At 42.9% G+C, this 61,986-nt stretch overlaps 1 long non-coding RNA gene across 1 annotated transcript; it reads right to left on the bottom strand.

Annotated features, from left to right (window-relative positions):
* Window positions 1–9,168: 9,168 nt before the first annotated feature.
* LOC120401542 lies at window positions 9,169–11,424 on the bottom strand. The gene is made up of 3 exons (XR_005596521.1): window positions 10,844–11,424; window positions 10,111–10,262; window positions 9,169–9,301 (listed from the first exon to the last, which is right to left on the bottom strand). It is a non-coding gene; the product is annotated as an uncharacterized LOC120401542 (long non-coding RNA).
* Between the last annotated feature and the right edge of the window lie 50,562 nt (window positions 11,425–61,986).

Raw genomic sequence — 61,986 nt, 5'->3', positions numbered from 1 at the left:
CCTCCCTGTGGGGTGCCCTCATGCCCTTTCACACCCTCCCCCCAGGGAAGAGCTGAAAAAGGAAACAAAGGAAATTAGCTGTGGCTACCAGCTAATCAAACAATATGCACACACCTCTTAGGACACCAAAAATCCAATCCTGTTCTTAAAAAAGGTAAATTTTATTAAAAACAAAAAGAAAGAAAATACATCTGGAACTTAGGCTTTTGCTAGATTTTAAAAGAGCAATTCCAAAACTCAAGAACTCAAAATAGCTTTCTTGGGGGTTCAGATTAAAGGTTACAAGCAAACAAAAGCATCTGGAGTTACCACAGAGGAGTCTGCAAGCCAATAAGAAATAAAAGAAATAACCCTAATCACATCTCATTAACATTCTGATCTACTTACACAATGGAGTTCAGATAAGCAGTTCAAGCCTGATCTGATAACTTATAATCATACCTGGCTTAGCTGCTTATAGCATGGCTGCCCTGAGCCTTCAGCCCAGAGAGAACAGATAGAGGGAAAGTTTCTTTCTCAATTTTAAAAAGTTTTACCTTCCCGTTGGCTCTTTTGGTCAAATGCCCACTTTTTTCTTTACCTGGAGGACTTTTTAACCCTTTGCAGGTAAAGCAAATACAGAACAGCTACCAGAAGGGAATTTACAGCTAACAGGCTGGTTGGGTGCTAACCTCTCCCCCACCCTTTTATTTATTACAAATGTGTTTTGCTATTATCATTTGGCCAAATCTAACTTGTTATGCTTTGACTTATAATCACTTACAATCTCTCATAGTTAATTTTGTTGTTATTGTTTATTCTACCTGATGCAGTATGTTTGGTTTGACGCATGTCAGAGACTTCAATTGGGATAACAAGCATGGTACATATGAATTTATATGTTAAATTGATGAACTCATATAAGCTTGCAGTGTCCAGCAGGCATAACTGGACACTGAAAGACAGAGGTTCCTAGAGGAGTGTCTGGGACCAGAGATATTGGCTAGTATCATTCGGCTGCACAATCCAAGGAACAGCTTACATGCCAGAGGCTATGTGTGAACAGCACAGGAGTAGGGGTTCTCACAGCAGAGCAGGGTCAGGCTGGCTCCCAGAGTCAAGGATTGGAGTCATCTAGCAGATCACCAGTCTGGATAATACCAGAGGGGAATATCACACCAAACAACCAAAAAACATAACCCCATGGAAGCAGGGAGCTGCATATGCATAGTAATAACATTTCATCATAAAAATATAATGGCTACAAGTAGGGCTGTCGATTAATCACAGTTCACTCACACGATTAATTAAAAAAATCAATCACGATTAATCACAGGTTTAATCAAGTTGTTAAATGATAGAATACCAATTGAAATGTATTAAGTATTTGTAATGTTTTTCTAAATTTTTAAAATACATTGATTTCAATTACAACAGAGAATACAAAGTTTACAGTATTCACTTTATATTACTTTTATTACAAATATTGGCACTGTAAAAATGATAAAAGAAATAGTATTTTTCAATTCACCTCAGAAAAGTACTGTAGACCAATCTCTATCATGAAAATGCAACTTACAAATGTAGTGAGGTTTTTTTGTTACATAACTGCACTCAAAAACAAAACAATGTAAAACTTTAGAGCCTATAAGTTCACTCTGTCCTACATCTTGTTTAGCCAAACACAAAGAGAAACAAGCTTGTTTATATTTATGTGAGATAATGCTGCCCACATTGTAATTACAATGCCACCTGAAAATGAGAACAGGAGTTTTCATGGCATTGTTGTAGCTGGCGTCTCAAGATATTTATGTGCCATGAGATTCATATACCACTTCATGCTTCGGCCATCCTTCCAGAGGACATGCTTCCATGCTTATGACACTCGTTTAAAAAAAAAATGTATTAATTAAATTTGTGACTGAACTCCTTGGGGGAGAATTATGTCTCCAGCTCTATTTTACTTGCATTCAGACATATATTTCATGTTGTAGCAGTCTCAGGTGATGACCCAGCACATGTTGTTCATTTTAAGAACACTTTCACTTCAAATTTGAAAAAATGCAAAGAAGATACCAATGTGAAATTTCGAAGGATAGCTACAGCACTTGACTCAACATTTAAGAATCTGAAGTTCCTACCAAAATCTGAGAGGGATGAGGTGTGGAACATGCTTTCAGAAGTCTTAAAAGAGCAACAATCCGATGCAAAAACTACAGAACTTGAACCACCAAAAAGAGAAAATCAACCTTCTGCTGGTGGCATCTGACTCAGATGATGAAAATGAACATGCTTTGAATCGTTATCGAGCAGAACCTGTCAACAGCATGGACACATGTCCTCTGGAACAAGAAGTAGGGCTGACTGGACTTGTAAGTGCTAAAGTTTTACATTATTTTATTTTTGAATGCAGGTTTTTTTTACGTTATTCTACATTTGTAAGTTCAACTTTCATGATAAAGAAATTTCACTACACTACTTGTATTAGATGAATTTAAAAATACTATTTCTTTTGTTTTCTACAGTGCAAATATTTGTAATAAAAATAAATATTAAATGAGCACTGTATACTTGGTATTCTGTGTTGCAATTGAAATCAATATATTTGAAAATGTAAAAAACATCTAAAACTATTTAAATAAATGGTATTCTATTATTGTTTAACAGCATTATTAATTGTGTGATTAATCACAATTAATTTTTTTAATCGCTTGACAGCCCTAATTTTTTTTTCAAACTTGGAAAATGGAAAATTGTTAAGGAAAGGAAATTTATTTCCTGGTTTCTTAGAAATAATTCAATTTATAAAGGCTTAAAAATGGAAATAAAGTATCTTGCAGTGTCTTGCTTTTATGAGAATGTTCAGAGCAGAAAATCACTGACATTTTCTGGTCTCGTATAACTAACTTAATTATAGGACTATATTGTATTTGTTATCTTTGACTCCCTTTTGTCATTTTTACAATTAACCTGATTAACCTCTAATTCAAGATTCATACTGTAACTTTTCTATTCCTTTCAGAAATGTTAGTGATATTTTTTTACCATCTGTATTGCAGAATTATATCAGTATCAGCAGATAAAGGACTCAGTCTTCCTCCTCCACTAAAATCAAAGGGCATTTACACATGTGAGTAATCCCACTGAAATCCAGGGGCCTATTTACATGAGTAAAGTTAATTGTGTAAGTGTTTGCAGGTCCTGGCCCCAGGAAAAATTGGTACCTACAAAGAATTAGATTAGTTGATATGAAGGTCTGCCAAGGGATATGCAGGGGATAACAGGGAATTTCAAGCAAGAACTTCAATGAAGCCACACTCATCAAGGCGGTTGATACACAAACTTTAAAAAGCTCCAAGATGCACACTGCTCCATAATGATGGAATAATGGGTGTGAATAACTTAAAATGAGAGTCTCAAATAATAAAAACTCGCATTATGTTAAGATATTGACAGGTGGTTCTTGTGCACTTACTGAGCCAAAAGACCTAAAGAAATGTGTGTTTATATAAATATTTCTTTAAATAAGTACATGGTAAAAAGTGCCTATCCATATGCTCTATTTTGTCTTGATGATACTTTAAAATGCAATGAATTATTATCCAGACATAGCTAAGATGCAGCAGTACAATTCGGTACAGTCTATTACTAGCAAACCAAAGAGCTCAATAGCTCCCTATACCCTTTCAACAATTCCCCACTCACAGAAAACTCCCCACTCCCACATTTTGCAGGATTGTGGAGAAAAACGAAGTTTGTGGTATGGCCAGAGCATTATCAGATTCAGTTATTTTGGACCACTGGGAGGGGGAGAAATTCTACCTGGCCCTCACAGAGAATGCTCTGTCAGAAGGCCCCCTTGGGAACTTCATCTTGAGCATTCTACTCATCTTACCTATGTCAGTGTGACATAGGGAAAAAGAAGATTTCTCATGTAGATAGACCTTTAGAGGTAAAAAAACAAAACAAAACAAAAAAAACCCCTCTAACTTCTATGTGTTAACCTCCAGGGGTTCTTTACCAGCTGCAGTATCTAGATGATTTCAAGTTGCAGCCCCCTGTAGAGTGTATTACAGTAGTCCCATCTTTAGATTGCAAAAATAATATTGGCATGTCCATGTGAACTAAGTGCCTAAGCAGGAGCATATATAAACCTTTGATAAATGTTAAGTATCAGAGAGGTAGCCGTGTTAGTCTGGTTCTGTAAAAGCAGCAAAGAATCCTGTGGCACCTTATAGACTAACAGACGTTTTGCAGCATGAGCTTTCGTGGGTGAATGCCCACTTCGTCGGATGCAATTTCCACTCTTGCATCCGATGAAGTGGGCATTCACCCACGAAAGCTCATGCTGCAAAACGTCTGTTAGTCTATAAGGTGCCACAGGATTCTTTGCTGCTTTTGATAAATGTTGTTTACAATAATGTTTACAAACATAAAAAATCAGTTTTATCTCCTTTGCATCCCATTTACATACATTACAATCAGGTATTTTCATTCACCATGGGATAGCACGTGAATGTTTCATTTACCTTTGCTTTCTAGTTTCTTTATGTTAAGAAGAAACAAATTAATAAAAAGCTTTCCTTTGGTTCTTGGACAAATTGGCTTCCCAAATACAAAAAAGCGTGGAGTTTTATTAAATACATTGATGTCCTGGCTCTGGAATATATTAGAGTTTTTAATTGTGTTTGAATAGATTTATTGGTGAAAAGTGGCTCCTCTGATATCACCATTCAAATAACTGCAGGAGACAAAATGAACCAAATGGATCTGTACGCAATGGACTAAAAATAGCTTATTTTTAACTGGACAAAGAAAAAGTTAAGGATCACCTCAAGCTATTATATATTTATCATGGTATAGTGTGATGGGGTTTATAAGCCTCACACTGGAATGGAAGGGGTTAAGGAGCAGATTTGGGCTGGAGTGGCCCCTCCACACCTCTAAATCATGCCAGGTTTGGAAGAGAAGATGGGAACCAGAAATTTCTGGGGATAATTGAATAAAGATTCAAAGCTTTCAGAAATATAGAAGCAAATTCAAAGAATGAATGGAATTTGAAGTAAAAGTAAACCTATACCTGGCCTTATTGTGAACAATGAAACTGAGGTCTACAGCTCAGGAAAGGCAGACATTGCAGCAAAAGAATTTCAAAAGTCATTAGTGATATGAATCAAAGCAATGAGTTTCATGAGGGAAAAAAAGAGGTTTATTGAGGAAAACAGTAAGCTGTTAAATGGTTTGAGGGAATATACTTATGATGTGTTAAACACAAAATTTGGTAAGCTGGAGATTATTGCAGACATTAGAAAAAGGAATAATGCAGCTCCAGTTAAAGATAATATAAGTAATTAAATGTTTCAACACTTGTCAGAAGGGAATCTAAAGATTCCATTACAATTATATTACATAATGATATGTGGGAAAAGTATTGTTGCCAGTAGAATGAGGAAAAAAAATGGTGATAGCAGTTAGGAAACCAGGCAAAGTTCATACGAGATCTGATTCATATAAACCTATCCCCCCATATGTGGGGGAAGTCATGGAAAAAAATTATAAATGTAAGACTAGTGGAATATTTGGAGAAAAATGATGATATAATTGTGACATTACCCAGGGTACAATCTGGGCAGATGGACAGTTGTGTTCTCAATTCTCCAACCTGGGTTACGTTTCACACTGCTTCACTGTGAGAGCAACGACTCCTGGTCTGCTCATACACAGCCTCCAGCATGTAAATCACTCCCAGTTATATTTTATGAGCATCATACAGGGCCGCTCAGAGGGGGGGGCAAGTGGGGCAATTTGCCTGAGGCCCTGAGCCCCGCAGGGGCCCCACAAGAGTTTTTCGGGGTCCTTCACTCAGTCCGGGGACCCCGGAAAACTCTTGCGGGGCCCGGGCCCCCAGAGCTTCTTCCACTCCGGGTCTTCGGCACCACCAAATTACCACCGAAGTGGGACGCACCGCCAAAGTGCCAGATCTTCAGCGGTAATTCGGTGGCGGGGGGCCCCCACCGTGGGACTTCAGGGCAGGTCCTGGAGCGGAAGGACCCTCTGCCACCGAATTACCGCCGAAGCAGGGACCCCCACCGCCGAAGACCCCAGGCCCCCTGAATCCTCTGGGCGGCCCTGGCGTCATAGCCAGCCACTCATGAATTACATTACAGGGTGATATCAGCAAACTCCCAGTCCCAGATTTTCCCCCAGAAATGTGTGTCTTATACTGCCCAGCACCCTCCTGGACAATGCAAGCTGATACAATGTTGCCACATACATTTTAACAGGACAAGAATGCTCAGCAGATTATGAGTTTTCCCATGATACCTCATAAGGCACACTATGTACAAAATTTACTATAGTCTTATAAAATGGGTGAACATAGGGTACAGACTGTCACAATAACTGAGGTACAGATTGGTTTCAGAAAAGGAAGATGAACAGTTGATCATATAATGAGACTAGAAATTGAGGTACAAAAAAGCATAAAGACTGAAAATTTTATAACTGTCTTCCTGGACATTGAAGAAACATATGACATGTGATGAAGGGAAGACCTCCTATATAAACCAGTCAGAATTGGAATAAAAGAATAATGTTTTGGTGGATAAGGGACTTTTTTAGTGTCAGAACTATACATGTCAAAGTGGGAACAGCTTTATCAAAAACGTACAAGCTTACAAATGGAACACCGCAAGGGAGTATTATCAGCCTTAGTTTGTTTTGCATTATGACAAATGACCTCCAAGAAACTGTGCAGATCGGAAAAGATATTTCCCTTTTCGCAGATGATTGTGCTATATGGATCAAGCATAGAAGTCTTTAAAGTAGTTGTGGAAAGGACAGAGAATTTGCAATTAGAGAAATGATTATGGATTTAAATTGTCTCTTGCAAAAACTAAGGGAATATTTTTAACCAGGTAGAAAATTAGTGAAGACTGGGACTTCTTTACGGTGATAAAATTCTGATAGTTCAAGAGTTTATGCTGGTATGAGTAGTGTTTGATAATACATTAATATGAAAAGGTCACATAGATAATATCATACAACATTGTAAAAGTAGAATCAACTGACTTAAAAGTATAGCTGGAAACAAATGAGGTGCAGATAAGAAGGCACTACTGGTGATGACATATAGATCATTGATACGATCAATTTTAGACAACTGACGCCATGCTTTTGGTTCAGACTCTAAATAAACAACAAAATATCCTTGGTTAAAAATGAATGAAGACACTGATGATGAGAACTTTGTTAGTACTGTGTCCAGTTTTGGGCCCCACACTACAAGAAGGATGTGGAAAAACTGGAAAGATTCCAGTAGAGGGCAACAAAAATGATTAGGAGGCTGGAGCATATGACTTATGAGGAGAGGCTGACAGAACTGGGATTGTTTAGTCTGCAGAAAAGAAGAATGAGGGAGGATTTGATAGCTGCTTTCAACTACCTGAAAGGGGGTTTCAAAGAGGATGGATCTAGACTGTTCTCAGTGGTACCAGATGACAGAACAAGGAGTAATGGTTTTAGGGAAAAACTTTTTTTCACTAGGAGGGTGGTGAAGCACTGGAATGGGTTACCTAGGGAGGTGGTGGAATCTCTTTCTTTAGAGGTTTTGAAGGTCAGGCTTGACAAAGCCCTGGCTGGGATGATTTAGTTGGGAATTGGTCCTACTTTGAGCAGAAGCCTAGCCCTCACTGGAGGGTGCAGATTCCCTGAGTTCAGAGTTGTGCTGCAGCCCAGTGAACTTTGAAGTGGACAGTGATATACCCAGGGACCCATATCCTGGAGGGAGTTACCTTCAGGTTTTTTCTTTTCCTTCTATTTGTTTAACCTCCTTTGCTGTCTGCAGACTGTTTTGTCATTTTACCACAGAACCCAAAAGGGAACAAAACAGCCAAGAGGCCTTGGCTGGAAGTGCTGGCCCACTAGAAGACACATCCCAGAGCCCCTCCTAGGGTGGGAGAAATTGGACTTACATGAGTGTGGTACTCGCATAGTTCCTAAAGGGGGTACGCTAACACAAACTGATTCATTTATCCACTCCTACTTGCATAAGTATCAATTTAAGACCTGTCATCTTCATTAGGCTCTAGAAAAATAATCTCTTCCCACTGTCAAGGAATAAGTAAAGCCACAGAACTGGAAAATAGATTACCAACTACTGGGTCATCATTACAATGAAATTGCTACCTGCTTACTCCAGTTGTAAAAGTATTTCTCAATACATTCCATTAAAAATTACTGCCAGTGTTTTCATTAAATTGGGTCCATTCTTTGCCAGTGGGAATGTTACAATTGTTCAGTATCACTTTTCACCACTGAAAGTGCTTCTTTTATCTTTATCTTTGATGACGAGAGGGTCTAGACTATATGTACCCATTCAGCATATTCATATGTATTTCTGATCTTCATTATGTGTATTATAAATTGCTCCAGGACCAGCTGATATCAATTGACACTCATTGCTTCTTGTATTTGCTTTTGGAATTCACTTGCTCTTTACTTGATGTTTTTAACTTGTGACCATATAAAATGTGTCTGGCCTGGCAACATTCCCATCACTTGTATTTCTTGTTTTATGGGTTTTCTGATTTTTTTTACTGTGCCTCATAGTAGTTTCAGCTCCTGCAACGTATATTCCTATTTAGTATATTTAATACAAATTCTTTTTTTAAAAAATCATTCAACACATTTCCCTTTCACAGCCCTCCATTTTAATTTGACACTTGCAAATGTTTTATTTCACCAAAATCTACAGTGAAATATGTATGCATTTCTGTAGGTATAAATGCATCTATACAATATCTCTAGAGCCTTCATAAAATCATAAATTGGAGATTGAAAATAACTTCTGGGAGAAGTAGCCTATCAGCTGCTAATACAGGATTGTTTCATACACTACATTTCACAAGCTCATTATCCAGTCTAATTTTAAATGTTCCAGATGATGGAGCTTTCACTACTTCCTTTGAAGAATTGGACTATTTCAGTTTAACAGATCTCACTGTCAGGAAATTCAGTCCAATTTTCCCTTTCTCAACTTCATCCTATTACTCTTAGTCACAACCCATTGTATCATCATTTCACAGTGATCATTGTCACTAAGGGGAGAAGCAGTGACCTCAGGAAAGCAGGTGCTGGGATACCAGACCATCCTGCTGGCCATGATTTTAAAATCCAAGATTGGAATTTCTGCAGTAGGGTGAGTTACAGCTCCTTTCTTCACTCAGTGATGCGACACTCATGACATGGCCATTGTTAGCTTCCAGCCGGCAAGGCAGACTGTGAGATATCATTCATTCTGGTTGTCATTGTTAAATAGCAGCTGGAGGAAAATAATGTGGCATAACTTTCTTCATACTGAATGATCAGTTCTTAAATTAAAGATAAACTGTTGATATTATTTGATCAATAATGCTACATTTCCTCACTGGGTGACCCATGTGGGCCACTTTCCCTCACATTCACAATCCATAACATCCTTGTGGCAACCACAGCAATTGTTTACATTAAAAAGCAGTGTAAGGAAAGTATTTATTTAATGTATTTGTAACTGTATTTAATGTAGTATAGCGGCTGAAAATAAGAAGAGACAGAGCAGTGTGACCAGCCAGCCCCCTCCCAGACTATCACTATGTGCTCTGTTGTTCACTGTCACTCCCACAGGCACTGAGTTTCTGATTTCCTCGAGGGTGCTCGACCCTTGTTCTGCCCCAGGCCCCGCCCCACTGCACCCCTTCCCCAAAGCTCCACTCCTTATCCCACCTCTCCCTGCTCCAACTCCTCTCCGCCACTTCCCATTGCATTGCACCCACTCCACTGAGCACACCCCACACTCACTCCACCTCTGCCCACACTCCTCCCCCTCAGTGCCTCCTGCCTAGCTGATCAGTGGTGGGCTGGAGGCACTTGGGGGGGGGTGGGAGGAGCTGATTGGTAGGGGCTGCTGGTGGGTGCTGAACACCAATTGTTTTTTTTTTATTGTGAGTGCTCCAGCACCCATGGAGTTGGCACCTATGGAAGAGAAACTAGAGAATTTGGATAAGCAACTTCTTTAGTATTTGTATAAATCTAAAGTTATAAAATATAAATCTGTAAATAAAATGTTTTGACCAGGAAAACTTGACAAGTTACCTGTTATGCAAAAAAGAGTTAAATTTTCATAAAGAGATTTAATGGATTTGGTATAGAATTGGGTGGTGATCCACACTGGAATTTGGAAACCTCAGGTTTTCATTTTGCACTATTTCCATGGCCTTGACTCCAGGACTCCACTGATGTTTTTCCTATAAAGTAAGAGAAATGCTCTATGTCGTCATGGCTATTTATATTTATTCATTCTTCATTTTCTGAAAGAAAGAAATCTGAAGGAAGAATCATGCAGAGGGAAAATATATATTTTGGCCCAATTTTCAGGAGTGTTGAGCACCTGAAAATCCATTGAAGTCATGGAGACTGTAGGTCCTGAGTACCTATGGAAACCATAACAATAAATTACTTTACATAGGTGAGGGAATTGAACCTTTTAGGGATCTTTTTGTGCCCTCACCACAAACTATATATGCGCAAAGGTTGAAATCCTGGCCCTAATTAAATCAATGGGAGCTTTCCAATTGACTTCAGTGGAACAAGGATTTCACCCCAAATAGTAAAGAACTAAAATCACTTTGAGTAGTGTATTACATAACCTCTCATGGGGTTCATCTGGTTCTATGAGGATTGGCCCAGTGTAAGAGTGATGTTCCAGTTGCAAAGAGTTCAAATATACGCTCTTATGCCATTCCCAGAAGCAAGAAAAATAGGGCATGTCCATAGGAAGGGGACATATCCATGATGCCCCTATACCTGTGACGGTGTTGGGACTCACCACCGCAGCGTCTCCCACTGGCACGTTTGGGAATTAGCTCTGTCCTCTGTGGGGCACCCTCTGCCGGTGGTGTCCCATCCGTCGTCTGCTCCCCTGTTGGTTATGGACCCATGTTGCTCCCCGCTCAGCGTCATCCTCTTCAGGACACTGCCCTCCGGCAGTGTCCACTGCTCTGGTCTCACCCCCTTCCGGGAGTCTGATGTTATCAGCAGCCCTCAGTCTGCACCTCTTCTAGTGGCCGGTTGCAGCCTCAAAGTCTAGCCCCTTTGTCACATGGGCCAGCCACAGCCTGTAACAGGCCATGCTCCTCCTCAGCCAGGTGAAGTAAAAGTGGGGGACCCAGGCCCACCCACTATTCTGGGTCACAACCCAGGGTCCCTCTAGCAGCAGCCTCCCTGCCCTCATTCTCTCCCCTTGTCAGACTTTATCCCTCGGCCACTTCCCCTTTGGTTCTGTTCACTTGATCGGCCCTTTGTAGCAAGGTCTTCAGCCTGGGGTTTTCCTTGGCTGGAGCTCCCCAGGTCCTCCTGCCCTTCCCCAGCACTGCTCTGCCCAAGGTACTACCTTTCAGCCAGTGCTCCTCCCTTGGGAGAGACTGCCTTTCCACCGCTAGGCAGCCTTTATATAGGGCCTAACCCAGCCCTGATTGGCTGCCTCTTCCCTGCCCTTATTGGCTCATAACAGGTCTGTGTTGATTGGCTGCCAGCCTGCACAGCCTCAAAGGCCCATTCCAGCCTTTTTCTCAGGGGGGGGGCACCGCCCCACCACAATACCATATTGATATCTAGAATACAGACCTTGGATTTCAGAAAAGCAGACTTTGCCGCCCTCAGGGAACTGATCGGCAGGATCCCCTGGGAGAATAACATGAGGGGCAAAGGAGTCCAGGAGACCTGACTTTATTTTAAAGAATCCTTATTGAGGTTGCAGGAACAAACCATCCCGATGTGTAGAAAGAATAGTAAATATGGAAGGCGACCAGCTTGGCTTAACGGTGAAATCCTTGCTGATCTTAAGCACAAAAAAGAAGCTTACAAGAAGTGGAAGATCAGACAAATGACCAGGGAGGAGTATAAAAATTATGCTCAGGGATGCAGGAGTGAAATCAGGAAGGCCAAATCACACTTGGAGTTGCAGCTAGCAAGAGATGTTAAGAGTAACAAGAACAGTTTCTTCAGGTATGTTAGGAACAAGAAGAAAGTCAAGAAAAAAGTGGGCCCCTTACTGAATGAGGGAGGCAACCTAGTGACAGAGGATGTGGAAAAAAGCTAATATACTCAATGCTTTTTTTGCCTCTGTCTTCATGAACTAGGTCAGCTCCCAGACTGCTGCACTGGGCAGCACAGCATGGGGAGGAGGTGACCAGCCCTCTGTGGAGAAAGAAGTTGTTTGGGACTATTTAGAAAAGCTGGATGTGCACAAATCCATGGGGCTGGAAGCACTGCATCCGAGGGGTGCTGAAGGAATTGGTGGATGTGATTGCAAAGCCATTGGCCATTATCTTTAAAAACTCATGGCGATTGGGGGAGATCCCGGATGACTGGAAAAAAGCTAATGTAGCTCCCATCTTTTAAAAAGGGAAGAAAGAGGATCCGGGGAACTACAGGCCAGTCAGCCTCACCTCATTCCCTGGAAAAATCATGGAGCAGGTCCTCAAGGAATCAATTCTGAAGTTCTTAGAGAGGAAAGGAAAGTGATCAGGAACAGTCAACATGGATTCACCAAGGGCAAATCATGCCTGACTAACCTAATTGCCTTCTATGAGGAGATAACTGCCTCTGTGGATAAGGGGAAAGCAGTGGATGTGTTATTCCTTGACTTTAGGAAAGATTTTGATACGGTCTCCCACAGTATTCTTGCCAGCATGTTAAAGAAGTATAGGCTGGATGAATGGACGGTAAGGTGGATAGAAAACTGGCTAGATTGTCAAGCTCAATGGGTAGTGATCAATGGCTCCAGATCTAGTTGGCAGTCGGTATCAAGCGGAGTGCCCCAAGGGTCGGTCCTGGGGCCGGTTTTGTTCAATATCTTCATTAATGATCTGGAGGATGGCGTGGACTACACTCTCAGCAAGTTTGCAGATGACACTAAACTGGGAGGAGTGGTAAATACACTGGAGGGTAGGCATAGGATACAGAGGGACCTAGAAATATTAGAGCATTGAGCCAAAAGAAACCTCATGAGGTTCAATTAGGACAAGTGTAGAGTCCTGCACTTAGGACGGAAGAATCCCATGCACTGCTACAGACTAGGGATCGAATGGCTAGGCAGCAGTTCTGCAGTAAAGGACCTAGGGGTTACAGTGGACGAGAAGCTAGATATTAGTCAACAGTGTGTCCTTGTTGCCAAAAAGGCTAATGGCATTTTGGGCTGTATAAGTAGGGGCATTGCCAGCAGATCGAGCACCTCTATTCGACATTGGTGAGGCCTCATCTGGAGTACTGTGTCCAGTTTTGGGCCCCACACTACAAGAAGGATGTGGAAAAATTGGAAAGAGTCCAGTGGAGGACAACAAAAATGATCAGGGAGCTGGAGCACATGACTTATGAGGAAAGGTTGAGGGAACTGGGATTGGTTAGTCTGCAGAAGAGAAGAATGAGGGAGGATTTGATAGCTGCTTTCAACTACCTGAAAGGGGGTTCCAAAGAGGATGGATCTAGACTGTTCTCAGTGGTAGCGGGTGACAGAACAAGGAGTAATGGTCTCAAGTTGCAGTGGGGGAGGTTTAGTTTGGATATTAGGAAAAACTTTTTCACTAGGAGAGTGGTGAAGTACTGGAATGGGTTACCTAGGGAGGTGGTGGAATCTCCTTCCTTAGAGGTTTTTAAGGTCAGGCTTGACAAAGCCTTGGCTGGTATGATTTAGCTGGGAATTGGTCCTGCTTTGAGCAGAGGGTTGGATTAGATGACCTCCTGAGGTCCCTTCCAACACTGATGTTCTATGATTCTATGATTTTATGTTGTTTACATCTTGGAGGCAAACATTGTAGATGCTTCATCAGCTAGGCCTTGTAGGCACTAACCTGAGTTGGTCTCAATAAAGACTTAGATACATGGTTAAGGAAAAAGTCTTTTTTAGGGCTGGCAGGAAAGGGGAAAGTTTGCAGATACTCTAGATACAAAAGCTTAAACAATTACAGTTCAAAATTAGCAACAGCGGTTCCTGTTTGGGTCCCCGGGACAACCCAGTTGAGAGTCAGGGCACTTCAGACCTAATGCCTGGGAGGCCCTCTCCAGTTTGGTCTCTATTCAAGCAAATAAGCATTTGCGGGTGTCTTAGCCACACTCAGCTTTTGTCTCTTATTTGGGCTGCTCCACACTGGCTCCTTGCCCAGCCACTGCTGTTCCCCCATAATTCTCACAGAGACCTGTACACATCTGTGATATCTGGCACTTGCATTCTGTTCCACATGTGGCTCCATCCACAGTTTCTGGGGCTTCTCTGCAGCACTCTGCTTCCATACAGCTCCCACCCCGCAAGTGAGTTCAACCATTTCCTGATTCAAGACCTTTTCCCTGGCCTGGCCAGGGGAAGGTGAAGTGCAACAGGGAGAACGCTGATGGGAAATGTAATTCTTGCTTCCCTAGGATGGAGGGGATGTACAGTGGGCAGGGCACTGCTTTGCAGATTCATCACAGATTAGAGCAGCCCTCAGGCTGTTATAAATCAATTCAAGGGCACGAGTCCAAGATCACAGCAGTGTAAATGTAAACTGTAAGCTACCCTTTGTACCTTGCATCTGACTTCTGCTGTGTGCAGTTGAGCTTTAAAGATTTGGGCTTTAATCTCACAGAAAGATCAAGTTTAATTTTATAAATTAAAAATATATGTATTATAAATATACGTATTTTCAGAATAGGTTAGTTTAAGCTTCTTCTGTAAAGATTAATACAATTGTCTTTTGTGGGTTCTAAATGTCAGTGTGGAAAATATTTGGGTGGAGATTAATATCATGGATCCCATGGTCTTCATGAATTTACAAGTGACCTCAGGTATCCAGCTATTAATTCTGTAGCTCATAATTAAATTACTGTCCACCTTTCAAAGAATGCCAGGGAACCAATCATTCACTCAGTAGTTCTTTGACTCCCTATTCACTGATGATTTGTAGAGTGTACTTTTTTTAATTTAAACTGTATATTTCAATGTCAGTGGAATTACAATGTTGTTCAAATGGGTTTATCCAGCTTGTAGAAATGTAAAAAAACCGAGTTATGACATTCAGAAATTGTGTGGTTCATTCATCTGTTCATTGAATAATATGGTGCCTGGATTAAATACCTCCTTGAGCTATGTGCATAATAGATATAATTCATGAAAATGGGAACAAAAAAGTAAAGTCATTTCTAATTATTACAGTTTATAAGACTTTCGCTAAGACGTTTCAAGATAAATGTAGGATAATGTCTAATGATTTAAAGTCACCACCTGCCTCAATTTATTTGAGATTTTCAAGAAATTTAAAGGATGAAAAATGAGCAATTTATAGAAATTGATTCTCCTGAAAGGATCTAGAAATTAAGTCTTAACAATAGCGCGGACAGTAGACTGTATTTTAGTAATATTTATTGAAATATGTTTCTGTTTGTGACTCTTTGATGGGCTGTGTACACCACACAGGCACTGAATGGGTTGATGTGGGCCGGAGACCAGTTATGTTACCTGACCGCACCAAGAGTGGGAGCCAGGCTTGAATACTAACCGGCCTGCTCCAGGTGGGCAGGAGCAGGCTGTTTAGTATAAAGAGAGGAAGTATGCAGCAGAACTGGGCTGGATTGCTGATGAAGGAGCTGAGGCTGAGGCGTGCGTGCGTGTGTGTGTGCGTGTGTGTGTGTGTGTGTAAGTAAAAGAAGAGTATAAGTAGAATCAGAGGATGAGGATCGCACCAAAAAGGCTGAGGAAGGAAATAAATCAAAATGTTACAAATGAAAGATCCCTAGCCAAAGAAATAAGATTAGGTGATGTTAACCCTGTGGAAGTAGCTGATTGGATTAAAAAACCAATCAAACAAACAAACAAAAAATAGCAGATACAGCTAGGAGTCTGTAAGATGGTGATTTTTTAGTTGAATATAAAAACTAAGAGCAACCCCAAAACTGCTAAAAAGTGAACTGCTAGAGAAAGTTAAATTACATTACCAGCTACCAAAGTATTTGACTGAAATGAAGGGGACAATGTATGGAGTGTCATTAGAGCTGACCGATGATGAGATAACCAAAAGCATAGAAGATAAAGTGCTAGTAAGTAAACAAGGAGGAGAAAGCCAACCATCAACAGCTGTAGAAATTGTATTTAAGGATCAGACTCTGCCTGAGAAAGTAAGATTGGAGTTTCAGATATTCAGAACCAAGCCATATAATCCCCACTCCCCTAAGTTATTATAAGTGCCAATGGTGTCGGAATGTAGCAACTCTTTGTAAAGGGAAAATGAGATTTGGTAAATGTGAGGGAGAGCATTCTTATGAAAACTGTATGGAAGGAACGGAGATCAAATGCAGTAACTATGGTGGTAATCACATCTCTCAGATAGAGGGTGTGTTGTGGCAAGACAAGCTAAAGACAAAAATTGTTAATAACATATCTTACGCAGAAGCTGTAAGGAGATAGGTGGAGAAGGAAGAGACAATTATCACAGGAAAAGGAGAACTGCAGACAACCTCATTCTATAAAGAATATCATAAACAATGCAGAGGGAATATGCAATGATATATTAGTCGTGAAAGAAGAAAGGTTTATTGTATATCTAATGGAAGTGATAAATTATATAATACAAACTAGGGAAAATCAGAAAAACTGAAAATTATAGCCAAGGCTATATGTATGTTAGCAATCTGTCAATGGACCATATTCATGCAATTTTGAATGAGTTTAATGGTGAAATATGACTAGTATGGGGATCACAGTCTTTTGTTGGAATGTGTGCAGTCTGGTCAAGAACTTAAAAAAAAATCCTGGAAATGAAAACTAAACTATATATCACATGTATCCAGGAAATATGGTTAGTTGAAAAGCTTGTTTTTAAAATTCCAGGGTACATTGCCTTTAGGCAAAACTGATAACTAGGAAGAGGAGAAGGCTTTTGTACTTTCATACAGGAAAGATTAAACTACACAGCAGTAGAGAATGAAGAAGTAAGCCTATAATATAATGCTGTAAGGATCCCAACACAGAAGATAAATATTTCTTTAAGGATTTATAATATCTGTAACCCATGTGGGAAATTAAAAAACTCAGAGCTACAAGTAATAGTGAATAATGCTAAAAGACCATATATTATATGTGGTGAACTAAATTGTCATAATAAATTGTTGGGTAGTAAGACAACTGATAGACAGGGTGCATGCTTAGAGAAGTTCATTGATGAAAACAATATAGTGGGTTTTAAATGATGGCACCCCAATTAGATTTAGTGCAGCAGATCGTAGTGTTATTTTGCTGAGATCTGGGAATTATAATAGCAAATACTGCAAGTAAATGCAACTGGGAAATATATAAGGAAGAAGGAATGAAGGAGTGATCATTTCCCTACACTTATTACTTTTCAAGGGCACTGTCACGTTGCAGGTAATGGAAAATTACCCACCTGGAATTTTAAGAAAGCTAACTGGGAGCTATTTACAAGTAAATGTGCTGAATTTTTGAATAACCATTGTGTGACTAATGACATAGAGAATTTCAATGATAATGTAATAAAGGGCTTAATAGCAGCAGCTACTGTAGCCAAACCTACGATATTGAAGTACCCCAAAACTAAAAACTCATTCCATGGTTGAATGAGGAGTTCAAAATTGAAGTTAAAGAAAGGAACAAAGCCTGTTTAAAAAAAGCAAAAATATGCAATGAATAGTGATGATCTAATGAAGTATAAAAGAAATAAGGCGATAGCACAAATAATTATTTTTTAAAAAATCAAAGAAAGAGAGTTGGAGGAAGTATTGTGGGAGGATAAATGAAAATACTCAGACATCAGAAATATACAGGTAAATTAGAAGAATGAATGGAATTCTTACTAAGAGTAGCCACATCAGGTTTTATTGAGACTGACAGCGTAGTTAGAAGTTCTGATAACAAAAAAGGAGAACTTTTAGCAGAAACTTTCCAATGGGTAAGTAATTATGAAAATCAAAGTGAAGTTTTCCACCAGATTAAAAGATAATTCATTGGAGAGAGTAATGAATTATATGCTTGGTGTAAATACGAACATATGATGCTGAATGAATGGTTTTGTATGGACGAACTTGAGAAAGCTATTGATATCAGCAAGAACCCTGGTTAAAGATAATGTATGTAACAAAGATCTCTCTGAAAGCAGTTTGAAGATTCTCTTGTAATGATGTAAGATTATATGAGAAAAATGGAGTGATGCTGGTAGGGTGGAAATATGAAGTAGCAATTCCAATATGAAAACCAGGCAAACTGTCCCAAAATGTGGATGCCTGTAGACCAATTACGATAATGTCCTCTCTGGGTAAAATTACAAAGAGAATGATGAATGGAAGATGTGTTGCCTATTTAGAAATCAATGGCATTTTAAATGAAGTGCAGAGTTGGTTTATGAGACAAAGAAGCACCATTGATCACGCTGTTAAATCAGAAACAAATACAAAAAAAGTATGAAGCACAAGGGTTTCATAATAGCTGTTGTTCTACATATTGAAAAGGCATATGACATACTATGGAGGGAAGGCTTGTTGTACAAAGTAGGTCCACTAGGGATAAAGGGATATGGGTGGATTAGAGAATTTTGGTGTAAAAGTATCATGTAAGTCAAAGTTGGTAAATTAATGACAAATATATGTGTGTGTGTGTGTGTACTAGTATTATATAGAAATAGATAGATATAATATTGAAAGTGGAACACCACAGGGCAGCTGAACTTATTTAATATTATGATAAAAGATGTCCCAAAATAAATAAGTGCTGGAGTTGGTGTTACCCTATTTTTAGATGGTTGTGTTGGGAGCAGGAATGTTGAGGTGCCAGAAAAGAGAATCAACAAAGGCCTCTGACAGGGGAAGTGTAAGAGGTTTCAAGTTCTCCATTGCTAGCCTGATCTTTACAAAAAGGAAAGTTTACAGACCCTTAATCAGGCTGCCCAGCTTCTGAGTCAGCTTCAAAATCAGAACTTAAAGAATACAATTACAGGCAATACAAAATGTGTGTGGTGCATTTTTTACATCACCACTATGTGCTACCAATAGCTTCTAATGAAATGCCAGTTACACTACTCATGAAACTACTGTACCTAACCTTATAGGCCAAAATTTATGAGAACTGCAATGGTGAAAGTCCTGAACAAATATATGAGGATGGTTGGGAATTTGATAAGCAAACTATAGCATATTATGCTAAAACTCAACATGCTGTTTTCGTTAAAGTGTGGATGAAGGAGTTGAAAGGCAAGTTAAAGCTGAACAAAGTCAAAACTTTGTCACAGGAAAAAATAGTTGTGGATGGAAAGTTGTGTGTCTAAATGTGGATTTAGGTTTCTTTTATAAACTTATGAGTAAAAAAGAGACAGTGGGTATTAAAAATGAAGTCTGCAAGTGTATAGATGAAAAGTGGAGATGGTTTTGTCAAATATATACAGATGGATCCAAAAAAGAAAAGAAAAACAAAAACAGGAAGACTAGGGATATTGTATATTGTATACCCAAATTGGGAAATAGTAACTCTAAAAGAATACATTATTATTAAGCTGTCATGACAGCTGAACCAGTAGCAATAATGCTAGCATTAAATTGGATCTGGGATGTACACACAGCAGCAAGTGATCATTTTTTTGTAATCAATCCTCAGGCCTTATGGTGATAAAGGTGTTCTCAATATGTAGAAGTGATGTAATGGAATTATATTTTTAATAACTGTTAGTTATTACAGATAGGGATACATGGAGCTAGGGTTGTCCCTAGACCAAATGGTGACCCAGTTGAGGAGTGTCTTCAGTGCCTCTCCCCCTCCCGTAGGGTGACCAGACGTCCCGATTTTATCGGGACTGTCCCGATATTTGCTTGTTTGTCCCGCGTCCCGACCAATGTTAGGTCGGGACACTGGACAAACAAGCAAAGGCTCCGGAGCCCGAAGGGCTCGCGTCCTCCCCTGCCTCGACTCCGCCCCCTCCTTCCCCCATTGGATCCTTCCCCAAATCCTCACCCCCATCCCCGCCCCCTCACTGCCCCATTGTCTCCCTCCCCAAATCCCTGCCTCTTTCCAAGCATGCCATGCCCAGGAGACTCAGGGGAGTGCGGGGCCGGGGTGAGTGTGAGTCTGGCCTGGCCCCGAGCAGGCAGGACTCGGGCGCGGTACCTGAAGGAAGAGTAGGGGGGCGGCCCGTGGGGCTAGGTGGCGGCTGTTCTCCCCACCTGGGCAGGGGACTCGGGAGCAGCCGCTGCTGCAGCTCCCACTGCTGCGGGGGGAGGATGTGGCCAAGCATGTGGCGCTCGGCAGCTGCGGCTTTGGTGCCCGGGCCCGAACCCCCCGAGCCCGGGCCTGCTGCGGGGCAGCGCGCACACTGCGCTCAGCCCCTGGCCAGTCGCGTCTGGGCTGGCTGCCCAGCTGGTGCAATCCCGTGGTGGAGGCAGCGGCAGCCCAGTCCCGTTCGTTCCCCTGCAGGACCCGAGCGGGAGGCGGGGGGCTGGGCCCAGCGGCCCCCACTCCGGGGCCTCCCGCAGGATTGCACCAGCTGGGCAGCCAGCCCAGACGCGAGTGGCCAGGGGCTGGGTATGCGCAGCGTGCGCGCTGGGTCCCCGCAGCAGGCCCGGGCTCGGGGGCTCGTGGGCGCCAGAACCGCAGCTGCCGAGCTTGGCCAGCGGCCGCTTCCTCCCCCCGCGGCAGTGGGAGCTGCAGCAGCGGCTGCTCCCGAGTCCTGCTGCCCAGGTGGGGAGAACAGCCGCTGCCTGGCCCCGCAGGCCACCCCGTACTCTCCCTCCAGATACCGCGCCTGAGTCCTGCCTGCTCGGGGCCAGGCTGGACTCACACTCACCCCGGCCCCGTGCTCCCCTGAGTCTCCCGGGCCTCCCTCCAGCGCTTGCGGAGGGAGGAGGAATCGGGGGTGGGGGATTTTTTTTTTTTTTGCTCTGCCGCCATTTTTCCCCCTCTGCCCCCGCCCCGCCCCCCGCGTCCCGATATTTGTGATCTGGTCACCCTACCCTCCCGCATTTCTTAAAATTTTGAATACCTTATTTTTATTGCATTTGTAGCTCATTTCACGTCTTTGATGCACGATTTGCATGCATGATTTATCCATGTCATATAAGACTACAAATGTGTATGCTAGAATCTATAAATCTGTATTTATGCATGATATATATAAGCAAATAAAATGTTTCCTCTAAGATTAATCCACATATGGAATACTTGAAACATTTTAGTTAAAAAATTATATTTTCCCTTTTGTCGCTAACAACAAAAACAGCATCCTGAGCCTGGCACTCCCCAAGCCTAGCACCCCTGGCCCTGCTGGTTGAAATCCAGCTCTGTATGCGGCATTGGCTTGGATATGAGCACATATTGGGATAAGAGGGAATGAAATGGCAGAGAAAGTAGCTAAAAATGCTGTAAAAAGCAGGACTGACATAGAAATACATTTGATACACAGGAATTTAAAAGCTTAGTAAAGAAAATTTTAAGAGGAATGGCAAAAAAAATGGATTAATGAAAAAGAGGAAGAAGTTTTTTGAATTGTGCCCTAGAGCTGAAGATAATGACATATCTGGATAGGACTAACAAAGTACTTGTGTTTAGCTTACTAACTGGCCATTGTGTTTTAAACAAAAATATTTTTGAATAAATAGAGACAAGGATGGATTATGTGCATTCTGTAAGGTGGAAGAAACAATCACCTTTTATTGATATGTGAGGGCTTTGATAAAGGAAAAGAAAAGCTTTCTGAGGAATTCAAACTTCTTAAGGTAACAAAAATTACATTGTTATTTAGTAAAAAACATTGGGGAAGTGGAACATTTTTAAAAAGGCATTGTTGCATTACCTGAAAGACACATGGCAGAGCGAGATAATAGAATCTGCTCACTATTGAGGAATTATAGTTAGTAGCAGCTACAGACTATTCAGACAAGTCTCCCTCACTTTATAAAAAACAAAAGGTAGGGGAGAAGGTGTCAGTAGCAAGAAAATATACAGTCACCTTCTGGAAGGGTGGGGTGAAGTGAGGAGGAAGCCCTGGGATCTGACAAAGCCCTCGGTCAATCTAGAGGAAGTTATGGAGAAGGCCTGAGAAAGGCTGAGTGAAGGAGCCAATGGAAACAGCAGCAAGGAGTGGGACTGAGCAGAACTTGTCTGATAGCTTTAGGGTCCCTGAGCTAGATCACAGTGTAGTGAGAGGGCCCAGATTCCCCTACCAGACACTGGCAAGGAGGCATGAGTCTAGAGAAGGGTAGGAAAACACTGGAAACCACTGATGCAAGTGTGAGGACCAGGGGTCTGGAGTTGGATATTGTGAGGATATTGGACAACTTTATGTTGGGCTTTCTGTTGCTCCGGAGGGGGTGAACTAAATCATGACCTGGGCATAAGGCTGAGTTACAGGAAGAAAGACCACCATAACAACAGAGCCATTGTCTGCCGGAGGCACCAGCCTGAAAGACAGTTGTTATGCCATGCCTGGCTATGAGGAGATGCTCCTAAGGTGAGTGAACCCTCTTCACAGGCAAGCAGAGTTCTTTAGCCACTGCATGCTCATACCCTTCTCAGTGAACAAGCAAGTGGGAGGAGTGAAGGGCAGAGGAGCTAGTATGTATTCTCTTCCTCATAAAGGACTGTTGCCTCTTACTTTGGGGAAGAATAATGTGCCAGCAACAGAGGAATTATGCTTCAGTGGGGTATCTCAGTCACAATACCTCTTCAGGCAGTGCAGTTTGCACCTCATCCTTTGCTGTGATCTAGGCACAATTTAGCCCTTTACTTGTAGCCCCACTGAAGTCAATGAGACTGTTCTTGAGAGAAAGATGTGGCCCGTTGTGGGTCATTATTTTGGCAGTCTTGGGTATAGAAATTGGGTTTATGTTGGGCTTCCTGCCTGTTGAATTCCTTTCAAGAGGCTAAGGCCTCTTACAAAATGGGAATTCAAGTCACAAACATAGATGCTTATCCTCAAGCAAACAGCTTCATTAAAGTGGAGTTAAATTTGATTGGACGTAAAACTAAGGAGTTTGCCTTGTATGAAAATGACCTAAAAGTATATGTGAAAAGCCTGGAAATCCATAGCTAAGGTTTTATTTAATAAAAGACCAGCCAGGGGAGCGGCACTACTTGGGAGCTAAAATGGAATAAAGCAATATCAGTGCTCTCCACCTTCTGATTCCCCTCCTAAGAATGAGTAGTAACTGATTAAAATATACAGATGACTGGCAGAGGGATAAACAAAACTAATGCGGAAGTGGGTGGGGAGAGGTATGGGAAATAAAATCTTGCAACATACATATACACAGAATTAAGCTTTTAGTCTGATTAGATATACTCTACCATTGTGAGTGCTTAGTGATGGCTGGCACATTTATGTTACTAATTATCCACGTGGGGCTGGTTAAGTATAGACATATATCTAGGGCCCTGTCTCATGGGGCCATGGGTTGACACGAAAATCTCATTTAACTTTTAAAAAATGTTTCCTACCCATTGCGGTTGCTAAGAAAACCTTGACAAAATGATCTGAGTGTAACCAATGCAGCGACGACTGCCTGTGGCTGTGGACAGCCTGAAAAAATAGCTCTGAGATGTGGGCATTTGGGTTTTTTCTTAAATAAATTGTTTTAATGTGTTTGGAAACTATATTCTTGGCCTTAATCCTAATGACCACCCATTTGACCCTTTTGCTTTTTTCTGTGACTCTGTATGGCTGACACACATTCATAAAAGACAACTTCTGTGAATTAAGGTGGGTGAATTAAGGCACCCACCTTAATACAGGCAGCCAGGCAATTCCCTATTCTTTAAATATACATGGATGTTCAAAAGCATAAGTTATTCTAGATAGCATGACCATAATTCTCTATGCTGAATATGGGACACCTGGTAAAATTACTCATATTCAAGCAAGTTCAACAGCAATCAATCAGAACTATGCAGTACAAATGTTCAAATTAACATCAAGTTGACTGAGCTCCTTTGCGAAAGAAATACTGTGTAGTTGGATTCTTTTTATTTACCTTCTTATCTTTAAGGCTGTAGGGTTCTCTGCCCTCCATGCCTCGCTGGGCCCCCAGAATGGCCCCATCTCTACTGGTACCTGACACCGTATCTTCCCAAGGCAAAATGTAGGGGGCACGCAGGGTCACATGACCCCTCTCCATTTCTGCCAGGGTTCACACCAGAATGTGACCAGCCTTTTGGCACTGTGTGGGAAGGAAGGGATGGAAGCTGCTTCCAGATGCAGGGAAGGAGGAGTGGGATAAGGGATGACCTGGCCCATGTCTTTGCAGAGCTCCTGTCTTCTTCTCCTCCCTCCTCCCCCAATCCTGTGGCTGGAAACAGCTTGTCCCTTTCTACCCGAAAGGCAGCTAACAACTCCAGGCTGTTGCTAGCCACCGACATAACCCAGCCACCTCCTGTCCCTCTGGCTACAGCATGGGCAGAAAGCCCTAAGGATGCATTATGCACCAGGACCCAGGGAACGTGACTGCAGGAGCTTCAGAGAACCCAGCCAGAGAGATGGATCAGCAGGAGAGGGTATCTAGGGGACGGAGAAGCCCCACGCTCCCTCGGGGCAGGACCCAGGCTGTGTGTGGGGGGGGAGGAGCGGGGACAGGTGAACAGGGAGCTAAATCCCTGGCCCGGGGCTGTTGTGCAGTGTGCAGGTTTGGGGCGTGAACAGGCTGGAAATCGCTTTCCCCCCACCACTCCAGAGTTTAGCTGAGGGGCGGAGAGGCTTCCCCATGCCAGCGCTGTGCAGCACTTTGGCACAGGCAGGGCTTAGCTCCTCCTGGCCACCATCCCGGGCTAGAGGGTGTTGGGCTTTCCCGGGGCACCAGCCCAGCCAGAGGGGGGAAGGAAGGAGCCTGCCAGCCAGGCTGCTGGTGAGCTGAGTGCTCCGAGCAGGGGCTGGTTCTCCGTACAGCACTGGGACCAGGACATGCCCAGCCAGCGGGGACATGGAGGAGCAGTGGGGTTGGAGTTGTGGTGGGGGCAAAGTGGCAAAGCAGGGAGAGGACAGTGAGAGGGGGAGAATGTAAAGGGCTGATGGGTGGGCAGCAGAGGCAACAAGTAACTTCCCCACACTCACCAGCCACCACCAGCTCGCAGCGCACAGCCAGTGCTGGCAGGAAACGGGACGGGGGCAAGGCCCTGCTGGCTGAGAGCTGGCACACAGTGGGGGCTGTGCAGATGGACCACCAGCGGGAGAAACCAGCCCCATGCGCTGCATCTTCATCCCACCACCAACCTTGTACATCCACCCTCATTGTCGGCAACTGGACACCCCTGCTCACCGCTGGTGGGAGGGCTGCTGGCAAGCAGGGATCCAGCCAGCATCAGGACCTTCCAGTACTGATGAGAAGGAGACAGACAATTTGCCCTTTTTTAAGAAAAAAGTGGGGATACCTGAAGGAGGGCTTAAGTTCAGGAATGTTTCTTTAAAAATAGGATGTCTGGTCACCCTAATTCTAAATAAAGACAGCATAAACCTTTCTAACATAATTTTTGCAAAATATCTGCTTGTTTTAATGCTGTAGACTCTCAACAGTCACTGCGGTCCTCCAATAATGGTTTAAAGACTTAAAATTGCAGAGAAGCCACCATTTACGCTAGTTTAAATCTGCAAGTGACCCATGCTTCATGCTCCAGAGGAACACAAAACCCTTCCAATGTCACTTCCAATATGACCCGGGGAAAAATTCCTTCCTGGTCCCAAATATCAGTTACATCCTGAGCATATGGGCAAGACCCACCAACCAGACACCCGGGAAAGAATTCTCTGTAGTAACTCAGAGCCCTCCCCACCCTTCCTGGAGTGAAACTGTGAGTGATATGCTAATTAAAGTATAATACTAGAAGGATGGTAGGGGTACATTGTAAATAAGGCCAGAAGTTTTGCTTGCCAAAGACAATTGATGAAAGCCCTATTCAATTAAAATATATCAAAATTATATTTTGGGTTGCAGAAAAGAAAAGGAATGACATTTTTGTATGCTGAAATATTTCAAAAGACAGCCTGGCTTATAGAAAAGCTGATGAATATTCTTAACAACTCACTAGGGAAAAAAAAGTAGTTTTTAAATATGGAATCAAAATCAGATGTTCCAATAACTAAGTTTTCTAGTCAGCCTTTCAATCTGAAAGGTGGCTTTGAAAGAGGAAGAGTCACAACTCTGGCTGTTAGAAATATTTAATGCAAGAAATATTTAATGCAAAATATTTAATGCAAGTCAGATACAAGGTAAAATAAATACTACATAACTTTATAAATTTAGAACCAGTCCACGGCCTGATTCTCATTTATGTGAAAGTCCTTTTACATCACTCTGACAGTATAAAGGAGCCATCCTTTGTTCTGACCATATGCTTTTCATTCTGGATCATCACAGTGAGTAGAGTAGAGCAGAGCAGAGCAGAGCAGCGATAACACTTGAAATGAATTTACTCTCTCATTTTGCTCATGAATTGTCCGGAGATAAATTGTGATTTTCTCAGTGTTAAGCACAGAATCATTTCAGCCAGCAATATCTAGTCTGTAGCTCATAGGACACCGTAACATAGGACACCGTAACGCAATGGGGGGCAACCTGTGACATGCAGGCCACACTTTGCCCATCAGGGTAATCTGCTGGAGGGCCGCCAGACAGCTCTCAATGGCCACGGTTTGCCGTTCCTGGCCAATGGGAGCTGCAGGAAGCAGTGCAGGCTGCAGGGACATGCTGTCCGCCACTTCCTGCAGCTCCCGTTGTCCGTGAATGGTGAACCGCGGCCACTGGGAGCTGCGGGAAGCCTGCAGATGTTCAATGTAAACAAACTGTCTGGCGGCCCACCAGTGGATTACCCCGATGGACTGCAGGCAGCCTGCGGGCCACAGGTTGCGCACCGCTGCTGTAGAGACCATGGTGTGCATGAGAATGAGATTGTTAATGTTTGTTTTTTCTCTTTCATACATAGGTGCTGGAACTAGAGGTGCTGAGGGTGCTACCACATCCCCTGGTTTGAAGTGGTTTCCACCATATACGGGGTTTACAGTTTGGTTCAATGACTCTCAGCACCCCCACTATACAAATTGTTCCAGCACCCTCTGCATTCATAGAATCTGAATCCCTTACAGGATCAGAATCAAGATCCCTCCTGATACATAACCCAGTCCTCTACACAACCCTTCCCACCCACACCCTACAAAGAGCCCTCCACAGGATCCCAGCAAGAAGTGTGATACTACTGCAAATATGGCTGCCAGTACTTACTACTCCCCAGTTATTTTCCTTCCCTTGGATGAGCAGAAACAGATCTGTATCTTTTTAGAAAATAATTGTGGCCCTTTTAAAGAAGGGATATTTCAAATGACTTGAAGATGCCATCTGAGACATTGCTATGATGCTTAAATTGTTTCTACTTATACTCTGTATTATCTTAGTTGTATATTGTGCTCACAGTTGTGTGTAGGTATGTACAATATTGTCCTTGAATGGAAACCACTGTTTAAAAGTTTCATATAAATCCCTATTACTACAATGGGTAATGGAGATTCTTTGTTCTGACCATATGCTTTTCATTCTGGATCATCACAGTGAGTAGAGTAGAGCAGAGCAGAGCTGCAATAACACTTGAAATGAATTTACTCTCTCATTTTGCTCATGAATTGTCCAGAGATAAATTGTGATTTTCTCAGTGTTAAGCACAGAATCATTTCAGCCAACAATATCTAGTCTGTAGCTCATCCACGAGTCATTTATTTTGTATATCTGGTACCCACAATTTGAAACTGATGCTGTTTTGAGTGGACACTTGATGCAGCCTAATAAATAACTGTCTCCCTGTGTAAATTTTTTCTTGTTTTCCCATTAGCTTATAAAAGAAAAAAAACTTAAGCCAATGACTCTAGAGACACAATTAACTGTATTTCCATTTAAACCAAATACCCAGAGAACTTAACAGAACAGGATCAGAGGATTTCCCCCATTGATATGAAAACTTCGTAAAGACCATCTACTGGTCAGAAAGTATCGTGATTATGCATTTAAACTGTAGAATAGGGACCATTGTCCACGTTCCTGGGACTACAAAAACATTGTTTTGGAACTTTTTAGCCCTCTCTCTAACCAAGGTGTGGTCCTGGGAACAGAATTGTGTCAGAGCTCTTTGACCCTGCATCTTCTCTGAGATGATATGAAGGTCTATATCCTATATGGGCAGATCTGATAATAACCAGGACATTAAGATATTTACAAGTATGTTAAAAGATTTTGAGTTCATATCAAAATCAAGGGAAGCATAGGCACATGTTAACCAAAGCCTATGCAATAATTCATAAATTTTAATCTATTAGGAAAGCTGAGGGACTGGAGTGGTACGTGTGAAAATAACATATGGATGAGTATGTTAGAGTATTAAAACCTGGGTTGTTTTTCTTGCTTATATTTGAAATGAGGTTCGGCATGTTTGTACACATCTCAGACTGGTGAATAAGTAGGCTTCCTTGAGAAAACAGAACATTTGAGTATGATGCATGGGGAAACAAGGATTGGTATGGGATAATTTGCCCCAGTTGCTTATTATTACCATGATTGCTCTTCACCCAAGGAGCAGCGACAACTGCAGGGTAATTATCTAAGTGACAGAAAGTATCAGGAATCTTTTAATCTGGATTTAAGAATACAGTTCTGAGATTTAAAGAGCAATGATTATAAATGAATCTGTATGTTCATATTCTGCCATAAGAGCCACAAACAACACAGCTCCTGAGAGGAAAGTGATATTCCCTTTCCCCAGGATCATAAAAGTATCATAGGAACAATAATTGGTAAATAATTGCACAATTAACATCTGATTCCACATAAAATAGAACAGATGAATTTAATAAAAGATATTACTTTCACTGAAAAACTTCAGTATTAAAAGTAAAATATTCAACATTTCTAAAAAGTTTTTTTAGATACAGGAGCCATTATTGAAATATATTAGTTATTTTCTTCTATAGTATGAATTTCACATAACACTGGCTCCTACAAAAACTGACATGAGATATATTTTACTTTTATCTGCATTTAGGGCCAAATTTTTAAAAGAGAATTCCAATATTGGAAACCCAATTTTGCATTTTGACTAATTATTGGTGCTAAACTGCAAGCACACTTCACACTCCTATCCCCCGCATAATGTTAGCATATAGATGTCAATCACCTGAATTCACCTATTGCAGTCTGATAGTGTGTATAAATGCCAGTAGTTCATTGAAAAAATTTGCTATTTAATTGTAGGTATTTTTAAAAATCGGGGCTTCAGAAAATAAATACATTTAAATGACAAATATATCCCAGCTTTCCTGCACTGGAAATAAGATACATTAAATGATATAACAGATCTTTTTTTTCACCCTTTTCTAGTTTCTAACTCCACTGATTATAGCTAAAGGAGACAGAAATATAAGTATAAATATTATCCTATATATAGCTTAGTTATCTTACAACACCAACAGGATAGTTTATTTATTTAAACACTATCCTACCCTGTGAAAACATCAACAGACTTGTCTGCTCAAATGATCTCTAAGGACCTCACCAATGTAAGGGTACTTCCAGAACACAGTAGTGGAATGTCACCATTGTAGTGTTTTTCATTTCCCCTCAACTGGCAAACACTTTCAAAGGTCATGATTTTTTTTAAAGGAAGATTCCCAAAACATAAACAGGATAAATGTACTTTTTTTGCATTTATGGAATATTATGTTTTTCTTGTCTTTGTTGTCCCAGACAATATGGGAGGAAAGACAAGATGCAAGGTCAGTGGTTTAATTAGTCCTCATCTCTATAAATTAAACTCATGTGGGAACTAACTGGCAATAATTCCTACAAGTGCAGGTCAGTATTTCTTCCTTAACCATTTCCATCCAGCAGAGATCTGCTCTCAGCCCCTGCATAGCTAGAACCCCACTGCACTCCCCTAGTAAGAGAGTTAAGAGACTGGACCCTCGTTGTATGAGACATTAGGTGCTCTAACTCCTCACCTTCCACAGACTTCCAAATCCAGTCAATCAAGGAAGCAAATGCCCTATGGAATGAGTACCTGGTCTAAATACCTGCCTCAAGAAAGTTCCAACAATTAGCTTGGCTGCTTCCACCCATCCCAAGTTAGGTTCCCAGACAACTAATTCTGGCCCAGATCCACAAAGGGATATAAGGATTGTGACACTGAGCACTGCAGTCCGTACCTTGTGATGCCTGGAAAATCACTAGAACAACTATGGGTTGACTGAGTTAGATGCTTACAGTGAATGGAGAGACATAGGTGGCAAAGAGTGGGATCCATAAAAGCCAGCATGCTACCTGAGGAGCTTCCTATGCTAGCGAAAGGGAGATGCTGACAAAAAGGATATGTCCTAAACCCTGCCCCACTCAGAATTAGGTGCCTAGGTGCTGGCTGCACAGAGTGGCCCCTACCTCTACTCATCCACATCCAGGAACTTCTCTTCTGGAGTAAGGCAGTTTAGGCTTTCTTGCAAGTGTAACCCTTCTGCCAGGTGGAGCCAGCAGCAACAAGGGCCGGGTTCAATAACTAAGGGTTCCTTTCCATCGATACAACACAGAACCAGCTCAAGCCTCCACCCAGTAACCTGGGAAATTTACACACCATTCCTGGGCACCTCTGAGAGGCAATACTTCCCCACTTGCAAGCAGCTGCTGGGGCTTCCAATGGTGAGTGTTTGACCCTGTGATTCCCTGTAGGTTTGTAATATTGGGTTGGTTTTGTGGTTTTCGGTGGTGTTGCTGTTTGAGGGTGAGTTTGTGCCTGCCTGTGTCTGTTTCAAAACTAAAGTCGGGATCATGTAATGTAACCCAGGAAAAAAGCCCCGAGCCGGTACTTAGTGCTGTGAATTCCAGGTGAGAGAGAGGGAGGTTTGGAGGAGGAAATCAAATACATCAAGAGGGGAGAATGTGAAAGGTGTGCAACATGGCAGGCTGAGACTTATCTCCCCCTCCCCCCCCAAAGAGGGGAAACTGAGGCACGGAGTGATCTGATTCCCCTCTCTAAATTATTTTGCAAAGGAAGGGGACTGGGGCTCCTATCCAAACCAGTTCCCTTCCCATCAACTCTGCTCTCCCTGCTGCAAGACCGCTGTAGGGGCTGAATATTTCCATTAAACTATGGCTCCTTCGTTTGCCCTACAACAATAAATTAGACCGGCTTGGGGGGGGGCTATTCCCCCCCCAAGCTGTTTGGATATTAAGGTTTTTTTGAGGGGGGGCATAATAATATTCCAGATCAATCAAATGCCCAGCTCAGCTTTCTAGCCATCCAGCAGCTCTAGGGCAGGGAAGGAAGGTGCTCTTGGTGCAGAGTGGCTGCAAAACAGGGGTGAATTTAGTGGGGGGGCGGTTGAAATCCCGCCTGATGCAGCCATACAGAATCACTGGCAGCTCTGGGAGAGGCCAGGAGTGGAAACAGGTGCCCTGGGGGTGGGGGGACATTTGGCCTCAGTCCTGGGCTCTGGGATGGACTAGGCTGGGTGGTGGGTTCAGTCTAGTCAGCCTGTTGCTCTCACTGGGGTTTGTGGTTTTCATCTGGCTCCACCGAAAAGATCAAACAAGCCCAGTAGAAAAGGGGGGTGAGAGAGGCGGGAAAGGGTGTGTAAGGGGTTAAAGTGACCCATCAACGAAAGAGTAAAACCAGAGTTTGACTGGGTTTCCCCCTAGCCACCACTCCTGCAAACACTGGGCAAGGGGCAGCCCCATTCCCCACCAAGGCTATGGTGAGGGGCAGCAGGGAAGGAAGGAAGCCACATGTGATGGCAGTCCCCTCCCCACCCCCCCTCCAGCCCCCAAACTCTGTCCCAGAGTCTGCACCCACCCCTCTGCACTCCCTCCCAGAGCCTGCACCCCTCCACCCTTCCTGCACCCCACCCGTGCCCCAGCCCGGAGCCTGCACCCAGCACCCAAACTCCGTCCCACTCAGCCTGGGCAAAGCTCTCTTCGGTCTGGGTCCAAGCCCCTCTCCAAGGGTTGCAGGTGTCTGGAGGTGCTGCCTTCCACACCTTCCTAATTCACACCTCATTCATTCAACAGGGCAATTGATTACAAAGTGGGGGGAAGATCTTATTCTACTCCTAGCAAAAAGACATTTTTCTTTTACCTTAATTACACTACCTTTGGGGCCTGCTATAACATATTACCAAGGTTCAATACAAAGTCATATAAAAGTTATACAAAAATGCATAATGCAGAGATTTATCTACAACTGCATTGATTGACTGCTGTGTGCAGTAATATAGTGACCCCTGGGTCTTTGAATGAGGCTTTATACTTGCGGGGGAGGGGGAGGGGGCAAGTGGTGGATGGGCAAAGAGGCAAGCAGTGAGCCAGCAGGAGTTCTAGGGGCTGACATGGGGAGGGAGAAGGTGAAAGGAGGCGAGTGGTGGGTGGGGGACTGACTAGGAGGGACGCAGCAAGCCAGCGGGATGCTAGGGGGTAAGGAGGGGTGTGATGGTGGGGCTGAGCAGGGAGGGGACAGGTCTATTTTACTGCTGTGATCTGGTCACCCCATGTGTGCTGTTTCTTCCTGCCTCCCCAACCCCCCTCCAACCTTGTTTCGACGGGGTGGAGCTGGGGAAAGAGGGTTTGTTTCCACGGGGCCGGGCGGCGCTGGGGTGGGGAAGGAGGGGGCAATTTTATATTAATAAGGAAATATTTTATAAATTTTAATAAAATAAACATTAGTGAAGAAAATCAGTTGTACAACTATCAAAACAAATTATTTTCCTAATATGAAAGTGCAAATCAGCTAATTAATATATGATGCAATGTATGTAATATATAATTTTGTTATTATGTATATAATCATGGAAAGTAAATAATACATGGAAGAAATGAAAGGTTTTTTTTAAGTGTTTTTTTGTTTTAGTCATCCCTGCTGGGGCCCCATCGAAACTGTTCGAATTGGGCCGCACACTTCCTAAAGCCGGCCCTGCCTGGAGTACAGCATCAAACTCAGCCATCAGCTCCACAATTTTAAGAAAGTTTCCATTGTTTGGCACATACAGCTGATCTGAAGTGCAAGGTTTTGGGTAGCAAGCATTCTTTGTTCTTTTCAGAACATTTTGCCAGTAAAGATACTCTGATGCAATCTTCTCCTGCTGCTGCTGATCTATGGTGGCCTTTAACCCTTAGTCTCATCTCAAGCTCTTTCCACCTATGGAGGAGCCAGGTATTTTGAGTTTTGCGTCTGTCTTTGGGGTGCTTGTGTCTCTCTCTGTCGGGGCAGACTGCTGAGCCCTGATTAGGGGGCGGAGCTAGGCGGAGGAGGGGGCCTATAAAAGCGGCCGCCCAGCCAGGCAGCGGCACAGCTGATCGCAGCGGCCCAGGAGCCGGCCAACAGGGCGGCTAACAGGGGAGTTTGAGTGGGAGTTTACAGGGGGAGGTGGAAGGGGGCGGCGCCGTGTCCCCCGTGTTCCCCAGGTAAGAACGCCGAGCAAGGCTGAGACAGCAGCAGCCATGAGCCAAGCTGTGGAGGATACACCGAGGATGAGAGCATGCAGCAGCTGCGGTATGTACATGGTTCTAGCGGGGGACCCAGAGCAGTACTATGTATGCATGAAGTGCCGCCTAATAGAGCTGCTGGAGAAAAAGATCCAGGGCTTAAAGCTGCAGGTAGAAACCCTGGTAGAGCATAGAAGGGGGTTCGAGCAGCTGATGGAGCAATGGCAAGCAGTGACCGAAGGGGACTGCCCAGGGTTACAGGGGAAAGCAGGGGCTAAGGCCAGTGAGGGGGGACCCCCGGATGAGGAAGAAGGGCGGTGGAAGCATGTGACCGTGAGAAGCAGGCCGAGAAAAAGAAGAGCCAGTGAGGGAGAAATAGAGCTAAGGAACAGGTTCGAAGGTCTGGAGAATGAGGAAGGGGTAAAGCAGGTGGTAGCTGACAGTGGGAGGCCAAGGAAAAAGAGAAGAGCGGCTAGTCCGATAGAAAGACGGGAGGAGTCCATGGAGGCAGCACCAAGTGTGGGCCAAGGGAGGATACAGGATGGCTTAACGGGAACCACAAGGAATGACAGGAATGAAAGGAGCTTGCAACCAGGGGGGACGGAGGAAAGGTTAGAGGACCACACTGTCCCCAGGCAAAGACAGGTCTACGTGATTGGGGATTCCATACTGAGAAGGTTGGACAGGCCTGTGACCATGGCCGATCCGGAGAACAGAAGGGAGTGCTGTCTACCGGGCGCTAAAATACGGGACGTGGACCTGAGGTTGAAAAGGATCCTAAGAGGAGCAGGTAAGAACCCTTTGATCATCCTTCATGTAGGAACGAAGGACACGGCTAGATTCTCACTAGAGAGGATCAAGGGAGACTATGCCAGGTTGGGCAAGACGCTCAAGGAAATTGAGGCTCAGGTGATCTTCAGTGGGATCCTACCTGTCCCTAGGGAAGGGCGCCAAAGGGGTGACAGGATCGTGACAATTAATAGTTGGCTGAGGGAGTGGTGTTACAAGGAGGGCTTTGGGATGTATGGGCACTGGGAGGCTTTTGGGGGCAGACAACTGTTCTCACGGGATGGGCTCCACCTAAGTAGGGAAGGAAGTAGACTTCTAGGAGGGAGGCTGGCTCATCTGATTAAAAGAGCTTCAAACTAGACACTGTGGGGAGACGGTTGGGAGAGGTTCAGGTGCTCTCCATGCCAAATTTATACATTGGGAGTGAGAACAACGGGATAACAACAGATATAGCCAGAGGGGGACGGTTAGGTGTAAGGAAGAGGGGGGGGACGGATACTAGATCAACAGGTCATACTGGTAGTACTGTGTCCCTACCAAGTTGGGTGAAAAGGGTGAGAGGAGCCAAACAGCAAAAATTAGGATGTTTGTTCACCAATGCGAGAAACTTAGGTAACAAAATGGAGGAACTGGAGCTCCTGGTCCGGGAATTGAAACCGGATATCGTAGGAATAACTGAAACATGGTGGAATGGTAGCCATGACTGGAGTACAGGTATGGAAGGGTATGTGCTGTTTAGGAAAGACCGATGCAAAGGTAAAGGTGGGGGAGTAGCATTGTATGTCAATAATGAGGTGAAATGTAACGAAATAACTAGCAATGCAATGGATAATACGGAGTCTGTTTGGGCAATGGTCACATTGGGGAAGAAAACTACTAGAGCGTCCCCTGGGATAGTGATTGGGGTGTGCTATAGACCGCCGGGATCTAGCCTGGATATGGAAAGAGAGCTCTTTAATGTTTTTAAGGAGGTAAATACTAATAGGAACTGTTTGATCATGGGGGATTTTAACTTCCCGGATATAGATTGGGAAACAAATGCAAGTAATAATAATAGGGCTCAGCTTTTCCTAGACGTGATAGCTGATGAATTCCTTCATGAAGTAGTTGCTGAACCGACGAGGGGGGATGCCATTTTAGATCTGATTTTGGTGAGTAACGAGGACCTTGTTGAGGAAATAGTTGTAGGGGACAACCTTGGCTCGAGTGATCATGAGCTAATTCGTTTCAAAATAAATGGGAGGATAATCAAAATTGCATCTGAGACTAAGGTATACAATTTCAAAAGGGCTAACTTTACTAAATTAAGGCGACTAGTTAGGGAAGTGGATTGGACTAACATATTTAGGGATCTAAAGGCAGATGATGCCTGGGGTTACTTCAGGTTGAAGTTGCAGGAGTTGTCAGAGGCATGTATCCCGAGAAAGGGAAAACGGCTCGTAGGTAGCAGTTTTAGACCGAGCTGGATGAGCAAGCGTCTTAGAGGAGTGATTAAGAAAAAACAGAAAGCGTAGAAGGAGTGGAAAATGGGAGGGATCAGCAAAGAAACCTACCTTATTGAGGTCAGAGGGTGTAGGGAAGCAGTGAGAAAGGCAAAGAGACGGTGGAGATGGACCTAGCGAAGGGGATTAAAACCAATAGCAAAAGTTTTTTTAGCCATATAAATAGGAAGAAAACCAAGAAGGAAGAAGTGGGACCACTTAAAACTTTAAATGGAGTGGAGATTAGGGATAATCTTGGAATGGCACAATATCTGAACGAATATTTTGCCTCGGTCTTTAATGAGGCTAATGAAGGGCTAAGGAATAGTGATAGAGGGACTGATGGGAATGAAAATATGGGGGTAGACATTACGGTATCTGAGGTAGAAGTCAAACTTGAACAGCTAAACGGAAATAAATCGGGGGGCCCGGACAATCTTCATCCTAGAATATTAAGGGAATTGGCGAGTGAAATTGCAAGCCCGTTAGCGATGATTTTTAATAAATCTCTAAACTCAGGGGTTGTACCGTTTGACTGGAGATTAGCTAATATAGTTCCTATATTCAAGAAGGGGAAAAAAAAGTGACCTGGGTAACTACAGGCCTGTTAGTTTAACATCTGTAGTATGCAAAGTCATGGAAAAAATTTTAAAGGAGAGAGTGGTTACGGAGCATGAGGCCGATGGCAACTGGGACAAATTACAGCATGGATTTACGAAGGGTAGATCGTGCCAAACCAACCTGATCTCCTTCTTTGAGAAAGTAACAGATTTTTTAGACAAGGGAAATGCGGTGGATCTAATATATCTTGATTTCAGTAAGGCGTTTGATACGGTACCGCATGAGGAATTACTGGTTAAATTGGAAAAGATGGGGATCAAAATGAAAATCCAGAGGTGGATAAGGAGCTGGTTAAAGGGGAGACTGCAGAGGGTCGTATTGAAGGGGGAACTGTCGGGTTGGAGGGGGGTTACCAGTGGAGTTCCTCAAGGTTCGGTTTTGGGTCCGATTTTATTCAATCTATTTATCGCTGACCTGGGAACCAAGAGTAGGAGTGGGCTGATAAAGTTTGCGGATGACACCAAGTTGGGAGGTATTGCAAATTCGGAAAAGGATTGGGATATCCTCCAGGGAGATTTGAATGACCTTGTAAACTGGAGTATTAGTAACAGGATGAAATTCAATAGTGAGAAGTGTAAGGTTATGCATTTAGGGATGACTAACAAGAACTTTAGTTATAAGCTGGGGACACACCAGTTGGAAGTAACGGAGGAGGAGGAGGACCTAGGAGTCCTGGTTGATCGTAGGATGACTATGAGTAGGCAATGTGATGTGGCCGTTAAAAAAGCTAATGTGGTCTTGGGATGCATTAGGCGAGGTATTTCTAGTAGGGATAAGGAGGTGCTAGTCCCGTTATATAAGGCGTTGGTGAGACCTCATTTGGAGTATTGTGTGCAGTTTTGGTCTCCCATGTTTAAGAAGGATGAATTCAAACTGGAACGGGTACAAAGAAGGGCCACTAGAATGATCCGAGGAATGGAAAGCCTGTCGTATGAAAGGAGACTTGAGGAGCTCGGTTTGTTTTCCTTAACCAAAAGAAGGATAAGAGGAGATATGATTGCACTCTTGAAATATATCAGAGGGATAAATACCAGGGAAGGAGAGGAATTATTTCAGCTCAGTGCTAATGTGGACACGAGGACAAACGGATATAAATTGTCAGTCAGGAAATTTAGGCTTGAAATTAGACGAAGGTTTCTAACCATCAGAGGAGTGCAATTCTGGAACAGCCTACCAAAGGAAACAGTGGGGGCGAAGGACCTCCATGACTTTAAGATTAAGCTAGATAAGTTTATGGAGGGGATGGTATGATAGGATAACTGGCTTAGTCAATAGGTCAATAAAGTGCCACACTGGTAATTAGTACAATGGGTCAATGATAGGATATTGTTAGCCTTTTTCCAGAGGGTCTGGCTGGAGAGTCTTGCCCGCATGCTCGGGGTTCAGCTGACCGCCATATTTGGGGTCGGGAAGGAATTTTCCTCCAGGGTAGATTGGCAGTGGCCCTGGAGGTTTTTCGCCTTCGTCCGAAGCATGGGGCAGGGGTCGCTTGCTTAAGGAGTGGGTGGATCGGCTTATGTGGTCTGCATCTTGCAGGAGGTCAGACTAGATGATCATAATGGTCCCTTCTGATCTTGAATTCTATGATTCTATGATTCTATGAATGCTCTCTGGTGATTTGCTGCTTTCTTGTGGAGATTTCTAGCCAGATTTTTTCCATTTTTTTGTTCCTGTAGAACCCAATGTGGCTGGAACATTATACTGGAAGAGTTTGCAACAAAAACAGTATGCAGCATTCTGGGTTTTTGAGTACATAGGCCATGGCCTCTCCTCTTTGTCACCATTGGGGATTTCATGCCAGTAACTTGTTGGATTGAAACTTCTATTTTCATTGTCTTTGGGGAACATGAAGTTTTTCATTTCCTGTAGCCCATGCAGTACAAGGAAGTCTCTCAGGCTACTTCTCAAGTGGGTCCACTGTTCTGGATCATCTAGACTTAAGGAACTAAACTCAGGAGCAGTTGTTTCTTGTGCCTCCACCACACTCTTCTCTGATCTACACTTTTCTTCAGGAATGTGCCTGGTTACATCCATTTGAGATGAAAATATGGATGCTTCAATAGCTGCCAGGTCACCTGCACTCTGACTAACTGGAATATCAGGCATCTCCTCATCACTCACACCCTCACTGGGGCCCAAAGGCTCACTGTGAACATTTGTGTCTCTGTATCTCAGGAGAGCTCCTTCCTGCTTAGACAGAAAAGCTTCCTTTGCTTTCCTTTTTTTTCTGAATGCTGCCCCACAGGGGTGTTTTCTTCTTTCACTCATGACTGCTGTTCTGTGCTAACTATAGTGGCTCTCAACACTCAATTGAAGGAGACAAATAAGCAGGCTGGTAGCAGGGCCTGAGTGAGGGAAGATATCAGTCTTAAGGGTCTAACTGGCTCCTACTACTTCAGTTGACTGCCTGTTCTCCTCAAGTGGGTTCAGGGAAGCAGCAGGAAACAGGAAGCTCCCTGAGAAGCTGGTGTTAATCAGTCCAGGCTCCTGGGGGTGCAAGAGAGGTACATAAGAGGCTTCTCCTCCTCTCTCTCCCTGCAGCTCCTGCTCCTTTCTGTTATTCTCCCTCACCTTTTCTCCTGCCTGCCTGTTATGTCTCTCATGCCATCCTTCCTCCAGCACAGCACTCCACCATCTCTGTGCATCTAGAGCAGAAAGCATACATATGCACCAGCAGCAGACACAATTTTCTACACTCTGAGTCCTAGTGGTGCCCCCCCACACAGTCTGGCACCTGAGGTGGCCACCTTAGTTCGCCTCATGGTAAGGCCAGCCCTGGTCCTGCTTTCCTGTATTTCTGCAATAATTACAACATTGCTAACCATATTTCCCCCTCTGACCAAGTTGAACAGAGGCTCTCATCTCTCAGGAATTCACTGGGATATTCTGTTGCTCAGTCTATAAGTTATGTATTAATTATATTGACTACTTAAGAATTCCCAATTATTCCTTTGAGGGCTGATAGGCTCTTGTCCCAAGATCAGGCCCAGTATTATTCAAATTATTATATAGTTGGAAACCCTGGCATGCACAGCTGCAACACTCATACTACAAGATCTCATCTATATTTACAAATAGATTATTAATACATTTAGCAGAGTCATAAACACCCCAGCTCAGGAAGGTAGGTAAAGATACTACAAAATGTGGATCTGCACATCCATATATTCATTCTATCCCTTGCAGAATAACCTGAAATGTTGGCCATTATCTTCCTCATCACCATCACCTTCCTTATCATCACTAATGACCATCATTCTGGCACCTCTCAAGGACTACATCTCTTTCTCCTACTGCCCATAGGCTGGATGCAAATTTTATAATATGCTACACAGATACTACTATGTCTGATGCATATTAAGTAGGGATTTTCTCCCTTTTCTTCATTTGTATATCATCACCTTACCAATGTTAGAATCCTCCTCTAGGGTAGTATATGAATGATCTCAACTTATTGTCATATATGGCGATTTGTTACCATGATCCTCTTGGGTTAGATATCTGCACATGTAGCTCATGTACCTTTTATGTACATCAATTCATTGCTATTGCTTGTGGTTGGGTCCTGGTCCTGGTCAGAAATTCCCCTTAAACGCTCTATTTTCAGATCCCCAACACTTCAGACTTTCCGTTTGGCCTTATATGTGCTCAAAGTTTATCTGTTCAAAGTTCATAGGCCCCAAGCCTTATGCTACCTTGCTGAAGCTAATGTCTTATAGGATACAGGCCTGTAGGTTCCTTGCATTACCGCTGAATATAATAAAAGCAGAATATAATGCAAAGCAGTGAATATAATAAAGGTAAGTTAGTCCAATGGGCTACAATTCTGATGTGGGCCTCTCTTAATCTCTCCTATTGAAGTTGTTGCAGTGTGGATGAATAATTTAATAGTCACTGAGCCTAGTGGCTAGGGCCCAAAACTGGGAGATAGGAGACCCAGGGTCCAGTGCCCTTCTAATCTGAGCACAGCTGGACACTTGAGAAATTCCCTGGCAGAGGAGTACTTTACATTAGGGCCAGTGATCAAGGAACCATACCTACACTAGTTTTGAGTGAACTAGTGAACTGTGGTGTTGCAAGTGGTTGGATGGGCGAATCACCCAACTATGGCAGTTAGTTATGTACTCAGGCAGCTAGCCCCACTGGTGCAGCTATATTTCTATTTTAGGTAGCTAACTTGATCAGAAATTGTGTGTGTATGTCTCCTTGTGCTGTAAATTACACCTCCAGCTTCAAGTGTAAACATACCCTAACTCATACCCTAAATGGGATCTAACCTTTAATCAGATGTTTGCTTGTACAGGCCTCATCTAGGACTGCATTCACTCTGTCCAGCATTTATCCACTTTAATTTTCCTACACTCTGTAATACCCAGTGATCTATCAAGGAGCTGAAAACATTAATTTATTAAGAACACCCACATCACTTACACTTGTTGGCATTGTTCTACATACCACAAATGTTATGTATGTATATTTTGTACCTGTAAGGATGACAAACATTTGGAGTTAATGGGCTGGAAAATTAGCTGTATTCAGTTGAATAATAATACTAAAAAGGACTTTGTCACAATTCCACTGTGTGCTGGGAGATACCACATAATGAAGACACTTTAAATATAGGAGGTAAATGGATGAAAGGGAGTCTACAGGCTGTGAAACAAACATACACAATCCCGCATAACTGGAGATGACCTATATCACTAGAAAGACCTATCACCCTTAATTATAAAGAATGGGGTCAATGTTAGACCTGGGGCAGATGAATGGAACTTTATGGACTTTCAGTGGAGCTGACCTTGCTTTGTGGGAAGTCTGAATCTGGCAGCTGTAATGAGGTTCAGTCACCACTGTGGCACTTCCTATTGGCCGTCTTGGGAATTAGCTCTGCACCCCCTTCTGGTGGTTTCTTGTCCACCATCACCTCTGTTCCTGGACCCATGTCACTCCAAGGACCATGGCATCCTCCTCAGGACATTGCCCTCCAGCTGTGCCTCACTCTGTGCTCCCTCCATCCATGGGACCTGAAAGTTGGCTGACCAGACACTTCCCTCAGTGGTGACTACAACCCATTGTCTGGCCACTACTCTCGCCCAGGACCCTGTAAATGGTAATTGTTTGCTGCGTCCCCTCTGACTCCTCAGTTTATTTCCCTGGGCCACTTCCCTGGTTCCCTCAGTACCTTCTTTTCCCTTACGTCAGGGGTTCAGCCCACCAGTCTTAGCAGCTAGCCAAGAGCTCTCTATAACTTCCCTGGTCCCTGCTGGCAGCATCACTTTGTCCAGGGTGCTGTCAGTCCTCCTTCCTCTTGCTGTCAGCTTGTTCTACTATCAAATAGCTTGCAGTATATTATGTTCAGGAACACTGGAAATATTGATTTTTTTTGACAATCCAGCTGGGGATTAGCCAATAATGCTTTACATGGAAGGAGCTGGAGCAATATTTCTAGGTTAATGATACATCAACGAATATATAAATTCCCAGTCTACTGAATGCAATGGAAGAAACATTCATAGTTTACTATGCATATCAATGATTTCTCAGAAGCCAATAGTTTCAACATTAGCACCTAGGGAAGGTTTTGTAGGACTGCTTATCATCAGAGCAACTTGTTATAGCAAAAAGGTTCTGATCTCATAGGAGAATCAACATGAACAAAAATCTATTTCTTCCCATATAGCAACATTTAATAAATAAATAAATAAATTCAAGGATATTGTCAGTTTGGAGATGGATTGAATGATGCCTGAAGGATAGATTATTATGCAGAATCCATAACAAAAGTGTACAAAAGAGGCTTCTGACAGGAGCAGACTTCCCATCTAAAGATGGTGTTGAAATTACAGTGGCTATGGAAACTGAGACTTAAGATGCAGTAGAATTATATTCAAGGCCAAGACAGAGGGCAATGTCCATAAAATATGTACCATATCAAAAGCCGAACAGCAAATTGGAAACAGCAAACAGCTAAGGACCCTGACATTTGCTACTGCTGTGGAAGCGGGTCAGACATCCATTACAATGCTGTATAAACTGTAATAAAAAAAGCTGCATCTGAAATGTACGCTTCCCAGAAAAAAGCAAGGGAAAGAATAAAATGCTCTTGCTATTGATATGTGGATAACATTATGCGGGCTAGGAGAGACATAGATCGGAAATATTTCAATAAAAGCAAAAATGTCAGAAATAATATTTTTTCCAACACACTACGGACAGAAGTAGGATCCTGATCCTGGGCTTAGAAGAATGATCAGATTTGCAAAAGAGAACAAATGAACACCCGGTCTGTAATGTGAATCGCATTCTTGCTCCACAATCTGAATATCATAAACATCAAGGGCCTGATTGTCTGCTGTCCTCCAGCTTTATATGAATTTACACTAGTGCAACTGAATCAGAATGCTAGCGTATCATGTCACTTTGCTCAAGTATGAAAGACTACTCAAGGGCAAGGCAGCATTGAACCAGGCCCCCAGATTCTCATGTGAGTACGTGAGAGATGAGAGCAGTATTCTACTAGAGAGAGATGCTTACTTCCTGTCATCAATCTGGGGTGCAATCCAGACCAGCAAGTGTCACTGCCTACTCTGTAATCCTGGGTGCTCTATCTCACAGCCTGGACACCAGCTGCCAAAAGCAAAGCAGGTCACGCCCTGAGTGTCTGTGTGCTGTACATTCCTGGATCAGCAATTCTGACTCCAGAAGCCTGCCTACAGCACAACACCACCAGAGATCCACCAGCCTTAGTTACTACTTGCAGGTTGACTCCAACACACCCCCAGTCCTAATTATTCCCAGAACCATGGGCCCTGAAGTGTCAAACCCTCTCCTTGACCACTCAGAGAAATAATTAGGTTTGTGTGCTCCTTTAAAGAGGCAAAAACACATTGCACCTTATTAACTGAACTGATGTAAATACACCCTTCCAATCAAACAAAGCACTCCATTAGTTTGCAGTAAAAATAAAACAAATGTATTAACACTAGGACATAGGTTAAGTGATGCCAAGTAAAAGGAATACACTCAGAAAGGGTTACAAGCAAGTAGAAGTGAAAACATGCATCTAAAAGTCTAAAACTTAATCTAGGGATTGACAACCTTTGGCACGTTGCTCGCCAGGGTAAGGACCCTGCCGGGCTGGGCTGGTTTGTTTACCTGCCGCATCCACAGATTCACGGCTCCTATTGGCTGCGGTTCACTGTCCCAGGCCAATGGGGGCTGCAGGAGGTGACGTGGGCTGAGGGATGTGCTGGCTGCCGCTTCCCGCAGCCCCCATTGGCCTGGAGCAGCAAACTGCAGACAGTGGGAGCCCTGATCGTCTGAACCTGCGAACGTGGCAGGTAAACAAACTGGCCCGGCCTACCAGGGTGCTTACCCTGGCGAGCCGCGTGCCAAAGGTTGTCCATCCCTGATTTAATCTAACAAATTACAGATTTTGTTCAAGATGGTGTTACTCACCAATCATTCTTCTTCTCAGCCATGAATAGCATGACTCCTCCTTTTGAGGAGGCTGCATACGCCCAGACCATGGCCCCATCCTGAGACTCAGCCTCCTACTCCTGAAGTTCTGCCCATCCTCCACTCCCAGCCCCAACTGGCCCCCTCCTCTGTGCCCTGTACCCCTACTCATGCCTCCTTGCCCCCTCCCCAAAACTGCAGCCGCCCGTCAGCCAGCCACCTGCTCACTGCTTGTGCAAGCCTCTTCACACCTTCCCATAAGGCTGCCATGCAGGCGGAGTGGGGATGGGAAGAGGCGGAGCCTTGGGGCAAGAGGACGAGTGGGAGCATGGCCTTGGGGCAGAGTGTGGGGGGCCATAGCCAAAGCACCCACCCTTTCAATGGCAGTATGCTCCAAAGGAGGCAGTCTAGCAGCTTAGGGAAGCTTAGCATCCCCTGACCTCTTATACTGACACCTATATTTTCAGCCATGGCTGACTTTCCCTCAATTAGGACCTTCCACAGAAGTACAAGGTGCAGGTTTCCCTTATCTTCCTTGGTAAAAGATCTTTGCCTAATCAGGTTTCTCACCTATATTCAGTTCTCAGAGACTTCCCTCACCCTTGGTTGAAAAATCCATCTTTCTCATCTTGCAAGAGCTCTGGACCTTGTGCCTGTTTAGCAATGGATGCCAAAATAGCATTCTGTTTCTACTTGTATGTCTCAAAGTTATATGACCTTTGTGACCCAGTGGACGTGGGGCAGCCCTCACGGATAATGCCAAAGTCTGAGCAGGCTGCAAAAGGAAGAGCAGATACTCCCCAAACTCCCAGAACTGGTGGTTAACACTTAAGTTAAGCTCACCAACCAGTCACAAACTGTGGTTCTGATCCCCCACACTGGTTATCACACAGCCCCTTTATTGCATTCCAGTTCTACGGCTATCAGCACCTAAGTCCAGTACTGTGAGAAGTTATTTAAAAACTCTGCTAACATATACAAAATGTTATTCTGATCCCAAATGGTCATCCACATTACCAAGTCAATATTAGTTTGGATCTTACCCAAAATGCCATGCTGCCAGCCAAATCTTTAGTGTCTAATACTAAAGGTTTATTATTAAAAAAAAAAAAGAACAAGAAGAGAGTTGTTAAATGGTAAAGCAATCAGATACATACAGAGACTTAAAAGTCTATATATCAGGTTTTTAGCAGTATTGTTGAGTTTGCTGGCTTGAAAATGCATCTGGAACACATCCACAGCTTGGATAGGTCATTCAGTCCTTTGTTCAGAGCTTTGTAGAAAAGTTACTACAGAGGTAAGAAGCAGTAAAAAAGACAACATGGAGATGATATAGCTGCCCTTTATATTCCTTTGCCACGTGGCTTGCATTTCCTGTGTCCCAAACACATGCTTCACTGCACATGGCATGGAAAAGCCTTAGAGTTCTGTCCAAAGGCATGCCCCTACATGCCTTGCTAACTCATAAGGTGTATCTCCTAGCTCTTTTCAATGGGTTCATTGTACAGCTGATGACCCTTGATGAACCATTGAACAGGCTAGGCAGTGCTGATGCCAATCTGTCTAGGGATGTCACCCAGAAACACATCACACGTTTTGAAATATGGCATACCCTACATATCTATAACTCATAATACAATACAAAGGTGATGCAGACATATAAACAAGATTATCATACTTGGTAAATTATAACATTTTTGCAGATACCTTACATGACACATCTGGTCCAATTCACTGCAATTTTATAATATTGGTATCAATAACATCACAAAGTGTTCAGCATACTCCATACAGCATCACAAACTTGTTTCAAGAGGAAGAATGCTGTTCTTTCCTTCCTGTGGTCTTTCCACCTCCTGCTGATGTGAATGTAAATGAGGCTTCCATTTTGGGGGTCACATGTTGGTTAATTTTATTGGAGACAGGTAGACAGTTGTGATATTCCTTCCTATCTGGGAGATACTATTTCTCCCTTTGTTTGGTCACAGATGGTAAAGCATAATATTAATAAGACTCAATAATTCCTTTTGTAGTGTTAATACGTACATTTTACAATGACATTAATCACCAGTGTGTCATAGGCTTTCATAAAACAGAAGCTACTGGCAAAGTCCTTTGGGACCAGAGTCCAAAGAATAGACTGTTTTGCTGTCCTTTTTTTGGCCTATATCAACATTTGAACCCTCCCATCTGGACTCCATAGGGTGCCCTCCACCTTCTAATGGTTAATGGGCAATGTGTGTGTGTGTGTGAGAGAGAGAGAGAGAGAGAGAGAGAGAGAGAGAGTATCTGTTAGTAGTAATAGCACGTGTATATAAACCCATAGTGTAAATTACCTTTGAGTATTAACTACAATCTGATATGAAGTCATTTGATCATTGATGGTATGTTAATTTTGTGATTTGATAACTGATTGTGCTTATGCACTAACTTGACCCATTGTTAGTCTTACATTGTTCTCTTTGCAGTCATCCTATTTTACATTGTATTGTTTACTCCTTGATTTGACTAATTCACTTTATACTGTAATATCAATGTAAATAATCATGGTTTAATACACTAGGAAAGAATAAGAAACTATATAACTTTAAAATTAGTACTCTTGAATAAAATTGTACTAGCACACCATTTTTTTCTTATCAATGGGCAATGAAGTAAATTAAATATTCATAGATCATTCAATTCATTTCCTAAGAAACCCCCTTGGTATCATTTCAATGAATAGCACCGAAAAGAAATACTTAGGATATACCCTGGTCAATGGGCAAATACAACTCTTAGCCCAACTAGAGTTTCATCCCTACCATCAAAAGGTAGGTGAAATAGTTCCTGGGGTTTCCAGTGTATAGGTGCTTAGTCACAGTGTCTTCCACTGTAATAGTCCCCCTCACCCCTCTAATGGGCTTCCTGAAGAACAAGGCTCCCCTTGTACATTTGACCAGTCAACAATAGCTTGTGCAGTAAACGAGTGCTGCTGAGCCCAAATTTCACAAAAGAATTCATATTACAAACTGATGACTCTGAGTGGGCCTTAGAGCATTTCTATTGCAGGTGACGTAGGATGTAGAATACTCCATAATATATCTCAGTAGAACCCCTTTCTCCCATGGGAAAAATAACTCTTCTGTGATATAAATGTCATAATCCTCACTAATCCTCCCTCTCTTCCTTTTGTCCTATGGCCACTTCACCTTGGATGGTCCCTTACATTGTGTGTTAACTTCTTATGCTAAACTTTGTTTGATCATGTATTTAGTTGTAACACTCTGAATAGCTTTCCCAGACCTGAGGAAGAGCTCTGGGTAGCTTGAAAGTGCATCTCTCTCATCAATAGAAGTTGGTCCAATAAAAGATATTTACTCATCCATCTTGTCTCTCTATCCCTTGTCCTGGGACTGACAAAGCTAGACTTATGACAGTTTTAATTAGATGATCACTACAAGTTGTTGATTGTTTTTGTTGTGTTTTTGGGGAGGGTTGTGCAGAATCACTGCCTTATTTTGGGTGGAATTCATCCCTGTGTGGAGGACTGGCTCAAGTGAAACTTAACTGGTGCATACAGCATTTGCTGGCTGTCTGTACAGAGAGAAATTTCAAGCTCCTTATGCTAGCTGGACCAGAGGTCTGTATCAAAAGAGGCAGTGAGACTGCATTTGGAAAAAGCAATTGGAAAAAGACCTGTAGAATGAAAAGTCTTAAGCAGCCTTAACTGTAATAATTGTCACTCTGCTTTCTAATTAAATTAATGAAACATAACAATCGATGTAGTGACCCTTGTGATTAAAGTTACAAAAGGTTATAATTGAAAAGCTTTATTTTCAAACAGACATAGCTTTGCAAAACATTCATCTTTGGAGATGAAAATATTCATTCTTGGTTTCAAAGTGTGTTATTTCCACTCTTGAGCAGATGCACCAAATACTCTTGCTTGTCCAGGCAAATGGAAGCACCATTTTTTTTCTTTTCAAATGAAATCATTCAGTTTGGTGAGGAAGATCTTATATAGAACCTTAACCCAAATTTCCTCTCTTCCCCTTAAAGTACTCTGGTCCCAGATTGGAAGCTAAAGGAAAATATAATCTTTGCTAGCTTTTTTGTGTACTCCTCTGAAGTTTACACTGTTCAGTTTGGCCTTTTAACTTAGCCCTTTAACATGAGACTTCAGTCATTATTTAAGACTCACCAACCAAGAATTCTTGAGTAGAAGAAACAAAGAATCCTGTGGCACCTTATAGACTAACAGACGTTTTGCAGCATGAGCTTTCATGGGTGAATACCCACTTCTTCGGATGCAAGACTTGCAGTATTCACCCACGAAAGCTCATGCTGCAAAACGTCTGTTAGTCTATAAGGTGCCACAGGATTCTTTGTTGCTTTTACAGAACCAGACTAACATGGCTACCCCTCTGATACTTGAGTAGAAGAGTCATACTACCATCAAATTATACCACAGAATCTCTATGGATAGAAATTTCATACTTGAACAAAGTTAAGGACACAAAAATTAAAAACTTTTTTTTTAAAGTACATCAGAAGCAGAAGGTCTGCCAATCAGTCGGTGAGGCCACTTGACTGAGGTAGTAAAGGAGCACTCAAGGAAGACAAAACCGTTGTGGAACTCAGTGGATTTTTTGCATCAGTCTTCACTGCAGAATATATGGGGGAGAGTCCCCATATCCAAACTATTCTTTTTAATGGATAAATATGAGGAACTGTCCCAGATTAAGGTGTCAATAGAGGAGGTTTTGGAACAAATTGATAAATTAAACAGCAATAAGTCACCAGGACCAGATGGTATTCATCCAAGAATTCTGAAGGAACTCAGATATGAAAGTTCAGAACTACTAGGGTGACCAGACAGCAAGTGTGAAAAATCGGCACAGGAGGTGTGGGGGTAATAGGAGCCTATATAAGAAAAAGACCCATTAATTGGGACTGTCCCTATAAAATCAGGACATCTGGTCACCCTAAGAACTACTAATTATGGTATGTAACCTATTGCTTAAATTAGCCTCAGTATTAAATCAGTGAAGGATAACTAATGTAATGCCTATTTTTGAATAAGGCCCCAAAGGCAATCCTGGCAATTACAGGCCAATAAGCCTAACTTCAGTACCAGAACAGTACTGCAGTAAAGAATAGAATTATCAGACACATAGAAAAACATGATATATTGTGGGAAGAGTGGCTTTTGTAATCATGCCTCACCAATCTATTATAATCCTTTAAGAGAGTCAACAACCCTATGGACCCAGTCCATACAGTGTACTTGTATTGTCAGAAAGCCTTTAACAAGGTCCAACACCAGAGACTCTTAAGCAAACTAAGCAGTCATGGGATAAGAGGGAAGGTCTTCCCATGGTTCAATAACTGGTTAAAAGACAGGAAACAATGGGTAGGAATAAATGGTCTTTTTTCAGAATGCAGAGTGGTAAATAGTGGGGTCTGTGATGCTGACAGACCAAGTGCCAGCTCATGCCAAGGTTCCCAGGCCTCAATTAAATACTGACAAATACATATCTTGAATCAGTCTGGCTCACGTGTGTGTGAGTATTGTGTTTTTTTGTTTTTTAAGAATTAGAATTATTAGAATGTGTTTAGACATTATTGAATGCTTGTGAGTTGCTGCATTAATCTCATTTATAATATCTATATCCCATATTGTAAAGTAATATTTGACCATTTGTCTTCTTGTATCTGTGATTGTGAAAACCACCAGTCAGGACAGAGACGTTAACTAGTACAAAGTGCAGGGTCTGCAACAGAAGCTGTTGCATCCTGGCCAACTGGGAAAGACCATCAGCACCAGATAGATTATTGTGGAAGATTAAAGAGGACAAAAGACTTTGCTCTGCTGTCCTCCCCCATGAAAACGAATCATGCAAGTGAATTATTCTCATCAACTGAATTTACAGCTCAAAACACATGGGAGGAGGGGAATAAAACCCCCTAATAAGAAGGAACTTTATCTTTATCCTGCTTGCATTCTGGGTGGGGGGAATGTTTTGTAATCATAAACAAGAACTCCCCAGCTGCTTATCCATGGTTAGCCCTAAGGGACATATAGAACTTGCTTATTATAGAAGCTTCTATTCTCTTTTGAAATTTAAGATTGTAACTCATTTGCGTATATGCTTTAAGCTTGTAAATAATTCTCTTGTTTACTTTTCCTATATAATAAATCTTTATATAGTTTATTATAGGATTGGCTACAAGTTTTGTTTTGGTGTGAGATCTAAGGCCCTATCACAAATGTAGGTCCTACCAGGATAGCAAGAAAAATAGGAATACCCAAGAAGACTATCTGTGACTCCATGTTAAGGCTATTCTAGTCCCTGAGGAGTTTACACAATAATTGGTTGGTAAAATCTAAGCATAGAATTCATACCCAATTTGGGATTTGTGTCCTGGTTCTTAACAGTCTGCCTTTGGGTAGGTACTCATGCTCTTGAATCACTGCAGGACAGCTTGACAGGGTCCTTCAGTGATCTATAGTGGGACCACTGCTGTTCCACATATTCATAAATGATCTGGAAAAAGTGGTGACCAGAGAGGTGGAAAAAATTGCACTCAATACAAAATTACTCAAGATAATTAAATCCAAAGGGATCTCTCAAAGCCAGGTGACTGGGTGACAAAATGGCAGATGAAATCAATACTGACAAGTGCAAAAAATAATGGGAAAAAAAATAATCCCGCTATACATACAAAATAACGGGGTCTAAATTAGATGTTACATCTCAAGAAAGACATCTTATACTCATTGTGAAAAATCCACTCAATGTGCAGCAGCAGTCTAAAAAGCTAACAGAATGTTAGAAGCCATTAGAAAAGGGACACATAAAACAGAAGATATCATAATGCTACTAAATGAATCCATGGTGTGTCCACACCTTGAATACTGCATGTAGTTCTGGTCACCTCACCTCATGTCAGAAAAGACATTAGAATTGGAAAAGACGCAGAGAAGGTCAACTAAAATGATTAGAGGTGTGGAACAGCTTCTATACAAGGAGAGATTAAAAAGACTGGGACTGTTCATTTTAGAAAAGAGATGAGTAAGGAGAGAGAGGGGAATATGATAGAGATCTATAACGTCATGAATAGTATAGTGAAAGTGAATAGGGAAATGTTATTTATTTTCACATAACACAAGAATTAGGGGTCACCTGATGAATTTAATAGGCAGCAGGCTTAAAACAAATAAAAGGAAGTACTTCTTCACATAATTCACAGTCGACCTGTGGAACTCATTGTGGGATGTTGCAAAGTCCAAAAGTATAATTGGATAAAAAAAAAAAGAATTAGATAAATTCATGGAGGATAGGTCCATCAGGGATGCAATTGGGAGTGGACAACAGGGGATGGATCACTCAAAATTTCCCCATTCTGTTTATTCCTTCTGAAGATCTGGTACTGGCTACTGTCAGAGACAGGGTACTGGGCTAGATGGACCATTGGTCTGACCACGTATGGGCATTCTAATCTCAATCCCTCATCAAAGCTCCGTGTTCCTGGAAATTGTATTGGTCTCATGTTTTAAAAACATACATAATAGCATATCTTCTTGGTTGGTAAGTAATAGGCATATGTTATTTGCAAGATAGCTATACTATCCATGTTAACGTTCTTCCCTGTGAAGAATATTAAAACGTGTTATATTCCTGGAGACCTAGTCTCTCATTGTATTTGATTTGAAATCAATTTTATGCACACATGCCTGCACCTTAAAATAAAAAGGACTCTATTAGTATGGAAGCCTTTCTCTTACATATTTCAATATCTCTTTTTAAAAAAAGAGGCAAAATATTAGTGAAAATTCAGTCAGTTGGACAGAACAGTCAAATATTATATGTTTTCCAATTTTAAAAATAAAAAACAATGAGCATTGCATGTGTTTAAACAAAGTAAAACAGATTTTGGTCAATAGTTAATCTAGCATAACTTTGATATGGTTCCATTGATATGCAGTTTGGGTAAGCCCTGTGGCCAGAAGCCTATGAGATAAAGGAGGTGACTGAGTGAGCCCTCTGCTAGCATCTGCTGGACTGAGCAAGGCAGTATTTCATTTGCATATTAACTGTTTGGGGAAATTGATGTATAATTTGGCTAACTTTTGTGCTTGGGACCAATATTTTGGAGATTACCCTGGTGGGAACCGGCTCAACACAGCTTTGGCAATGAGTGGGCTTGGGGTCACCCTCACCATGATGATCACTGAGGTTGGCTCAGTAGTCCTGAACAGATCCAGAGAGTTAGGAGAGACTGGGTGTTCCCAGCTTCCTGCTGGGAGGGCCTCTCTGAGTAGTAGGGACTCCGGTGAGTCTAGTAGATCACTGTTTCCCAATCCCTTTATGCTGTAAAAAGCTGACCTAAGAGTACTATTACCTTATTTGGACAGAGGACAGCAATGATCCTACTCAGCTGACCAGTGGTAAATGGAGTTCAGCTGTGAGGACTATGATGGGAGTAGAGGAGTTTGCATCATCAGTCAAAACCAGCCTAAAGATTCTGATGAGGCCTCCCTGTCCTAGATGCTGAAATTATTCTAGCTGGAAAGGTGGCAGAGCTTCAGAATTGCCTGAGAAAGAGGGCCCCTGGTTTTTTTCGGTCTCTTAAAACCACAGAGTGAGGAAGCTGGGGACCCACAAAATGTCAGGCATTAACCCTGGCAAGACAATGCAGATTATATGTCAGGGCCAAGCCATTGGCAACCTCTGTGCATGGGTCAGCTGCTAAAGGAGACAAGTAGCCAGATCCAAAGTGAGCCAGCTTAGAATGCCAGGAAGTCAGGATCAGGAACTAAGTTGCAGGTGACTGACAGATAGCAGGGTCAGGGTTGAGCTGTGTCAGGATATCAGGAAGTCGGGGTCAAGCACCAAGTTCTGGGTGATAGGCAGATAACAGTGTCAGGGTCAAGCCAGGTCTGGATATAAGGGTCAGGCACCAGGTTATAGACAGCAATCAGATAACAAAGTCCAGGACAAACCAGGGTCAGAAGACATCTAGGGTCTGCATCAGAAATAACAGTCTGTATTGCTACTCAGACAACTCCCTGTGAAGGGTTCCTGTTTAAATACTAGCCTCAGCTGATCAGTGGGCTGTGGGGGGACACTACTCAGGCCCTGCTGGGTGGTACTTCCTACCTTCCCAGTGTCCTCTGACAGAAAGATAGCCTAAGCATCTAGTGGTAATGCAGAAGTGTCAATGGCCCAGAACCCGCCATAGTCCCAGATTCTTACATCATAGCTATGCAGAAATTAAACACTTATTGCTGACTTGGACTCAGGCTGTAAAATTGCTGTGTAGATGTTTGGGTTTGGAATGAAGCCTGAGGTGTGGGGCCCGTCTAGGTGAGAACTTCCTAGCTCAAATAGCTATACCACAATTTTACTGCCCTGCACACTTGAGTCAGCTGACCCGGGCCAGCCATGGGTGTCAAATTGCCATGTAGATATACCTTGGTGGTGCAGTTGTTTGGGACTGTGACTCATGCATCCTGAGATATTAAGTGGTACATAGTGTTAAACTCCAAAGTGTGTCCAAAGTTCACCCTGTTTGTCCAATATCAGAGGGGTAGCCGTGTTAGTCTGGATCTGTAAAAACTGACAAAGAGTCCTGTGGCACCTTATAGACTAACAGAAGTATTGGAGCATAAGCTTTCATGAGTGAATACCCATTTCGACAAGCGTCTGATGAAGTGGGTATTCTCCCACGAAAGCTTATGCTCCAATATTTCTGTTAGTCTATAAGGTGCCACAGGACTCTTTGTCCAAGTTCACCCTATGCTTTTTTGTTTGTTTGTTTGTTTTGTTTTTAAACCAGTTTGCAGATGGGTACAGATTTGCCTATCAAAAGTGCCCATAATAGATAAATCATTTATTAACCCTTTATAAAGTCCACCAGGTAAACAGGTTGCTTATAACTATCCATAAGATTGTCTCCTGATGGGCTTATAACCATCTATAACACATTACTCATTTCTATAACATGTTCATAACATACATTAACGATTTATTAACCCCTTATACATGATTTATAAACTGAATCTGAATATAAAATATGACTGATTTTCAAACATACAAACCTTAATAATTTTAATCATTTTTAAGATAGCATTACCTTATAGGCTAAATGAAAAGTGTCAGCACCATCATGATTGGTAACTCCACAGCTGTTCAGTTCCTTAACTGGACTCAATTCTCATCTGATAAGCATAATGTAGCAGTCTAGGGAACCTTGGAAGATTTTGTTATGGCTTAGCTCAGGCAGTTCCGCTTTCTCAGCCTCCGTTTATTGTAGGACAAAGCATGCTAGCTGACCTGCTGCGCTGGCTGGGACTGCTGTGTGTGTGGTTCCTGGTTGCTGTTAGAGGGGAGGCAGGGGCAGTGGGCGGAGAGTGCATTATGTATGAGTATGTATGCTGCTGTTTGTATAAAATGAGGATGCTTTGTTTTGTTTGTTTTCATTGTGTGGCCCAACAGCTGAAGCAGACCACTCCATATTGTGAGCATGTAAAAGCATAGTGAATTCAGCAGTGCAGTGAGTGACAATCAATGAACAAGGAAGAGTATTCATATTCTTGCACATCATTGTTTAGGACCAGATTTTCTAAGTCACAAAGGGCAGTTATGACACCCACAGAGAGTCACTGGGATTTAGGTGCCCAACTCATATACGTGCCTTAGAAAATCTCCTCTTTAGTGACTCCCCAAGAGCCCAATGTCCGGCAGTAGCCAAAATTATAGGAGCAAAGTAAAAATACAAAACAAGGCCAATTTTTTATATGAGGACTAAAACTAGATTAAGAGTAAAATACAGTACTGTGATTCCCCCCCCCCCAAAAAAAAGAAACTACCAAAAAATTCAATACAAAAAATTCAATACAAGTGTGGATCATACATCTTGATAGTCAGTATGCCAGACATGTACTTTAAGATTGTCTCAGGCTTTGCAAGCCTAGCCTATGTCCAACATGAATGAAAATGTCCAATGTGAATGAAAGTTTAATCATATCATGCTTGTTTAACTCACTAGCCGACAGCTCATTGAAGCTCTCTGTAAAAAAAAATCAGCTTTCTTGAGCTGCAAATTATTTTGTAAATTTCAGTATCATTAACATTAAAGCATTGACATTATTACTAATGACCTTATATAAAATGGCTGTAGAAAGACTGAGTCATTTACTCAGCTAAGCCGAAGAGGTGGCATTGGAGGAACCCTAAAAATATATGAAGGCAGACTACTATTAGGAGAAAAGTATAAAGCTTGAATTTCATATAGCCAAAGAATGAATGACTAGACAAAGAAAATTAGATTTCAGCCGTGGGATCCATATAAAATAGGTCTCAGTCATGCATTATAGGCACTGGACTATATTGGCAATGGTGTAGTGCATCACTACTCCAGAGATAGCTGAAAAGCAAGGGTATCTCTGGGAGAAATTGTGCTATTCAGGGTGCTCCTCCTGTGCATCTAAATAGCTTGGGGGAATGCAGGGAGTACAAAAACTTCTTGTGCCTTCTATCCCCTTCACACCCCATATACACCGCACAGACAAGCAGATCCTGCTGGGTGATTTTAATGCAAGAGTCGGATGCGATGCCGCAGCCTGGGAAGGAGTCATCAGGAAAAATGGAGTGGGACAGTGTAACAGCAATGGTCTGTTACTGCTGAAAACTTGTGTAGCACATGACCTTCTGATCACCAATACAGTCTTCCGCCTCCCTACCCGTAACAGGATTTCGTGGATGCATCCCCGTTCCAAGCACTGGCATCTGATTGACTATGTCATCATCAGGAGAAGGGACAGACAAGATGTCAGGGTTACAAAAGCTATGTGCGGCGCTGATTGTTGGACGGATCATAGGCTCATAGTATCCAAAATGAAGCTCCGTATCATGCCGAAGAGACGACCACAAGGCTGTAAGACTCTCTAAAGGATCAATGTGTCGAAGCTGAAGAACAGCTGCATCACTGAAAATCTAGTGGAAGACCTAGAGAATGAGCTTGCTGATCTTCATATTAAGGATGATGCTGAGAAAGACTGGGAGCGATTCCGCAACACTGTCCATACAGCTGCATCGAAGGTATTGGGGATCCTCCACATGCAGGCGGCAAGACTGGTTTGATGAAAATGATGCAGAAATCCAGGCCTTACTTGCAGAGAAGCACCGCCTGCATCGTGCATATCAGAATGACCCATCCTCAGCGGCAAAGAAGACCGCCTTTATCAACGCTCACAGAACAGTACAGAACCGACTGCGCAAAATGCGGGACTTGTGGATGAGCGCCAAAGTAGATGAAATACAGGCGTATGCAGACAGGAATGACTATAAGCAGTTCTATGAAGCCCTCAACACACTCTATGGTCCACAGTCTTCTGGGAGCTTTCCCCTCCTGAACTCTGATGGCACTGTGCTTCTTACAGAGAAGACACAGATTCTCCAGAGATGGGCTGAACATTTTGAAGCAGTTCTCAACTGCCCCTCAGTCATCAGTGATGAGGCCATTGACAAGATGCCCCAGGTTGCAATCAATGACTCCATGGATGCTTCACCAGAAGAGGATGAAGTGAAGAAAGCCATCAACCAGCTGTCAAGTGGCAAAGCCCCAGGGTCAGATGCCATACAAGCAGAGGTGTACAAAGTCGGTGGACCCGTGCTGCTACGAAAACTCACTGAGCTGTTTCAGTCCTTCTGGAAGCAGGGATCCATTCCACAGGAATTTAGAGACGCGTCCATCATGCACCTCTATAAGAGGAAGGGCAATCGCCAGGTATGCGACAATCACCATGGAATCTCGCTGCTCTCTACAGTGGGGAAAGTTCTTGCACGGGTTCTGTTGAACTGATTGATCACTCACCTGGAGCAGGGCTTACTGCCAGAATCACAGTGCGGCTTCCTCAAGGGACGTGGGACTATTGACATGATCTTCGCTGCGCGTCAGCTACAGGAGAAATGTCAAGAGCAGAATCGTGAACTCTAAACAACTTTTGTGGACCTCATGAAAGCATTTGTCTCTGTCAGTCGCCAGGGCCTGTGGAGGATCATGTCGAAATTTGGCTGTCCAGACAGATTCATACGAATGGTACGTCAATTTCATCACAGTATGATGGCTCGTGTCCTGGATGATGGTGAAACATCTGAGGCCTTCCCAGTCACCAACGGCATCAAGCAAGGGTGTGTTTTAGCGCTCATTTTGTTCAGCATGATATTCTCTGCCACTCTGACTGATGCCTTTCAACACTGCACTGAAGGAGTAGGCCTGAAGTACAGCACTGACGGGAAACTATTCAATCTGAGGCGACTGCATGCCATCACCAAGGTGAAGGAAATTGTACTTTGAGACTTTCTGTCTGCTAATGATTGTGCTCTGAATGCTAGTACAGAGCCAGAAATGCAAGCCAGTATGGACAAGTTTTCATCTGCATGCAACAACTTCGGTCTCACCATTAACATCAAGAAGACTGAGGTCATGCACCAGCCAGCTCCCCACGTTCCGTACTCAGAACCGTCCATCACTGTAAATGGACAGAGACTTCAGGCAGTGGACCACTTCACATACCTGGGCAGTACCCTTTCCCGAGCAGTGTCAATTGATGATGAAGTAAACTGCAGAATTGCTAAAGCCAGCTCTGCATTTGGCCGATTGCGCTCCAACGTCTGGGAATGTCGAGGGATCAGCCTACCAACGAAGCTGAAGGTCTACTGAGCAGTGGTGCTTCCAACTCTGCTGTATGCCTGTGAGACGTGGACTGTCTATCGGAGTCATGCACGAAGGCTCAATCACTTCCACATTTCCTGTCTGCGAAAGCTTCTAAAAATCAGATGGCAGGACAAAGTGCCCGATACTGAAGTCCTTACCAGAGCCAGTCTGCCGTCAGTTCACACACTGCTGATGAGAGCCCAGACCAGATGGGCCGGACATGTCATGAGAATGTCAGACGAGCGCATTCCTAAACAGCTCTTCTACGGAGAACTCGCCCAGGGAAAGCGCTCTCATGGAGGACAAAAGAAGCGGTTCAAGGACATGCTGAAGACCTCTCTGAAGTCCCTCGAGATCAACACCGCCCCATGGGAAACCCTTGCACTGAACCGTCCAGCATGGCGCAGCCTCATTCACACAGGCAGTAATACCTCTGAGGCAAGGCGTACTGCTGAGGCTGAAAGAAAGCGTGAGCTGCGCAAGTCCAGAGCTGCCCACACATCATCGACATTGCCATCACATGTCTGCCCAATGTGTGACAGGATGTTCCACGCCCGAATCGGACTGATCAGTCATCTTCGGACACACAGAGCCCGGTCATCGAACGAATGAGTTTTTGAGATCTTCATTGACAACGATGGACGGACATCATCAACACTCATAGAGCAGCTTAGCACAATTAAATCTACTGTCTTGTAAACAGTGATTGATTTCAGTGGAACTGCTTGTGAAATAAGATTCAGCTCAACATGAGTGTGGAAAAACTTGAGCCTTGAAAAAGCTACCCAGAGAGAGGGAGGTGGATGCGTTGTCTCTTATTTCAAAATATTTTTCCATAAGATCTCGGCTGCATCCTACAGTAAACCAGCCAAGCAGCAAATTCTAATCAAGCCAGCCATTCTATGTCTGAGGAAAACATTAACATATTCAAAATTAATATCCTTCTCCCACTATGTAGGTAAGTAGCACATTTGCCTACTTGAACTCAACCTACTTGCCACTGGTGGGATGGGTAAGTAGGAATATGAATCCTACGTACCTGAATGTAGTACTCGTAAAACTTAAACGGAAATAAATGGAATTAGTTAATTTGATGACAGTTGCCCGGAGTGTTCCAGGGGGAGAAAGAGATCTTTACTCAGCACATTATTGGTGATTAGGGACTACATAAATCCTCATCCTCAATCACCCATTTCAATACTATATCCAAGGCAAAGTATCCCAAAAACTGGCATGCAAATATCTAATTACAGGTTCATTTACAAATGAGATTTCCAGCAGACCTAAAATTTTGTTTAGTTAAACAAGCTGCACGATTGCAGCAGGGTTTTTTTTTATTATGAAAGTTATTCAAGAGTAACTGTATGAACATATGCAATACTTTTAGGGAGGAAAGGTATGTGATTTATTAATTCAGTTTCTATTACACAAATTGCTAATGTGAATTAGTGACTTCAAAAAAACATCAAAAAAGAGCTCTCCAACCTGGAGACTCTCATCAATAACCAAACTTCCATACAAACGGACTTCACTAAAATAAGACAGGAGATCTACATCCACCACTTCACCCTCTCTCAAAGGAAAAAGGACTGTAAGCTGTCTCCTACCTGCCACACCACATGGGGCCTCTGTGGTACCCCCCCCCCCCACCCAGCAATATCGTCATCAAATCAAACACACACCACACAGAAGAAAGTCCTGTCCTATCTCTCTGGACTCTTTTGCCCCCCCCCCACCCCCCACCACCATGATACAGTTCTGCTCTGAAGCTGAAGCCTGCTTCTCTACTTCCAGAACTACAAACAACACACACTGCAGAGACTCACACAACACAGTTACCCTCCCACCAACAGCACAAAGAAAGAACTCACAAAACTCCCTCCGAATCGACTCCTGATGACAGTGACTTACTATACACTTCCGCCCCAGTGCACGCCAGAAAACACAAAAAACACAGGAAAAAACAATAACCAAAACCTCATAACCAATGCGTGCCAACGCAGAACCATCCACACTCTCAGAAACCATCCTGACATTAAAATCAAAGAGGTTGATATCAGGAAGGCTGACAATGTCATCCAGGTGAAGGTACCCAACCAAGCCGCCAGACAACTCTCCAACACCAAATTCCCAGGCCACACTCCCTGACCTCACCACTGAATACACTCTAAACTGAACCATCTACTCAGGACACTCCCTACACTAACACCCACAACAAATCAACATACCCTTATACTATCCCTGACCCCCATATACTCCACTCTCTCCCCCAAAAAAATCAATCTCATCATCCCCATCTCATCCTCTCTGAATGTGGACTGACTCACTGACTGACTGCTGGGATATGATCCCTCTCCCAGACCCTATGGACATCCCTGCAGCTACACTGGTATCCACACCTGATTTCCTGAAACTCCACATGCATTGTGACCTTCCTCAGAAAACCACATCCTGGCCACCATGGATGCCCACACTCTGATGGAATACACATGGAAGCTGTCAAATACAAGCTGTCCACACAGTATCACTGCATGTGACTGTGCCACACACTCTGTGCCTTTGTCCTCAGACACAACTATTTCAATTTTATTTCAAATATTTATCTAATATCAGACAATATATAGGCAATATCATGCCCCACACATTGGGGCCCCCAAATATGCCAATGGCTTAGCTCCCACAATGGCTCTACTCTCGCTCCAGCTCACTACCTCTCCCTCCCTCTCATACTCCTACATTGATGACATCTCTTCATCATCTGGATTTGGGAAAAGAGACTCTGGAAAAATCCCACACAACACCACAAATCCAACCACCACCACTGCACCTCCACCTCCAACACACTACGGACCCTATTTCCACTACACCTACACAACACTGGCAAATAATTGATGGCCACAAACATACCCTATGTACACAAACCCACCTCCGCCCGGCTACCATACCACACCTCCTCCAGCCAATCCCTGCACACCACAAGATCCCATTGTACCAAGCACATTCTGAGAGACTAACACCTACAAATAACCCCACAGAGACACTCTCACACTACAGCACCAAAACACCAAATCACAAAAAAAGGAAATAGAATAGACTACAGAGAGCACAGAGAGAGAGAAGAAAGAAGAAGCCAAGAGAAAGCCAAGAGACCCAAAAACAAGAAACAGACTCACTACCAACAGTCCAGCATCCCCAACCCCAAGTCCCCAGCTCAGCTCCAGCACATCATCAGGATCCTACAAATCATCCAATCTTTCACAGGCTCCCACACACAGGCCAGTCCTTGCCACCAGGAACCTGCCACAGACAACCAGCCCAACTCAGCACCACACCACTCCACACCAACCCGTAACACACACCCCACCAACAACCAACCAACACCTCATATGCCACTCACCAGTAACCTCCACACCACACATCACCACCAGTACCACCATCAACCAGATCAGCCATCACAACACCACACCCATCACATCACCCCATCACCCACCTGTAGCCACCACATCATTATGCCATGCCTATATGCTGCCATGCTGCTAGCAATGCCATACATAAGGAAAAGGAGAAGAAAACAAGGACAAGCAAATGGAAGGAAAAATACATCTAAAAAACTGGCAATAGACAAAACCAAGTAGGAAAACACAATAATGGCCCTCTTAGGACCCATCCCATCCTTAAAAAAAATTTCCAGGACAAAAAAGAAGAAAAAGCTGCTGAGCTCAGTTCAACTGCAAAAGCTCAGATCATCAAATTCAACTACACCAGGATTAATTGGAGATCCAACAACAGAACTCAGCTTCTCACTCCCTGGTTTTCCTCAACTCCTGAACCTCTCAACTCTCTCCTCCCTGAACTAACCTCTCTCCCTCTAGCTTGAACTATGCTTGATATAAAGCTTGCTTCTTGCTTTCCTATATGCATCTGAAGAAGTGGGTATTCACCCACGAAAGCTCATGCTGCAGAACGTCTGTTAGTCTATAAGGTGCCACAGGATTCTTTGTTGCTTTGACTTGTTGTGGTAAATAAAGGGGTTTGCCTTGTCTGTGTTTGGTCATTTCTTGTCTAATGAGAGGAAAAGAATACGCTATTCAATGTATGATATGATCTTTATTGTAAACCACCAGAAGGCAGCCTAAACTGTTGGTTTAATTAGGAGCCCATTGTGGCAGAAATAGGCAAAGCTACATAGTAGCTCCCACAGACCATTCCAGAATCAAAGATACTTCATCTTACATCCGTTTGAGTTAGTTTTATTTTGTTACTAGAACATTATCTATGGAAACATTTGCCTTTTCTTTGTGAGATACCCAGTAGCTGGACAATCTGATTTAAAAATGGTAATCCCTTTGGTTCCCTTTTAGAATTGTTCATGAGTCCTCACATTCATATTCATTGTATTAATTATTTAGAGAAGGTATGGAGGCTAGTTAACTAAATGCCCATAAGTGGGGGAGGGGGAGCAGCT

Source organism: Mauremys reevesii, linkage group 3 (genome assembly GCF_016161935.1).
Source record: "Mauremys reevesii isolate NIE-2019 linkage group 3, ASM1616193v1, whole genome shotgun sequence".
In the NCBI taxonomy this organism is placed as follows: domain Eukaryota; kingdom Metazoa; phylum Chordata; order Testudines; family Geoemydidae; genus Mauremys; species Mauremys reevesii.
This window is presented reverse-complemented; position numbering and strand designations above follow the sequence as displayed.